The sequence below is a fragment of the Leuciscus leuciscus genome, assembly GCF_965113295.1.
Source record: "Leuciscus leuciscus genome assembly, chromosome: 1".
NCBI lineage: Eukaryota > Metazoa > Chordata > Actinopteri > Cypriniformes > Leuciscidae > Leuciscus > Leuciscus leuciscus.
In genome coordinates this window covers 32,896,598-32,968,686 of record NC_138725.1, presented here as the reverse complement: position 1 = coordinate 32,968,686, position 72,089 = coordinate 32,896,598, and the positions used below count along the sequence as shown (strand labels likewise).

General features: G+C 41.9%; 2 protein-coding genes, 1 long non-coding RNA gene and 1 pseudogene across 4 annotated transcripts in view; 3 read left to right on the top strand and 1 right to left on the bottom strand.

Annotated features, from left to right (window-relative positions):
* Positions 1-24,525: 24,525 nt before the first annotated feature.
* On the top strand, positions 24,526-40,149 carry LOC309477737 (E3 ubiquitin-protein ligase TRIM39-like). Its single transcript, XM_082141144.1, has 6 exons — positions 24,526-25,136; positions 32,820-32,915; positions 33,753-33,983; positions 34,066-34,088; positions 34,170-34,288; positions 39,136-40,149. Exons 1-6 carry the CDS (start codon positions 24,741-24,743, stop codon positions 39,633-39,635), a joined length of 1,365 nt encoding a protein of 454 aa, XP_081997270.1. The 5' UTR covers positions 24,526-24,740; the 3' UTR covers positions 39,636-40,149.
* A 6,203-nt stretch (positions 40,150-46,352) lies between these two features.
* Positions 46,353-61,571, top strand: LOC309478294. The gene is made up of 3 exons (XR_014198927.1): positions 46,353-46,440; positions 47,028-47,352; positions 60,355-61,571. It is a non-coding gene; the product is annotated as an uncharacterized lncRNA (long non-coding RNA).
* A 4,163-nt stretch (positions 61,572-65,734) lies between these two features.
* Positions 65,735-66,707, top strand: LOC309478090 (nuclear factor 7, ovary-like; annotated as a pseudogene). Its single transcript has one exon. The product of its transcript is annotated as a nuclear factor 7, ovary-like (transcript).
* Positions 66,708-66,747: 40 nt separating this feature from the next.
* The window catches only part of LOC309477932 (uncharacterized protein), a 7,453-nt gene continuing 2,111 nt past the window's right edge, over positions 66,748-72,089 (bottom strand). The window contains exons 2-3 of the mRNA XM_082141447.1: positions 69,223-69,277; positions 66,748-67,849 (exon numbers count right to left, since the gene is read on the bottom strand). Of these exons, the coding sequence (XP_081997573.1) occupies positions 67,023-67,849; positions 69,223-69,238 (843 nt within the window). The 5' untranslated portion in view covers positions 69,239-69,277 and the 3' untranslated portion in view covers positions 66,748-67,022. The remainder of the gene's footprint in view (positions 67,850-69,222; positions 69,278-72,089) is intronic.

The following is a 72,089-nucleotide window of genomic DNA, read 5'->3' as shown; positions in this document are numbered from 1 at the left end:
CTTGTTTTGTGATGTTCAGAGTTGATCTGTTTGTCACTAGTTTGTTTATTGTCACCATTGTTGAGATTCATATGCTGATTCTTGATGTCTGTGTGTTTAAACACAGTAACTTCTTTGCTCAAAGTATTTTCAAAATTTTTGATATTGCTGTTGGATCTCAAACTGTAGAATCTCAGAGCTACAACCACCAATACTAAAACAAGACATCAAGCATATAGTCAAAGATTTAGACTCTCACATCAGTGAATCAGGTCACTACATGATAATGTTTTTATCATCAAAACATATTGTGAGCAGGTCATGTTTTCTCTTGCAGAAACAAATGTGCTTTATAAACACAGAGTTGTAGCAACCAGAGAAAAACTAATATTAAAAAAAGAAAAGTGTCAAGAGCCCAACTAAAGCAAACACTGACCACCATAATGGTAACTTGAAAAGAAAAATTCCATAAAATATTACCGTCTAAACTTCTGTTGAATCTCAAGAACTTTTGTCGATGTATGACAGAAATAAAGTCAAACTGGTAATAATAAGTGCAACAATGTGTAATGACTCGAAGTCATTTGTAGTTCTTGTGTTTCTCTTTTTTCTGTTATTGTTTTTTCTCTTTCCTTCAGTGATTCTGCTTGTTATCATCAGGTGTCACCACTAATGGCCAATCATCACTTAATTAATCACTTAATTATCTCATTAACTTCACCACTGCTTCAGTGTTAACTTAATTAACTCATTAACTTCAACACTGCTTCAGTGTTAATTTTTAACACCCTGTAGTGTGGACACATATAAACACTGAGGAGTGTTAATTTAACACTGGGGATTTTGCTGTGTATTGCTATCCTGTGCTTTGGTTGCATTCTGATGGCATTATTAATACATTTGACATGACACAATACCTCCATAGATATATTAGTCCAGCGTTGGCTCAACCGTGTTTAGGGCGGGGCTGAAGTCGCCGGCGAAGTTTTGGCACTCTGCCAGCTAGATGCATGAGTGTTTCAACTAGGTCCGCTACCTGAACTGGGTGAGGCGGGGCTTTAGTTCTTGGTTGTATTCATCTGCCATCGCACGTTTGTCGATGGAGCGGTTTCAGACCATACTAAATCTTTTGACCGCGTTTATGCAGGACAAAGCTCTGAGGACATCAGAAGTTACAGGGACTGATGGCAGCTGTACAAAGTACACAGGCTACACCGTCATTTTAATTTTAATGGACATTAAAACAAAGGATGATAACCATACAATCTGGTAGGTAGCATTATTTGATAGAACACCGGCACAGTAACTTCATATTGACGCGCGGCTAAACAAAGGCAGAGTACCGTAACTCAATTTGAGCGTTCCAAAACAAAGCCAAAGAGCGGTAACTGGTGTTACTGTGTTCTGCCTTGGTTTCTCATGGGCATTTGGAAGTTACTCTTAAGACAACTCATTATTTTCTCGAAAAAACAACGGAATTGATTCAAGATACTCATCCACATGATAAAGGAAGTCTTGAATGTGCCAAAAATATAAATAACTCATTTTCGACCAAAAACGAAGTTACGGTCTTTTGCCTTTGCACGGCAGTATAGTCCAGGGGTCAGAAAGTAGAAGTCCTGACATATGTTTATAGTTCTGGTTTATTTCTTTACTCTTGGCTGACATGTGGCATTGCTATGCAGAGGTGTAAAGTCCAGGTTCAGAAAGTAAAAGTCCTCCTCAGTATTTTGTTCCAATCACCTGGATTTGCTAATTAGCAGTTTTTCAGCCAGGAGATAGAAATCAGCTGACTGAGTTCATGGGTGGAATAAACATATGGCAGGACTTCTACTTTTTGACCCCTGGACTATACACCTCTGTTCCTGAAACATTCTTTCAATCATCTTTCGAAAGAGTAATAAGAACACAAACTACAACTTTATTCAGACACAGCCTTAGATGAAATCAACTGAAGAGAAAAGAAGACAGCAGAGGAGGATTAAACAACTCCACAAACAGCATTACCAGCTTCACTTATTACTAACCAGACTGACTTCATTTCTGTCAGACGTCTACAGAAGTTTTTATTGAGAATTAACAGAGGTTTAACTCTAATGTGTTTCATTTAAAGTCACGATAACAGTGATTAGTGTTTCCATTAGTTGGGCTCTTAACTCTTAATATATCTCCTGTGTTGTTTGGCTGCTGTAATAGTGTGTTTGTTAAACACAGTTGCAGCAGCAAAGAAAGCTAAAGTGAAATGATATCAGGTGATGATGGTTACTTGTTGATGGTGTAAGGGTGGATTTTCTGCAGAGGTTCAGTCTGCAAGACTGCCGAATGACTAAATAAATCTTATTAGCAAGATGGTAGAAAACTGTACATTTCTTGTCTATAGTAAAATAGATGTATGAGATGATAATAATTTATACCAATAATCTTACCCAGCATATATGTAAAATGTTGAGAGAGAGAGAGAGAGAGAGAGAGAGAGAGAGAGAGAGAGAGAGGAGGTAAAGGAAGAGAGCCCCAAGAAAGGGACCCAGAGAAGAAGAGAGCCAGAGCATAAAAAGACACAGAACAACAGTTTCAATCTTCTTTTATCCTTTCCTGACCATGTGACTAAAACCCAGATGTGAGACATTCAAACTGAACAATCAGATAATTACACTTCCCCCATTGTACTACAGGTGTGACAATTCAGACCCCCAAAATACAAACATTTTGGCCTACAGGTCTTGATCACTATCAGCCCCTCTGTGCCTTTAGGAACTCCAAATGGTCCTTGTGGTAGAAAGAGGGGGTGGAAAAACAGTCAAGCAAATGTCTTTGTTCGTTTAAAATATCTTGGATTATTTCAATTCTACAATTCCCCCCTTGGCACAATTGGCCACACACATCGAGTCCAAAGGTGGCACAGTCCATAAAGACATGCTTTCTGTTGTGTGTAGTTGTCATCGTCAGACTTTTCGCCTAGACTTGTTGCAATAGCAGTTGGTCAGTCTTCAGTCATTGTTCCCCTTTCAGTATGAGGAGGCTCTATAAAATGTGTTGCACGGTTTATAGATATGCAAATCATCCATCGAACACTTCACACTTCCACAAGAACAGGCACTGAATCTGGTAGCAAACGCTGGTTCCTCTTTCTGAGGCAGGACACAGGATATAGACTTGTGTAGCAGTGATTTTAAAAGAGCATAACAACAAACAGCAAAAGCAGACATATGGCATTTGTCATTGGTCAGAGGATTGATATGATCAGAATAAAATTAAAATTAGTCTCTGGCAAAAAGCCCTTAAATTGATATACTTAAAAATATGGTCAAGGGAGAATAAAAGAAGAACTTACAAGCTCTTACACTGTTTATGGAAACATTTAAATAAATTAGATTACAACAAAACAACAAATGCTGGTTTAAAACCCCATTTCATGAAGAATATCAGCATAATATTCAGTGTAACCAAACACAGATATTAAATTGAATCAATGTCCAAAAACATTGTTGCAAGTCAAATGGACAAAATACAAATAAGCAGAAATCAAATAAGTTTCAGAAATGTTTCAAAAGCATTATTGAGAATACAAATATTTGTACTTGGGTAAAAATGAGAAATACTGACATACAATTGAAAATTTAACTTGGTGAGACAAATGATTACTTAAGTGATCAAGTAAATCCAAAGAAAAACAAAACAAACAATTACTGGATGCAATTCACAGTTGCAATTCAGTCTAGATGTAAAGACTTAACATTGTATGCATTCATTTTGTGAGGCAGAATCAGATAAATGCAGATTTGACTTTGTGTGTGAAGATCAAATGGTGTCATCTATATGGCTGCATTTAACTGTGGCTATGTGTAAATTCATCATGTCCCCAACCAAAGGTGAGGAGGTTTTACAATTGTGATGCAAATTTGGTCCTGTTGTTGTAACAGGAAGCCAGCATGAGAATGTGAGTATGGTCTGGCTCAAAATCTTCCCACACCAATGTTTCAGTTAAGGAGCATGATAAAGTGCAAAGTTCAGAGTTACCGAATCCTGTTGTAAGGAAAGCATTTTCATGGTTTCTGCAATTGTAAAGCACATTGTAGCTACATGGTAACGTGTTTCTGCAGTATGAGATCCAGCAATATTACAACAATCAGTTTAAATATTTTAACAAACCTGAGCTCTTAAAACTAAACCAATGCAGACACACACAGATATCAACAATCAGCGTGTGTGTCTCAACAATAGTGACAATCAAAACTATTCAGATAAACTGATCAACTCTGAACATTACAAAAAAGCTACTAAATGTCACTACAAAAACAACAGCAAAAAAAATAAAAGCAAATATTTAGAATTAAAGAAAATAATAGGACAATTCAGCAGCATAATTTATTCATGTTGCAATGCATGCTGGGAGTTTTGTACTATGCTTGTACCCAGCATGCATTACAGCAAGGTACTTTTGATTGTCACCATTGTTGAGATTAATACGCTGATTATTGATGTTTGTCATAGTAGATTAATGTTTAGTGCTCAAGTTTATAAAATTCTTCTAACTGATTCTTATAGTACTGTTGTATCTCATACTGCAGTAACCAGGGATGTAGTGGAGGCTGAACGCACGTAAACGCCGTTTACGCACCTCCCAAAATTTGGAAATAGCGTTTGCCCACCTCCAAAGTGCGTTTATCTACCTCTACATTGCGTTTATCCACCTCTAAATTTCACGTCAATTGAGCGGACTTTGCTTTTCTAGTGCGTGATCGCCGATCGGCACATGATTCGAGCATTTGGGCCGTTAACTACAGAGCAGAACGCGCAGCGCGCAAACACGGAGCAGAGAGCGCAGCGCGCCGAGTTGAGTAAAGTTGGCAATAAATTCACAGATTCGAACTTCCCGGGTCAATAACTCGTGAGCTAAACGTTGTTACTACACAAATAACACCTCTTTTTAATCGTAGTAATGTAGACAAGCAGCTACAACCTATTTTTTCTCAAAACGAGCTTTCTCTCACAGTGGACAAAATACATTGATCTCTATGCTCAGGCGGCAGAGAGGCAGATCCGAAGGGACCGTCTGCAAAGTGCAAAACCCACGAAAACAGTCAATAACTTCACTATCACACACTATAGTGTCATCAAAATAAGTTCACACATCACTGCTGTCCTGATGGTTATACTACAACACTTATTTTGTATAAATATATTTTTGCATAATTTTTATGATTATTATTTATGAAAAATATTCAATAACTGCACTGTAATTCACTGTATTGTTGCCAAATTCGAAGTTCGCACATCACTGCTGTCCTGATGGTTATACTACAACACTTATTTTGGAAAAATATATATTTTTAATTTTATATACAATTGTAAATGTATCATGTTGATGATTTTTATTATGAAAAATATTCAATAACTTCACTGAAATTCACTGTATTGTTGCCAAATTCAGTTTACACATCACTGATGCCCTGATGGTTATACTACAACACTTATTTTGGGGAAAAAAATATTTTACATTGTATATACAATTGTAAATGTATAATTTTTTTGAAAAATATTAAATAACTGCACTGTAATTCACTGTATTGTTGCCAAATTCAGTTTACACATCACCGACGTCCTGATGGTTATACTACAACACCTTGGTAGTACCATCAAATGATAGCCTATAGCGATGTCATCAGGATACACATACACCGGTAGGCAGTGGCCCACCTTACCGGGTGACCACGTCGTGGTCCACCAGAATTTATAGTTTACCCACCTCTTTTTTTACCACTACACCACTGGCAGTAACTCAGGGTTTCTGATGTTAAAACATTAATGGAACAAAATTGTTAGATTTGAAAAGCATCAGTGGAGCAGGATACTTCATGATGATTATAAAACCATCAACAGGAAACCATCATCACCTGATTTCATTTCACTTTAGCTTTCTTTGCTGCTGCAAATGTGTTTAACAAACACACTGTCACAACTGCCAGAAAAGACAAAAGATATAATCAGAGTTAAGAACCCAACTAATGGAAGCACTAATCACTGTTATGGTGACTTTAAATGAAACACATTAGAGTTAAACCTCTGTTAATTCTCAATAAAAACTTCTGTAGACGTCTGACAGAAAGAAAGTCAGTCTGGTTAGTAATAAAAGTGAAGCTGGTAATGCTGTTTGTGGAGTTGTTTAATCCTCCTCTCCTGAGATCTTCACAGATTTAATGTCTTCTTTTCTCTTCAGTTGATTTCATCTAAGACTGTGTCTGAAGTCAGTTGTAGTTCTTGTGTTTCTGCTCGTCTCTTTTTCTGTTCTCGTCTTTCCTTCAGTGATTCTGCTTGTTAACAGGCTTATTAAGGCTGAGATGACTCCATATTTAATATACACAGACTTTGTGGCTCAGATAAGGTCCAGTTCTGGTTTATTTCTTTGCTCTTGGCTGACATGTGGCATTGCTATGGCCTGCTTGTGGCCCAGATCTGGCAAACAGGAGCGGCCCACCCAAGTGCCGTAATTCCACGCTGCATGTGGGCCAGATCCGCATTCCACAAGTGCCAGATGTGGGCCGGATCTGGGCCGAAACAATGTTGCTATCTGGGATGGATTCAGTGCCATTACCGTTGATTTTTGAAAAAAAATAAAAAAAAAAAAAAAACATTAATTGTGGGTGCAAACGAGATGTTGATCCAATGCAGTTAACATCTATACATTATAATTGATTTAACATTGTTTCAATGGTTGCTTGCTATCTGGGTAATTATTCTGATTGTCTTTTAAATAAAGTTCAGTTTGTACTCACATGGTTTAAATACTATTAAAATCAGCAGAGAAAAACCAAAGAGGAATTCAGAAGGAAAGACGACAACTCTCAGATCTCCCATGGAACGATCACCATTAACTAAGGATGAAATGAAAAATTAGACGACTGTATTTCAATATTCCCACCTAACAGTGTTAACGACCACATTAAGGTTTTGGTTTAGTATTGCTCCAAATTAATATATAGGTGAATGTAAATTCAGATTTATTACCTACTCAGTTAAGATGAAAATGATATGCAAATTTAAATATATATTTTTAGACTTCATGTGTTGCAAATATACAGTATTAATGTAATCAGACAATCTATGATATTACATTTGTACTCACCTGTTTTCAGTATCAGTTCTGTCATCAGTGTTATAGAGCTCAGTAAAACAACACCAACTGATCCAAACACATACACATAAACAACAAGGGGAAAATCTGTAAGATCAAATAATACATTTTAATATCATAATTTTCAGAAAATTAGTTCACATTTGCAACCATTATAGAGATACAAGTACATAACTATAACAAGAAAAATGAGCTATTTCAGACTCTTCTTAACTAAACATTGTTCTAAATTTGTTTCTTAGTCTGTTTTACAAATAATTTGATTGTTGATTAAAACCTGACATTAATTTAACATATTCATTCTCAAACATTCAAATACACCCTCATAACATGTTTCGGATCCACTTTAATTAGATAGTCCACTTTAGACATTCTACTAACTATAAGTAACTTTGCAGCTACATGTCAACTAACTCTCGTTAGAGTATTAGTAGACTGTAGTAGACTGTTAGGTTATGGTTAGGTGTTAGGGTTCGGGTTAGTAGAATAAGTTAACTTGTAAATGCCAAGTTACTTATAGTCAGTAGAATATCTGTTGGGGACCATCAAAATAAAGTGTTAGCAAATATTAAAGGGATACTTCACCTCTGGAAAGATGAATGTGTATTTAAAATAGGTCATTTATGTAGAAGAAACGTGAAGAAATGTTTTAATTTGGAGCTTTCTAGACTGAGAAAAGCCAGAAAATGTATTTTTGGCTTATGTGGATGAAAGACAACAACTCCCAGAATGCACTTGCTTCGCTGCCCTAGGAAGCCACGCCTACCGGTAAGAGAGCGCAGTTGAAAACAACAAGATTAGGCTACCAGTGAGTCTCCGTGACAAGTCTGCCTGGGATTTCGGGATCGCCCAAAATGTCTGGGATTCGGCTTTTGCGTTCTACAGTCGCCATTCATTATGTTTACTGTGGCGAGCAGGACGAGGCTGACGGCCGCAGGAGAACGGCACGAGGCCGGTGGCGTCATTACTGAGACGCGCCGGTCTCGCATCTCTCACGGAGGTGCGGGAATTTTCTTAGCAATGTTAAAACGCATATCAACCGATCACTTGTTTAGCGTTCATGTAAACACTACATTCAGATTTACCGATCGGAATGAATTCAGTTAGATTGAAACAAGAGATGTGCATGTAAACAATGAATGGCGACTGCAGAAAGCAAAAGCTGAATCCCGGACATTTTGAACGATCTCGACGGCCGGACATGTCTGGGAAAAGGAGGATGGTAACCCCTACTTACTCAGCTTTCTCCTACTATTCAGCTTTCTCCACAGAACAAGAGCCTGCTAGCTTAGCTTCCAAAGAAAGACGGCTGACACTGTGTACATTCTGTGAGTGAGATCCCACCCTCTATGGGCGGGCTGAAAACATGCGGAACAACGCCATCTACTGGCTGTAGTCTTTTGCCTCTGGCCAGAAAATCCTCCGATGACGCAAAATGACGATTTTTGCGTCATCGGAGGATTTTTTCCAGACAAAAAATACATAAATCTCTCCTCTCAGGGGGATATGAGGGTGGAAAGCACGGTAATTCGAAAATACTACAGGTTTTCTACTAATACAAAGCTTAATGCTAAATCCTGAAGTATCCCTTTAAGCATACAGTCTACTAATACTGTAATGACAGTTAGTTGACATGTTGTTGCAAAGTTACTTATAGATAGTAGAATATATAAAGTGGACTATCGAAATAAAGTGTTACCCATGTTTCACACAATATATATTTGTGCTGGACTGAGGAAACATGAGAGTGAAATATCAGCATTGCTATGCAGAGGTGTAAAGTCCAGGTTCAGAAAGTAAAAGTCCTCCTCAGTATTTTGATCCAATCACCTGGATTTGCTAATTAGCAGTTTTTCGGACAGGACTCAGGAGAGAGAACTAATTAGTGAAATCAGCTGACTGAGTTCATGGGTGGAATAAACATATGGCAGGACTTCTACTTTCTGACCCCTGGACTATTACACCTCTGTCAATAAGACATCAACATCTAAACCTCTGTTAATTCTCAATAAGAATTTCTGTAGACACGACAGACATAAAGTCAGTCTGGTTAGTAATAAGTGAAGCTGGTAATGCTGTTTGTGGAGTTGTTTAATCCGATCTTGAGAGAGTTAATGTCTTTTATCTTCAGTTCATCTAAGGCTGTGTCAGAAAAAATATGTAGTTTTTGGTATTATTTCTCTTTTTCAGAGCTTGTTCACAGCAGGTGTTTGAGTGATTAAAAAGAATGTTTCAGGATCATCACACTAACCTTTAAATAACATTCTAACATTCAGGAAACTGGACATTTTAATGTTCTTGGAATGTTAGAAATCAACGTTCCTAGAATGTTGAATTTTAAAATCAAAATTAAGTTAAAAGAATGTTTGAGGAACATGAAACGTACTCGGTTACTAACGTAACCTCGGTTCTCTCTAGAAGAGGGAACGAGTACTGCGTAAGATATCTTACGCTCGGGGAAAATCCTTTTCCGCGAGATATTGAAGCCAAAAATTATCCTTAATTTTGTAATAATGCAAAACGCGTTGCAGCAGCAATGCAGACATAGGCGAGACAGCTCGCGCGCCTATTGGCTGCTCTGCGGCAACTGCAGCAGCCTATCGAGCGAGGCCTGGCGTGACGTCAGACCCAATCAGGGCACTTCGCGCCCGCTGCGTCACGTCCCGCCGAAATGGGCGTGGTCTAGGCCTATAAATATCGCTCGCAGGCAGCTATTATCTGGTTTTTCATCATCGAAGCAACCAGAGCGTGTGCATGCACGGCAAGATACGCAGTACTCGTTCCCTCTTCTAGAGAGAACCGAGGTTACGTTAGTAACCGAGTACGTTCTCTTACGAGAGGTCTCTCGTACTGCGTAAGATATCTTACGCTAGGGGACCCAGTGTAAAACGCCGTGCATGCTGAGATCTGACACCAAAGACCCAAGGGCGAAAGCCCGGGGTACATATAGTGCACAATCACTCAGTGAACTCACAGAGAGTCCGGCAAGAAGGAGGGGTGCAGCCTCACTTTTCCACATAAAGTAGCGTCGAAGGGACGCAAATTTCATCATACAGACAGGGCGGGGTACGGCCTGAACTGATGGGAGAAAATGTGGGTCTTACACAGTTTGCCCAGCTTTAAACTGTCGAAAATTGAGCTGTGCTCAGTAAACGCAGCATTCTGAGCTGAACGCATCAGGTCAGATAATACTGGTAGTTTAGACCGACAGCAGCCTGGCCTGCAGGGCGGGAACCTCTAGGTTATAAAACCTTATAAATGTAGACGGGGAGGCCCAGCCTGCCGCCATACAAATATCTTGCAAGGCAATCCCACTTGACCAGGCCCACGAAGAGGCCATGCCTCTCGTGGAATGCGCTCTGACACCCAAAGGGCACTGCATGCCCTTGGAGGCGTATGCCAGCGCTATAGCATCAACTATCCATCTGGATAGGCTCTGTTTCGACGCGGCTAGTCCCTTAGAACGTCCGCTAAACGAAACAAAGAGCTGTTCCGTCTGTCTGAAAACAGACGAGCGAGACACATAAGCTCGTAATGCCCTGACTGGGCAAAGGAGGCTCGCGTCTCTTTCCTCATCAGGGACCGGTAGGGCTGACAGAGAGATAATCTGCGCCCTAAACGGTGTGTTGAGGGATTTTGGAACATAACCGTGCTTAGGTTTGAGTATAACTTTTGAGTCATTGGGCCCAAACTCCATGCACGCCGCGCTCACAGAGAGCGCGTGCAGATCCCCTATGCGCTTCACTGAAGCGAGAGCCAGCAAAAACACCGTTTTGAAAGACAGGTGTTTCAAATCGATTGACTGTAAAGGCTCAAATGGCGCACCTTTCATGGCTTCCAGAACCGTAGAAAGGTCCCATATGGGGACTGAGGGAGGTCTGGGAGGATTCAGTCTCTTAGCTCCTCTAAGGAAGCGGATGACTAAATCGTTCCTTCCTATTGACTGACCAAGCGTTGTTTCTGAGAACGCTGCTATAGCCGCCACATAAACTTTGAGCGTGGAGGGGGCCCTGCCCCCATCCAACAGCTCTTGTAGGAAGGAAAGCACCTCCGTCACATCACAGTTTGTGGGTGACACACCACGGGCTGTGCACCAGCCCGAAAACACTGACCATTTCGAAGAATAGAGTCGTCTTGTAGACGGAGCTCTAGCCTGCGTGATCGTGTTTAATACTCCTTTAGGGAGTCCAACATGTACCCGTTGATGGCCCAGACATGAAGGGACCATAGTTCCGGGTGAGGATGCCAGATCGAGCCGCGGGCCTGTGAGAGGAGATCTCTCCTCACTGGTACTGGCCACGGGGCAGTACTTGCTAACTGCATCACGGCTGGGAACCAAGGTTGGTTTTTCCAGAACGGTGCTACCAGCAGTACTGAGCATCCTTCTTCCCTGATCCGTTCTATCACCTGAGGCAGGAGAGAGACGGGGGGAAAAGCATAGAGCGGGCGGCGGGGCCACACATGGGCCAGCGCGCTCCTGCTCTTGGAGAAAAATTCTTGACAGTGAGCGTTTTCTTGAGACGCAAACAGGTCCACTTCCGCTCTGCCGAATTTCTTCCACAGCAGTTGGACTGTCTGTGGGTGTAGAGACCACTCGCCTGCCGGAACATTGTTCCTGGACAGTCTGTCTGGTCCTATATTCATGATCCCTGGCACGTGCGCTGCTCTGAGCGAGCGCAGGTTGCACTGAGCCCATACCAGGAGGCGTTCTGCCAGCCTGTACAGTTTCTCGGATCTGATGCCGCCCTGGCGATTTATGTAGGACACCACAGACATGTTGTCCGAACGGACCAAGACGTGGTGACCTTTTATTTGGGGACAAAAACGCGTCAGTGCGTTGTCTACTGCCAGCATTTCGAGGCAGTTTATGTGCAGGAGCTTCTCCCGTTCTGACCACTGGCCGAAGAACGGTCTGCCCTCGAGCAGCGCTCCCCATCCCGAGGTGGACGCGTCCGTGGACACCACTTTCACCCTCGAGGAAGTCCCCAGGCTTACACCTGATTGGTACCAGTCGTTCGCTTTCCAGGGTTTCAGAGCTGTAACGCATTTCTGATTGACCCTGAGGCGAAGCAAACCGGGTGCCCACGCTTCGCGTGGGACTCGCGCTTTCAGCCAAAACTGCAGCGGGCGCATGCGGAGCAGACCCAGCTGGAGCACTGACGATGCTGAGGCCATGAGACCTAGCATCTTCTGAAATCTCTTGAGCGGGACAGACGCGCCGCAGCGAAAAGAGTTCGCTGTGCGTCGAATGTCTACCGCGCGCTGTTGTGATAGTCGCGCTATCATGGATAGTGAGTCCAGTTCTGTGCCCAGGAAAGATATTTTCTGACTGGGAGACAGGGAGCTCTTCGCCCAATTGACAATCAGACCCAAATCCTCGAGGTGATCGAGTAAAATGGTCGTGTGTTCTATGAGCACTGCGCGAGATTGCGCTAGAATCAGCCAATCGTCCAAATAGTTCAGCACTCGCATGCCTCTCATTCTGAGGGGTGCGAGCGCCGCATCCATGCACTTCGTAAATGTACGGGGTGCTAGGGACAAACCGAACGGCAGGACTGTGTACTGATATGCCTGGCCCTCGAAGGCGAATCTCAAATATCGCCTGTGACGTGACGCTATCTGTATTTGAAAACACGCGTCTTTCAGATCTATTGACACAAACCAATCTCCTTGGCGAATCTGCACAAGGATTTGCCTGGTCGTGAGCATCCTGAACTGTCGCTTCACAAGCACTTTGTTCAGTTGCCTTAGATCTAGTATGGGTCTGAGACCCCCGTCTTTTTTCGGTACCAGGAAGTATCTGCTGTATAGCCCTCCCTCGCTCTGATCTTGAGAGAGAGGTTCTATGGCCCCTTTGCTCAATAGTTTCGTCACCTCGGCTCGAAGTAGATGTGCTACTTCTGCTTTTACCGTGGTCTCGACGCGCGCCACATAGCGGCGAGGGCGTCGGCGAAACTGCAGCGAATAGCCTCTTTCTATAATGTTCAGCACCCACTTCGAAACCCCGGGTAGCTTTGCCCATGCGTCTGCATGGATAGCTAGGGGTCGAATACGAAGCGCGCTCCGCTCGCTCAGCGATGGAGAAGCTTCGGTGTGCTGTAACACAAGCGTGTCGCTCGTGACATTTGAGGCATGGGGCGCGCTGATGACAGCGGGCAGATTGCCCGCGCTCGACTCCTCTGCGGTGGTTAACCGCGAGGGGGAGGGCTGGGCGGTTCCCGTGGGAACTGTCATGTCTATGTGTGGATGTGGGCGCGGGACAGCGGGCACATTTATCACACCGAAAACATCGTTCGCTTGCGTGAAGCGAGTGCACGTTGGTTTCGTTTTTACAGAAACCGTGAGACATGCATAACGTGGTGTTAGTGGGCACATTCACCATGTTTGAAGCGCAATCGGTCTGAGCCGATTCATGTGCGCGAGCCCTGTGTGACGGGCTGTGCTTGTGTGTAGAGATGGGCACTGGGCAGTGGGCATTCTTCTTACACATAAAGCACCATCGGCCGTGGCCGGGACACCAGAAAAAATTCACACTTATGGGATTTATCTGGGTAGCCGTAAAAACGGCGTTTGTGTGCAGGCAAGCGGGTGACAGAACCGACTTGTTTACTGCAGGATACACTGGAACAGTCACATTTACTGGAACTGAACGAGCGAGAAGTTGCCATAGAAACAGAGAGCGTCAACATGCTGGCGTTTATTGCAGGCCTGCGTGCATTACAACAGGCTTGTTCACTGCAATATTGACATTTCCAGTCGCCTGAATTCCAGAGGGGAATGGGAAATGTATAGGAAAAAGGAGGTTGGTCCGTCCGCAGCGGGACCAGAAAAACGTCTCGGTTACGTATGGTAACCCTCGTTCCCTGAGTCCAGGGAACGGAGACGCCTCGTCGGGGGAGTTCCCCTGACGAATTGGGATCACGCTAGGGAGACCAATTGCCTTCGAGTGAATTAAAACGAGCCAATGATCATTGGCATGCAAGGTTTGCATTCCGCGGCCCGCCTACCAGTGCGGGTATAAGGCGGAATCAAGCGCATACACAAACGCTTTTCGCTGAGGAGCCGAACGGTGTCCAGTTCTCCGCGAAGGTACAGCAGCATGGCGACGGGACGAGGCGTCTCCGTTCCCTGGACTCAGGGAACGAGGGTTACCATACGTAACCGAGACGTTCCCTTTCGTCAGCAGGGAACTCCGACGCCTCGTCGGGGGAGTTCCCCTGACGAATTGGGATCCCTACCAAAACGCCATGGTGCTGGCCCCTTCCAGCGCCCAGCTAAGCTACAGCCCTGCAGCAGTTTCCAGAAATTTTGCGGGAGCTAGCTAGGGAATCACACTGCTGTTCCACAAGACCCAATCAGTGGATATTGGATAACACTGGGAAAGCGTGTCCGACCCCAAGGATATAATGGGGGGGAACGCTGCGGAAGCTGAGGCAGCCTAGAGGAAGGCCCTCAATACACATATGTACTAACCACGTAGGGTAGTGAAACATATGGCAGTCCTTGAAGGTAGTCCCAGTCCGGAGGAGTGAGGAGCATACTCAACAAGGACGACAGAATGAGTCTGTCAAGGGGAAGACACGGCTGAACTGCACGTGGCAATCATGGGTCGCCGCAGGGACCACTGGAAAAATACCCAGTCTACTAGCAACTCCTTACTGAAGGTAGCAGACCTGGTGCCGGGCGGTCCGCAACGCCTGGCACCGGAGGGGGTGATGGAGGAACTCACGAGGTTAGCTGTTTGTTGGGTAACCAACGGAGCAAAAAGACGCACGTATCCGCTCACGGAATGGCGTCGCAAGCCGACACACCTATTCCCTCTAATTACTGGCCGTAGCGAGTACTCGGGAGGAAACCGGTTCCACACGTAGGCCATAAAACCTAGCGAACGTGTTCGGTGTCGCCCAGCCCGCAGCTCTACAAATGTCTGTTAGCGAGGCGCCTTGTGCCAGAGCCCAGGAAGCGGCAACACTCCTAGTGGAGTGAGCCCGCAACCTAGGTGGGCAGGGCTCACCCTGGGACTCATAAGCCCTGGTGATAGCATCCACTAGCCAGTGGGCTAACCTCTGCTTGGAGACAGCCTTCCCCTTCTGCTGGCCTCCGTAACAAACAAAGAGCTGATCTGAGGTCCTAAAGCTTTGCGTTCTGTCTATATAAACCCGGAGGGCCCGGACAGGACAGAGAAAAGCTAGGGCTGGGTCTGCCTCCTCCTGGGGCAGCGCTTGCAGGTTCACTACCTGGTCCGCGAAGGGAGTGGTAGGAACCTTGGGCACATATCCGAGCCTGGGTCTCAATATGACCTGAGAAAGGCCAGGCCCGAACTCTAGGCACGATTCGTCGACCGAAAAAGCCTGCAGATCCCCTACCCTCTTGAAGGAAGCCAATGCTAACAGGAGCGCTGTCTTAATGGACAGAATATTAAGCTCGACTGACAGCAAAGGCTCAAAAGGAGGACTTTGAAGTGCTCTAAGCACTAAAGTTAAGTCCCAAGAGGGTACAGGGTGCAAGTTGCGAGGTGGATTTAGCCTCCTAGCACCCTTGAGGAATCTGATGACCAGGTCGTGCTTCCCCACGGACTTACCTTCAACTACATCGTGATGTGCGGCTATTGCGGCCACATACACTTTAAGGGTGGAGGGAGACAGCCTTCGCTCCAACCCTTGTTGTAGGAAGGAGAGCACGACTCTGATCGGGCAAGTTCGTGGGTTCTCCCCGTGGGAAGAACACCAGCCGACGAACAGGTTCCACTTCAGCGCATAGAGGCGCCTCGTAGAGGGGGCTCTAGCTGAAGAGATGGTATCTACCACTGCCTGTGGCAGGCCATCTAGAACCTCCGCGTAGGTCTAGAAAGCTCCATCTAGAAAGCCAGTGCTGGAGCGGTCTCATATGCAACAGACCGAGCGGCGTTACTGTGGCTGCGGCTGCCATATGCCCCAGGAGCCTCTGAAATTGTTTCAGTGGAACCGCTGACTTGCCTCGAAAAGACTTGAGGCAGTTGAGCACTGACTGGACGCGTTCCTCCGTGAGGCGCGCAGTCTGGGCGACCGAGTCCAGCTCCATACCGAGATAAGAGATCCTCTGCACAGGGGAGAGTTTGCTCTTGTCCCAGTTGACCTGAAGCCCCAACTGACTGAGGTGCCGGAGCACCATGTCCCTGTGATCGCACAACACATCTCACGAGTGTGCCAGAATGAGCCAGTCGTCGAGGTAGTTGAGAATGCGAACGCCTTGTTCTCTCATGGGAACAATGGCGCCTCCGCGACTTTCGTGAAGACACGGAGCGACAGGGCCAGCCCGAAGGGTAGGACCTTGTACTGATATGCTCGACTCTCGAAAGCAAACCGAAGGAACGGTCTGTGTCGAGGAAGAATCGAGACATGAAAGTACGCGTCCTTCAGGTCGATCGCTGCAAACCAATCCTGGGGACGGATGCACTCGAAAATGCGTTTGTGCGTGAGCATCTTGAACGGGAGCTTGTGCAGGGCCCGATTCAATACTCGCAGATCCAGGATTGGCCGTAACCCACCGCCTTTCTTGGGTACAATGAAGTAAGGGCTGTAAAACCCTGACCTCATATCGGCTGGAGGGACCGGCTCGATCGCGTCCTTCGCCAGTAGGACGTCGATCTCTTTCCGCAAGACCGGGGCATCCACTGGACGCACATGGGTGAAGTGGACGCCCCTGAACTTGGGAGGCCGGCGTGCAAATTGAATTGCATAGCCGAGCCGGTTGGTGCGGATGAGCCAGCGCGACGGACTCGGGAGCTCTAACCAGGCTCCGAGAAACCGCCGCAACGAGCCCACCCGCACGACCGGCGTACCCGCGGAGGGGCAGCGAGGTGGAGGGCAGGGACACGGCTCTGGTGGCATTGTGGCGGCCGAGAGCGGGGTCTGGGTGTGTATTTGAACAACACCTACCTGCCTCCACCGGGGGACAGACGGCAGGGAAGACCCGTGAGCGTTCTGCTGCGGTCTGTCGCCTGGCGAGGGAAGGGGAGGAGACAAGGAGCAAGGCCCGAGGACGGCTGCTGGTCTCGCCTTCCCGCCCAGCGACAGACAGGAGTGGCGTGACCGAGGTGGCGCCACTGCTATCTGAGAGCTGGGGAGAGAGGACTGAGAGTGGCGAGACCCGAGGGTGGCGCACACTGACGTCCTACTCTTGAGCGGGAGAGACTGCATGTTCGGCAGTCCCAACCGTGAATGACCCAGAGGAGGAAGAAACTGCTCTTTTTTAGGTTTTGGGTACCACCGACCAGCTGGTCGGCGGAGGAACAGAAACTAGAAAAATTTAACAAAGGATTCTCCACCCGGCCCTCCTCCGGGGGAAGGAGTGGTGATGACACACACTCCCAAAGAGCAGTTTTCGTCACACTCTCTGGGTCGCTCCTCTCAGGGTCATTTCCCCTCCTTTTGCTGGGGGGGAAACGAACTCCGAGCGGGCTGGTTTTAAGGCGCTTCTGGACCACAGTGTGGACATCGTCTGACCGAAGGCCAGCGCTGTGACTAATCACGACCAGTCATAAAGCGCAGCTCTACTCCGAGTCAGAACTACCCACGTGCACTGAATGTGCAGGGGTAGTGAGAGAGGAAAAACTTCTGCAGATTTAGGCATGTTTGGCTTGCCATATTGGCACCAAAATACTTCCATACTGCCAAAAAATTTCACACACATCTAGGTACTTTAGACCCAGGAAGTGTGGCTGTCAAGTCTGAACCTTCAGCATGAGAACACACCATTACAGTAGGAACTCAGCATCATTTTCAGAGTATAACAGCCCTCTCTCCGATGTAGCAATCGACATCTGTCCTCCCCTGGGGCCCCGAATGAAATGCTTGGTCCCTCATGATAAGGACCAAAATCCCACTCAAAGCCTCGACGGCACACGGCACGCTGAGCGGCTCAAGCCTTTACGAGAAAGGGGAGGCGAACAACGTGCCGACGTGGTCATGCACTCCTGAGAGAACATGAACCACCCATGAACGCCGTCTCAACACACTGATTAGGCATGTGAAACAGCGATCATGGCCGTCAACCAGGCATGCAAGACAGTGAACGTGGCCATCGCTGGCACACGGCACGCTGAGCGTTCAAGCCCTCAGGCAAGACGAACAACATGCCGACGTGGTCATGCTCTCATGTAGAGAGCACAAACCACCCACGAACACAGTCTCAGCATGTTTGTGATGCGCTAGAGGAGTGGGAAGCTCGTGAGGGTCTTTCACCTGGCGAGACATTCCGCACTGTAACCCTCAGATCACCAATGTTATTTGCCAAAGTAGCCCTCTCCTGGTGCACCAGAAGAGAAACTAGATCGGGAAACAAGCAAAGGGACTCACCTCATAGAGGCACGCGAGTCTTGATCTTGACCACGCATCTTGAGCGCCGAACGACGCGCGTTGGGTTGCCGTGACAACCCACGCTGTCAACCGGCGCTCGACGGCACACGGCACGCTGAGCGGCTCGAGCCTTTAAAAAGGGGAGACGAACAACGTGCCGACGTGGTCATGCACTCATGAGAGAACATGAACCACCCACGAACGCAGTTTCACACACTGATTAGGCACGTGAAACAATGAACGTGGCCGTCAAATAAGGACAGGAACGATCGCATCCAGAAACACACGAGTGAAACGTCATCCTGAAAAGGACGCGATCTTCACTCGTGTTGCTCTTTCAGGAAGAAATTACTCTCTTTATTGTGCTGAAGCACACAGGGACCCAACGCGGCGACACAGCGGGGAAACTGCAAGCCCGCTGTGCGCACTCAACCGTTTACCAGCTGTAAAAACAGCTTTTGAATTAACAAGTGTGTAGACGCAGCCGGCAGAGAGGAAATCGCGCGGTCGCTGAAACGCCGTCTCACCAACACAGAGAGGTCCCTTCCCGAAACAGCAGACTCGTAGAGCGTAAGATAAATACAATCTTAAAACTCATTCACTCAGAGAGGACACAACCGGTCGGCTCCGAAGCAGAAAGCGTTTGTGTATGCGCTTGATTCCGCCTTATACCCGCACTGGTAGGCGGGCCGCGGAATGCAAACCTTGCATGCCAATGATCATTGGCTCGTTTTAATTCACTCGAAGGCAATTGGTCTCCCTAGCGTGATCCCAATTCGTCAGGGGAACTCCCCCGACGAGGCGTCGGAGTTCCCTGCTGACGAAAGGGAACTCCCTTTTTTCCTTACGCCAGTGACGCACGGAACACCATAGAAACGGTGTTTGGGTGCAGGCGAGCGGGTTGTACAACGCGCTCGTTGGCTGCAAAATACACATCTGCAGTCGCCTTTTCAGGGAACTGACAGAGCGAGCATTGACGGCATAATTTTATCTGCCGGTAGACCCGGGGATCGAACGCGGGTCTCTCGCGTGCAAACCTGAGAGTCTGCCACTGGGCCACAGGGGGATACACATTGTAACTCAGTTAGCGCGAGTATTATAAGACAGCGTCAACGTGCTGGCGTTTGTTTGCAGGCATGCGTGTATTACAACAGGCTTGCTCACTGCAATACAGACATTTCCAGTCGCCCGAACTTCAGAGGGGAATGAGAAATGTACGAGAAAGAGGAGGTCGGTCCATCCGCGGGGGGACCAGAAAACGCTCTTTTCTCCTTTCGCCAGTGACGCACGGAAACCATAGAAACGGTGTTTGGGTGCAGGCGAGCGGGTTGTGCAACGCGCTCGTTGGCTGCAAAATGCACGTCTGCAGTCGCTTTTCAGGGAACTGACAGAGCGAAGCATTGGCGGCATAATTTTAACTGCCGCTAGACCGGGATTCGAACTCCGGTCTCTCGTGGGAAAAACCAATGATTCCGCCACTGAGCCACAGGGGGGGAACGCAAAGGTTTTCGGATGCACGAGCATATAAGAGCGTCACATGCTTTCTTCGGCGTATGCTTGCAGGCGCGCTTGTATTAAAACAGGCTCGCCTGCTGCAATATTGATATTTCCAGTCGCATGATCAGGGAACTGGGAATATGTATGAGAAATTGAAGGTCAGTCCATCCTCGGAGGGACTAAAAAACACATCTTTCTCCTTTCGCCGGTGAGTGACGCATGAATGGGGCGCAGAAGGCAGGGTAGCTTTCTTATAACGTAAAGAAAAACTAACCCCGACCGTCCGCTTCCAGCCTCCCTTGTGAGCGGCGCAGTTTGCGCGGCTTGAACAGAGGGAGAGAGAAAGCTAGCCCCGTGACCGCCCGCTCCTGACATCCTCTGTGAGCGGTGCGGTGTGCGCGGCTCGAACAGAGGGAGAACAGGTATCGTCCCCCAAGCAGGCAAGGCAAGCGGGCGAACCGGCAAGCTTTGCGGGTTGGGGGGGGGGGGGGCGGAGGAGCAGTCTCGGAGAAGGATGCCAGGTGAGTCCTCAGAGTCACCATAGGCAGTACCTAACTCGCAGTGAGGGCAGTCGCCGTCAGCGAGTGCGAGAGCTGCGTGATCAGGAAAAGGGGCGTCTTGAAAAAGACGCCCAGCTCTTTTAGTGCAATGGGAGTGTGTGTCGCGGCGGCGAGCACACACACATACATAAACACAGTAGCAGAGAAAGGATATATAATGCCGGAAAGCGCAGCAGGAAGGCAAGGAAGGCGGCGCGGCCAGCGACTTCAGTGACTCGTCCCGCTGAAGGTGCTCTCTCTCGACGGCGCGGCTTCTAATCCAGCTCCAGCGATGCGTGTGCTTCGCTTGAAGGATGAAAAATCAGATAATAGCTGCCTGCGAGCGATATTTATAGGCCTAGACCACGCCCATTTCGGCGGGACGTGACGCAGCGGGCGCGAAGTGCCCTGATTGGGTCTGACGTCACGCCAGGCCTCGCTCGATAGGCTGCTGCAGTTGCCGCAGAGCAGCCAATAGGCGCGCGAGCTGTCTCGCCTATGTCTGCATTGCTGCTGCAACGCGTTTTGCATTATTACAAAATTAAGGATAATTTTTGGCTTCAATATCTCGCGGAAAAGGATTTTCCCCGAGCGTAAGATATCTTACGCAGTACGAGAGACCTCTCGTAAGAGAACCTAAAACACGTTCCTCTAACATCAAGAAAACTGGAAAATGTTTACGTTCCCAGAACCAACACTGAATATTTGGAGAACATTCTTAAAACAAAAGTCTGTTAGCTGGGTGGCATCAAAAAGTTTGAAAAACCTTGTGTAAAAATAGTGTATGATTACATTTAGAGCTAGACAATCAATGTAAAACTATGTGCCAAAATCATTATTATTTAGTTGGACATTAATTTTATTTTATTTATTTATTTATTTATTTGTTTATTTAAGAGGGACAATGACATCTTAGCTTTTCAGCAGTGTAAATATGCCAGAGTTAGCCCATAGGGCTACTTTACATCTGTAGTCCCCTGTCAGGTCATCACAGTATCAAATAACAAGACTAGACACTAAATATAGTACAAATTAATGTACTCACAAATTGAAACATTTCTTAACCATCTGTTCTACCTCAATAGGTGTCCTAAATATCAAGTTGTCTGATTGTGTATTTGAAAAAATGGGAAGCAACAAGTATATTAAGAACAACTACCTTGACAAAGACAAAAATGGGAATGGGAATGAGGTGAAAAGTAAAGAAGAAATGATAAAAAAAATTAATGAGTTACATCATCACTGTGGGAGGTGGAAGCCATTATCGAATAACTGTGAGCATATAGCCACTTCAATTCGCTACGGAGTTCAACGCAGTGAACAGGTAATGAATATTCGGTCAATCAGAAGTGCAGTGCTTGTTTTGGCTGGTCAACAGAAGGTGTGAATGTGATTATATTTTAATTTGCATTATTGAACAGGTTATTATTGTTACTGGTGAGAGACCAATTAAGATGTTTAATTAAAAACCAACTCTAACAGTCCAATAAAATAAAATAAATGGTTCTGCCTTTGTTTTCTCCTATTAACAGAAAAACACCAAGTTAGAGAAACTAATGAAACATTTCCAAAAGAAAAAAGATAAGAAAGAAAAGAAGAAGAAAGAAAAGGAGATCAAGGCAGGCAAACACTCTCTCATGGACCTGTTGGACCGTGACTCAAGTCTGGCTGCTGCCGGGGCATGAGACTGTTCTCGTCCTCGGTGTGTCTTCTTTATCATCAATGAAAATGGGATATACATCTACATAATAAACTATAAGCCTGCATCACGTCTGCTGTCTGTCATCATATTCCAACTGACTGCTTTGCCTCTGAAAAGAGGAAACTTTAACTTTGCATTTGTTATGATTCCCCCCTTGTTGCAAACAAAAATTATATTTTTTTATTAGAAAAAGAAAATGGAAGCGATTAATGTCTTCAGGAGGGAGCCTGGTCAAAACAACCAACAACTAAGAAGGGAACTAGATGACCTATAAAAAGAAGAAAACAAAGAAATAAACAAAAAAGGCTTCCCTCTACTCCCTAACTAAACATAAAACAAACACAAATAACTCATGAGAGATACTATACCGATACAACAATGGTCAAAAGAAAAGTTATTATACCTGATAGAAAAAATGGCAAAACACGGTAAAGTCACATGAGCGCAAAACCACAAAGTGTGCATACAAGTTAACACACAAGTGTCCAACCTCAATAACTTTTGCAACACACAAGTCTGGTGCAGGGGAGAGGTGAACCTCCCTAAAGCAGTGTTCTTCCTTATTGATTTCATCTCTGGCTAATTCACTGCAAGGCAAGAGTGAGGGAGAAATACAGCGGCTGAGTCTGAAAACTGATAAACGTTGCCTTCGGAGGACGCATTCTAAGGGTACGTTTACAGGTTGACAACGATATGCTTAAAGGGTTAGTTCACCCAAAAATGAAAAATTCTGTCAGTAATTACTCACCCTCATGTTGTTCCAACCCCGTAAGACCTTCGTTCATCTTCGGAACACAAATTAAGATATTTTTGATTAAATCTGAGAGCTGGATCACTTCTCCATAGGCTTCTAAGACACTATAACTTGCTGGCCCAGAAAATGCATTAAAGAGATCATTAATATAGTCCAAGTGACTACAGTGGCTCAATCTTAAGTTTATAAAGCGACGAGAATACTTTTTGTGCGCAAAAAACAAACAAAAATAACGACTTTATTCCACTATTCATTTCCTTCTTTCTGGGCCTCGAGTTATTTCACGTAGTGTTTTAGCGCAGCGCGTCTACTGTGATGCGCAGTTACACTACGTGAACTAACTCGAGGCCCAGAGAGAAGGAAATGAATAGTGGAATAAAGTCGTTATTTTTGTTTGTTTTTTGCGCACAAAAAGTATTCTCGTCGCTTTATAAACTTAAGATTGAGCCACTGTAGTCACTTGGACTATATTAATGATCTCTTTAATGCATTTTCTGGGCCAGCAAGTTATAGTGTCTTAGAAGCCTATGGAGGAGTGATCCAGCTCTCAGATTTAATCAAAAATATCTTAATTTGTGTTCCGAAGATGAACAAAGGTCTTACGGGCTTGGAACAACATGAGGGTGAGTAATTACTGACAGAATTTTCATTTTTTGGTGAACTAACCCTTTAAAACGGAGAAGTTTTTCCACTACGTTTTCCGCTTACAGACGACACCATTGTCAAAATGTTCCCCATTATTCACAGGGATCCACGAAAACGACTAAAAACGCTGTGTTCTGCTGCCAGGCCATTAGATTGAGATGCTATCCACCTTATTCCTACGCCCCATGACGCTTTGCGCGAATTATGGGTGTAACTTCCGTTAAGCTGTAAACAATCAATGAAAAGGCTCGCTCTATGAACGCGATACATTACATTAAAACATTACATTAAAAGGAAATTGAAAAGTGTAAAAGCATCAACAAGGTACTTTCAACAGACCAAACAACCCCAAAAGCACGATTCTTTCCACAGCAATAACAGACGGGTTAAATGTCATATCGTTCCTCTGTGTTCCTTTCTGTTTATTGCCATATACATTTTCTTTTTGTGACATAATCTTTACATATTTCTCTGTATGCAGGACATGTTCGGTTCGTTCATGTTTGCATCCACATGTTGTGTATTCTGCTAGTGATCTTTTTTCTTTTGTTACTACAAACAATCTTTCTCACTTTTCACATAGCTTACATGCTTCATTGATTCACCATCATTATTATCTTGCTTTTTTTGATTGGATACTTTTTCACTCTTACTCAAGTTGTCATTGACATTATAACTTTTACTTCTGCTAATTATGAGTTCTTTTACTTTTACTTGAGTTCAGTTTTTGTTTACTCTATTCAGCTCTGCTCGCGTCTATAAACACTGACAATCAGCACGATAAGCAGACGTGTGTTTATTGCTTGATTGTGTCAGTGTGAGTAAATTTTGAATGCATTTTGTTAAAATTTAACCTGAAGAAACCTTGATGTTCCTTTGTGACCTGATTAAAGGTGCATAAACTCCACCCTCTTACAACACTAACCAGGAAAAGACTGATTTATTTCACCTGTCATACTGACTCTCTTCTCTTTCAACAAAGGCAAAAAAGAACCAGCAATCAATGAAGGAAGATAAACTCTTTTAATCAGGATCTTTGCAAAGTTTGTTTCTGAACAGACAGCAGATCTTTGTGATTCTTGTGATTATTAATTTTTGAAACCATTGTTCACAAAGTGAAAGTAACGTTTATATTGCTGGAGCTCAAACAGTGAAAATGGCTACACTATCTGAAGATGATATTTCTTGTCCTGTGTGTTGTGAAATCTTCAACGCTCCTGTTATTTTATCATGTAGTCACAGTGTCTGTAAAGAGTGTCTTCAACAGTTCTGGAGAATCAAGGAAACTCAGGAGTGTCCTGTCTGCAGGAGAAGATCCTCAAAAGATCGTCTTCCATTAAATCTTGCATTAAAGAACTTGTGTGAGTCGTTCCTGAAGGAGAGAAATGAGAGGCGTTCATCAGGGTCTGAGAAGATCTGCAGTTTACACAGTGAGAAACTCAAACTCTTCTGTCTGGAGGACAAACAGCCTGTGTGTTTAGTGTGCAGAGATTCACAGAAACACGTCAATCACACATTCAGACCCATCGGTGAAGCTGTTCCAGCTTTTAAGGTAAGACAAATTTACAGATGAGGATAAACACTTGTTTTAGCTTATGTACTGTATTATCCCACATAGCAAGCGATCTTGGCTTGAATGTGTCCTCAAGCCGACGCTGCTGGCCTCCTTTCGGCAACGGCATGTCTCCTGTCAGCCAGAGCTGGTTCATGTGTGGCAATGATGGCAGAGCATGATCACGGCAAACAACATGAGGCTGATTGTTGGTGTGAGGAGTGTGTGTCTCAGATCAATCCAGTGCTCCAAATCAGGATTGAGACCTTGAGCTGATTCAGTGCACTTTAATGCAGTTGACTTGACTGACTTACAATTTACTTCATTTGAAATGAAAACATTTCATCTGTTATGACTTGGCATTTCAAAGTTTAATTTTAAACAATACTAGGGGAAGCGGGACGAATGAAATGCTGGACGGATGAAACGCTGAGATTTCCTTGAAAACCAATCACGTCATGTACGTCAAATTTCGTTAGGACGAACAGCACACATGCGTAACATACCCGCAAAAACATTTCTTCTTTACGTCGTGCCGTTTTGGAGTTAAAGCCGCAAAGCTGTTTTTGAGTGCGGTAAGTGAATTCTTTCGCGCGGTACTTTTTTTGGACTGACGAGTTGTATTTATTGTTTCATGTGCCATTGTAATGAAAATATGGCAGGTGTATTAGTACTGCAACACACCCTTAAGTGTGTATTATCAGAGTTTTTTAGTTTAAGGGCAAAAGAGGTTTAAATGACAGGAGGCGCTGTGATAGGCTGTGAACTGGCAGGAGGCGCGGTCGCAAGGAAACACTTGTTTCAACCGTCCCGACAGCGCCTCCTGCCAGTTAAACCTGGTCATAGCCTATACTGTTCATACATTTCATATACTGTTCCTAGACTTGTGTTTCTTTTAATTCAAATTCATTTTCAATTACGTAACACGTTATCTCTTTAATAATCATCAATTGTCCAATCTTCAATAAATTTCATTAGGGGTGTAACGATATTCAAACCGAACCGACAAACCGCGATACAACAGCCACGGTTCGAACCGCGATACTCTCATGTCGAACCGAACGCGCCCCGCCCCCTGCTGCCCCGGCCCAACTCTCACATCACTTTGTCACAAAACAATTTTTTTCTTCCTTGACATTTGATTAAATAGTTATTAATGAGTACACTTTTAACAACTAATAAGAGCTGTAGTTTTACTAAATATTATTATAATATTATTTACTAAATAAAGTGCATGTCACGTGATTTGGGTGATCGATCACGCTCGAGAGTTTACATACGCATTTCAGGATGGCAACTCATATTGAGATTGAAGACCCTCCGGTCACAACCACTGACTGATACAGCAGCAACAGCAGCAGTGCTGATCACGAATCACCGACACCTGTCATCATCCAATATGATGACATATCACAGCATTTTTTAATCATCGTTTTGAGACAAATCATTGTTTGTTTTGCGAACATAATCCTCTGCCGTCTGGTCGCTTCCGCTTCAAGCCGGACTCGTCTCGCGCTAACGGTAATTCCTTTTCACTGTCCACGTTTTGATTTCGGCAAATCAATTTTAGCGAATGCAAACAACGTGATTATTGTTCATGAGTCCAACATCCAGCCACGCAAGAAAACATGTAATCTACCTGAGGGAATAATATGCTCACAAAACATTTCTGATTATTATTAATGTTTAAGACTGGTTTGTTTTTTCCCCCCCAGGATTCTATGAAGAATGTAAAGATCATAAGATATTTATTTGAAATAGAAAGCTTGTGTAACACTATAAATGTAGGCTACTGTCACTTTTGATTAACGTAATGCATCCTTGCTGAATAAAAGTAGGCAATTACTTTCTTTAATTTCTTTCCCCCAAAAAATTATCTTACAAACCTCAAACTTTTGAACTGTAGGCCTATGTATAATGTTAAAAAAGCTTTCTATTTCAGATAAATGCTGTTATTTTGAATGGTGGTTTGTTTGTAATGTGACATTTTGTTTGTATGACTTTACAATAATTTTTAGAATTAAATTGTACATAAATAGGTTAAGCAATACAAATGTGTTTGTCTGATAACCTTTTAAACATATACTTAACTGTCTGCAGACAATGAAATTATATACATTGTGCGATGCAGTACAAATATTTTGAGTGTCCCTTGTTTTCCTATAAAGAACCACGATTGTCCCGCATTTTACTTTTCTGAAGTTGGCAACCCTACTCAGGTGTGCAGTTTATTTCTGACTAGTCAGTGGAGGCATTTATTTCATTTTAGTTAACTCAGGTGTGCTAAGTGCTCTAAAGAAAGGCTGAAGCCACTGTATAAAGTTCAGTTAATAAAGTTAAAGTTAATCTAGCGTTATTATTGCTGGTGCCCTGCCATGAACCCTGCCCCCACAGCAAACAGAACCGAACCGAACCGAACCGTGGCTCCAAAACCGTGATATGAACCGAACCGTGGCATTGGTGTATCGTTACACCCCTAAATTTCATGTATCGTCTTCTGGTTGACCTCGTTTTCTTCATAATAACAGGCTATTCAACTAGCAAACACTCAATATGACTCAAGGAAGAAATGTAAAAAAAATTAATTGTAAACGGATTTGTCTGTCTTCGCCAAAATAGCCTATTAGAAAGATTACAAAAAGCGCATAGGCTTATTGCCTATTGTTTATTGGGCGACAGAACAAAAATGGTTAATATGAACCTTTAAATTAAAAAAAAATTACATTATATGTTTGGAACAATATGTACATGGGCAGATGACGTGACGCATGTTTTTTCTGTAATCAAGTCTAAATGTTTATTGAACTGCATTTCTCAATTAAAACGACACATGCCAGTGGGGCATAGAACATAATTTTATTTAAATATTATGATTTTGGGACGTAAAATTTATTTGGTGTTGTTCATATTTCAAGGTGAATAGCAAAATGTCCTGCGGTGTGACTGTAACATTGATGACTCATCAAATGTAAATATTAGTAAAATAAAGCAGGTATGCTTGGAGCAGCTAATAAATGCCTTGGCATTTTTTTGTATGCATTTACTTACTTAACTTAAGTTTTCAAAATGCTAAAAAGTACTAAAATAATATTTACAGTACATTTAGTTTTGAAACACAAATGCTGTCCTGCAGTGTGACATAGGATATTAGATTTTTGTACTGGCAGTTACATGGACAGCCATAGGGGTCCTTTAGTCAAGCCCCCTACCAGGAAGTCCCCCAGATGTTTGGATGTGCTAAGGAGGTTAAAATGTGAGTGTTAATCTCTTATTAATTTGATATATTTGATCATTTCTGTCAGACCATGAACGTGTCCATTTTTGATAGTCCTGTGGTGTGACTGATCTAGACTGATCTAGTTCGAGAAAAAATAAAAATATTTTTAAAAAAGAATCATATTCAGGTTTAAAACAATGAACTTATTCAGTTACTGTAATGCCCAAGGTCAGTCTTGTATAGCAATTACTCAAAATGGCTGCAAAAGTGAAAAAGTCCTGTGGTGTGACAGCCCGTCCTGTAGTGTGACATAATTAAATCAGATGTCTAGCTAGATTCTCGTCTGTTATGTTTGCAATATTAAACATAAATATAAATATATCTCTGTCTCTATATATATATTAAACAAATATTGTAAATATTATATATAATATACCTATATTATACATATATTAAACATAAATATATATCTGTCTTCATTATACATAATATACCTATATTATACATATATTAAGCATAAATGTATATATCTGTCTTCATTTGTTTGTTGTATGTGTATGTTAACAGTCACTGATCATTGTTTTTAAAGTGATTTGTCAGTTTTTAGGCATGAGTAAAGAAAGGACAAGGAGGTACAGGGAAATGATGAAGTCAGATTTCTCTTGTTCACTGGAATCTTTGTTCAAAGAGCTGAATTGATGATTTTAACATGCTTTTAATTATTTTAGCATGATTTTAATGACTTTCCCCTGAGAAACAAGATATTTGTTTAGTCTTTTAAGTTAAAAATAGAAATGAATGGTCTTTATGACTGGGTCTGATCTGACACCTCCAAAATGTTAATTATTCAGTATGTCTTGTTCACTATGTTTTTAGTTCAAATTCATACACTAAGTAATAAGATTGTACTGATATGGTGGATTTTCATTAATGTTCAAATAGAGATGCAAATGAATTTGTTTGTTACAAAAGTATTCAATAAATTTCACCATAAATGTTCATGCAGTGTCTCATTTTGTCCTGTGGTGTGACGGGATGTCCTGTGGTGTGACATCACTTCAAACACAATTAAACGACTTTTACTATGTTAACTAGCTTAAATAATTATATGCATTTGAAAACATTGCATAATATAACCATATAAAAAAATAATAAACATTTTCAAATATTTTTTCTCATTTTAAACAATATTTCCACTGGAGTGAGTGGTAAAAGATGGCACAAGCAAAGAATATAATCGAAAAACAGCTGTGAAAAAAAAAAATATGCAGAATTTTAATGATCATTCTTTAAGAATACTTGTTAAACATAAAACATACCTGATTTGTATTTGAAATTAATAATATTTCAATATTTGAATTTTATAGTAATGTCATGTCACACCGCAGGACATATTTTGCCTGGAGCTGTGAGAAAAGCTTAATAAATTACATAATGAGAAAAAAAATCTGCTAACCTCTAACAGTTTCAAAAACAACAGTATTTGTACTTTACAAATTCATACAATTCTTAAGCAATTTAGAACTTTGTTTTAAAAAATGCTGTTTCACCCTTATTTGTCATCTACCCACATAAGTTTCTTGTCAGGTATTGTTCACAAAAACAAGCATTAGATGAATAGTTGCCATTTAAACTTATGTTTCATCCGTCCCACCCCTGTGTTGCAATCGTCCCGCTTGAAACAAAGCACAACTACCGTTCAAAGTCAAATTTTACTTAAATAATTATATATTTGTACCGCATAACACATGATACTAAGAGAACACATATGTGAGTTGTTGATCACAAAAAAAAAATAAAAAAAATAAATCTATCTTAGAAAACGACATTTATCTGAAAAGCGTTTCAACTGTCCCGGCTCTCCCCTACACTTAAAATATTTAATTGAAAGTTTCTGTGATCATTTAACCAATCATTCAATATTTCATTATTTTTGTTTCTCATGGGGCATCATTTTATTAATATGTTGTCATGAAATACACTAGTCTGGCCATCACCAGACAAAGCTCAATATTTTAAGCCTGGGACACACCAAACTGACGCCAAAGAACTAGCGCTGATGAAAGCCGACTGTGTTGTCGCCTCGCGTCGGGGAAAAAGCTGCACTTGAACACACCGAGAGAACTACAGCCGACTGTCAGCTAGAATACACGTTCTGCGCATGCGGCGTAAATGAGACAACTGTCTATCTCTGAAGATATATTCATCAATCTAGGGGGCGTGCACTAGATTTATTTCACTCGTCTTAAAGCCTCCTGTCCATTATCTAGACGGGATAATTTAGATGCAGCCTTGGCACTTCACCAGACGAGGTCCCTGTTCCTGAAGCTTCGTAATGAACCCGTTTTCAATTTCATTTTTGCAGGTTGTGCAAAAAAACAACAACATGAAAGTGAGTGGTATTTACACCCACACGAGCGATTTGTTTGCTAAACTAAAGAAGCCATTGAGCATCGTCGAGAGGTTAAAAGGAATTGGATTGGATTGGATTGGATTGGATTGGATTAAACCCGCCAATAGTGCACCAGGTGGATAAGCCAGTTTGTGATTGGTCCCCGCAGATTTGTAGCAGGATAGAAGAATGTACAGGTTTCCAGCCTGAGCTGCAGGGCGAAATCAAATCTCCGGCAGATCGGGTTGGGTTTACCCAGTCTAGAAATACACCGTATTTTATTCATGTGCTGGATATTTAATTCCTTACTCACTACTGATCGAGAGAGGAAAAAAACGGACAAATGACTGGCATCAGCGGTTGCCAAACAAAAAACATAAAATTAAAGTAAAAATATCCTACTTTAAATAAAGTGGCAAAAAATTTTTACATTAATTTTCCTTAAATGTTTTACAGAAAAAACTGCTATTTTACAGGTATTTCCCGAATAAATTCAAATTAATGGCAGCAACAGAACATTAAACATTAAAAGATCTCTCAAGATCTCAGCATCTTCACTTTTTTACAATCCAATTAGACTTTATTTCTTTCATACTGAAGTTCTTATTGAGAGGTTTAGGTGTTGATATTTTATTGAAAATAATAAAGTTTGATGTCACCATTATGATGATCAGTATTTGCTTTAGTTGGGCTCTTGACCCTTGACTTTTTAACATTAGTTTTTCTTTTTTGCTTTAACTGTGTGTCTCTGATACATGTTTGTTATGGCAAAAATGCAGGAGAAAATCTTATCAGAGGATGTTGGTCACGTATTGGTGATGATGTTATCAACATGTAGTGGCCTGATTTACTGATATCACTTAAAGTCAAATGTCTGATTGCATAAATGGTTTAATTCACATGATTTATAATAGCCTTCTGATATTGTAGCATCAGTATTATCTGGTTTTCTAGCAACTAATAATTTTTTTTTTTTTATCAGAGATTAGACTCTAGGGTCAGTGAATCAAGCCACTAAATGATGATTATACCATCACTAAAAAGTGACCAACATATCTGAGCAGAGTTTCTCTTGTAATTTTTTATTTTGTTTTATTTCGTTTTTTTGCCATAACAAACATGTATCATAGACACACAGTTACGGCATCCAGAGAAAAAAGAATGCTTTAGTTCGGCTCTTGACTTTAAAACAAACACTGATCACCATAAAGGTGACATCAAACTTTATTATTTTCAATAAAATATCAACGTCTATACCTCTGTTCATTCTCAATAAGAACTTTAGTATGAAATAAATAAAGTCTGGATTGTAATAAGTGAAGATGCTGAGATCTTGAGAGATCTGTTGGTGTTTAATGTTCTGATTTAAAGGGTTGTGTGGGTCACCATTTTGCTGAAGAGTAGAGCCTGTGCTTCAGTCCAGGATGGGCAAGAAAACATTGGTGTTATGCTGCATGTTGCTTTATTTAACAGGCAGTAACTGAGTAGTTGCTGATGCAGTGAAGTGTAGTTAGATTAATTAATGCATGTCTGCAAGAGATTCTCATTTTACAGTGAATGTGTTTGTTAGTAATAATTCAGGAAATACCTGTAAAATGACTTCTTATTGAAGATGACCTGTGAAATGTTTTTTGCACTTCATTTAAATTAGGATATTTTACCTTATTTTTAAGTTTTGTGTTTGGCAGCTGTAGCTGACAGTCAATTATTATTATTATTATTATTATTATTTTAATTTCAGTGTAGATAAGGCTTAGGTGTGGCTCAGTTTTGGGGTTTCTAGTTTAGTTTAGGCTGAAAATTGGTACCAACACAAAAACCTATTCAGTGCAGACCCAGTTATGGGTCAGTAATTTGCTAAGACTTAATTGGGCCAGTTATGGCCCATGTGTGGCCCTTGTCTTTAATCCAGATCTTGGTCACTCCAGGGCCGTCATTTTTTGCGGCATGTGGGCAGAGGGAAACGGGGCTGTGAGTACTGGAGCTGAGCCAGAAAAACATTGCTATGTGGGTACATCTAAGATCATATTACAGAAATCTCTGGTGTCTAATAGATTTTCTCTTTAAATTCTAGGAGGAGCTCAATACAGCACTGAGGTCCTTACAAGAGAAACTTCAACACAATGAAAACATTAAAGAAGAGTTTGAGAAAACAGTTCAACACATCAAGGTGAGGATTGATTCAGAACAACTGAATTGATTTGTCGGACATAATTACATGTTCCTTTATTGACTGAAACACACAACCGTTTGTGTATAAAGATGATCAAGCACAGTACGCCTGGTTATTCAGTAGTGGGCAGGACTAATGCTCAAGCACTAATCCCATTGGCTATCGCTCACCTTCCATATTTTCATTTTAGCTAATTAGTTTGGGCAAATGCAGACAATGTGATTAATATTCATGAGCCCATTGGGGTTGTTTTTTTTGTTGTTTTTTTCTTAAAAAATTGTTTAATGCAGCATTCTATATGTATATAGGTGTGTTTGAGTTGTTTAATTAAACATTTTTTTATTTTTTATAATATATCATAGAGTTGTTTGTGGTGGGTAAATTAAACGCAATATGCGTGGACGTCACAATCGTGTTGCAATGTGGTATATGGAGCTGCCTGAAGTGTACATATGAAGTAGACTCGCTCCCTCTGTCAAAATCGAAGGAGCGAGCAGTGAGGGTCTGTCCATATAAACTTCCCTCGTCCACTTCACGAAGTGGAACGCACTTCAAAATGGCGGCAGGGTTTCCCCCGAGGGGAAGTGCTTAGAGAAGTTTGCAAGTGCGTGTCTAAAAGTGGACTGAAACACAGCCCAAAATGCTTCTACCTTATGATTCATTGATAATGTGTATTTTCACTCTACAGACACAGAACATCTACTAATACAGAACTAGTACTTCAGAAAGTTATGTTGTATTTAAGTAACCCACGTTTCCCCACTCACTCTTCATGCTGCTCCAGAATCAGTTGCATCTTTGATATGATTGAAGTGAATGTGATTTTGATTTCAGTCTCAAGCTGAGCACACAGAGTGTCAGATTAAACAGCAGTTTGAGAAGCTTCATCAGTTTCTCAGAGATGAAGAAGAAGCTACAATCACTGCACTGAGGGAGGAAGAGGAGCAGAAGAAGCAGATGATGAAGGAGAAGCTGGAGGAGATGGATAGACACATCTCAGATCTTTCACACACAATCAAAGACATGGAGGATATGATGAGAGCCAGTGACGTCTGCTTTCTGAAGGTCTGATTTCACATAATTGATTGATTGATTGATTGATTGATTGATTGAGTTCTTGATGATAAATGGTGTGTTTGTTCTGCAGGAGTTTCCAGTCGCAATGGAAAGGTGAGTGATCTGCTGGTGTCTCTGGTCTCTCTGGTTCTGATCCAAAGCCACTGCAGTTCTGACTCCTGAATGTTCTTCCAGAGTCCAGATCTCTCAGCCGGATCCACAGATGGCTTCTGGAGCTTTGATTCATGTGTCACGATACTTGGGCAACCTGCCGTTCAGAGTCTGGAAGAAGATGCAGGACATCGTCCAAAACAGTGAGTCTGGAGAAGATCTGTGCTGTTACACACTGGAAATCATGCATGGGGTTTTCATGACACAAAAGTACTAGATTATTTCAGTTTGTAGTAAGTGAAGTTCATTCTAGTTCTGGCATATAATTAACTATTTTTTTTGAGAATGTTTATCTTTTCTTTATCTACTCAAGTCCAGAACAAACTCAACAGAGTAAAAGCGAAAAGATACTTGGGGCTCCATTTGTGATTCTTCAGTCTGAAACACTGAAGCTCAAATATAATATTGTGAACTCAAGAACTTAAATATGTATTTCAAGATCCTCAAAGAGTTTACATGATGTGTTACTAGAGGAACTATTGACAGTCTCTCAAGTTAAAGGGTAACTAAACCCTAAACCAACTTTTTTTATTTAATGATCTGTAAGAATGGGGCTTTATTAATGCTGTTCATTGATTCGAGTAACTTTTTTGACATTTGGGTATAAAGTGTTTTAATTTTACAATATATGGTGTAAAAACGTCTGAGTGCTGCCCTCTTAAGGTTGAACGGTGGCTACTGCAGTTGAATTTTCCTATTGGATGTTGCGGTGGCAAGTGACGTAAAAGGTGGCAGGTGACGTAAGCAGGTTCCAGCTCACCACGCCCCTGGTACGAGCTCACCACGCCCTTAGTATGAGCTAGCGTAGATTTATCTGTGTACAGTGGTCAGGAGGGTACGTAGGTGTAGTGTTGCTGGTTGCAAGGAACAGCATGCTGGACTGCATAACTTTCCAGCAGACTTGGAAAATAGGCGCCAGTGTTTGCATGCACTTGGCCTGCATTTTCGCGGGATTGCTTCTCCAACGCAATAGAGGTGGAAATGGGCTTCTCCACACAGCTCGCGCTGAAAAGCGACGCAGTGACAAACGCTCCTGCATGGACTCCACCACCGCAGCGGCGTCTTGATGTGAGTGATCATATATTTTAATCACAATTTATGGTCAGGCTAAAGTTAATCCTCTGGGTCGACAAACGCGTCGGCGCATTTAGCTGGATTTTTTCACATAGCGGCAAAATATGAATATGCCTACAGAGAGCGCGCGCTATTGACATCAACTTGATTAAACCAGAGAATGACGGGCTCTGATAAAACTCATCAGATGCATGTACTTTACGTCGTCTTGCGACCCTGTGAGCAAACTCCATTTTAGAGTCTGACAGCAGGTCTCAGGTGCACGCCCCCCCCCGCTCACGGTTCGTCCCCTCTATCTCCGCTGGGGTCTGCCCACTTTTCTAGCATTTTTCAAATATTGACAGTGGGTGGAGTCAGGCTCTGACCAGGGGTTTAGTTACCCTTTAATGAAGAAAATGATTAATTTTATAATACTTTATGGGTACAATTATTTTTTTTCTAATTTTGTAACTTATTTTGTAAAAAGTTAAGAATATTTTGTATTCCAAAAGTTACTACATGTGTGTTTTTAAGATTGTTCTCAAGACAAAACTATTTGAAAAGAATGTTCATAAAATCATAGTTATATTATAAAATATATTCTCCAGATATACCGTGAGCAGGATAGTTAAATCAGCAGTCATTATATCCCTTTATGATCAATATATTAAATGGTTTGAATATATATATATATATATATATATATATAAAGGAATAATACTGTCATGAACTGCTCCGAGACACAAGGGTTGAGGATCGAACTGCAGTTTAATTGAAAGGCAATCCAAAAACATAATCCAAAACAGGCGATAGGTCAAAACACAGGGTAAACAGTCCAAACAATAACAGGGTCAAAGGCAAACACAAAGAAATACAAGAAGACAAGACTTCACAAAGAATGACTGAGATAACCAGGCTTATATAGGGTTAGCTAACAAGGCTAATGAGACCGCTAAGGAAAATTATGGATGATGAGACCGAACAGTGAGTACTGGGAAATGTAGTCCTTGATTGAGTGGCAATAGTCTGGGGTAGAGCGTCCTCTGTTGACTATCAAGGGCACTCCTGCTGCTGATCGGGAAAAAATATATTGGATTAATTTCAGGGGTCCTCAACTCTGTACCGCGAGATCATCTTTCCTGCAGAGTTTAGCTCCAACCCTAACCCCAACACACCTGAACAAGCTAACCAAGATATTCATGATTACTACAACATTACAGGTACATAACAAAATCCCCAGTGTTAATCAACACTGCTCAAGTACATATTGTCACAATCTAAAGAGTTTTAAAAGTGTTAAAGTTAATGAGATAATTAAGTGAGAGTTTGCGTTCTCGAGCCACCGGGCACTGTTTTGTGCGGATGAGCGCGTTGAGGGTTTTCTGTTCGAACGGTGTTCTTGTAAGCGGCCCCTTAGTTAATAACTAATGATCTTTGCAACGGCAGTGAATCAATCAATCAAAACTTACTTTAGCTGGACAATAACTTTATTCTAGAGCTGCTGTAAAGCCAAAACAATCTCTATTACTTTAATTTCCTATTATCACTGTAAAGCTGCTTTGAAACAATCTATATTGTTAAAAGCGCTATATAAATGAAGATGACTTGACACCCACACACACAGACCGTGAACACACACCGTGAACAAACACACCGTGAACACACACTTGGAGTATTGGCAGCCATATTTGGTGCGGCGCCCGGGGACCGATTGGAAGTTAAAGTACTTTGCTCAAGTGAGAGTGGAAGAGAGCGCTGTTCATTCACTCTGATTTAAAAGTATCTAAAACAAATACACATACATTAAGACCCAGTTTATTGAGCATGATAAGATGATGCTGAACAGAATTTTGACAGATAAATTTTTTCATCTCAACAGCTCTGATTGTTTGATTGTGATTTTAACTTTTCCAGTTTATCAGTTTCTCTTGATGAGACACAAATGTTTAAATCACACATTTAATGTAACTAAAAACACTGACAAGATCAAAGGGGAAATGTCTGATGTGTTTGATCCATACTGCCCTGCAAAGGCAAAAGACCTTAACTCGCTAGAGTGTGAAACTGAGAAAAATGACTTTAAAGTTTCTGTTTTGTCTAGACAAAAGTATAATAGGTAGGACTCCCAAAATTTGACAACTAGTTGCTATAATGAAGAAATGTTTGTATTGTAAAAAAATCTTGAGCTCAAAATTTACCTTTGGCCCTTTTTTGGTAGTTACTGTACTCTGCCTTTGTATCATATGCCAAAAGGAGTCGTGCAAAGGCAAAAGGCAGTAACTGACATATAATCAACATTTGCTTGCTGTCCCCCATACTTACATCCCTTATAAGAACACCTAACCAAGGTCTAGTCATCATGGTATGTGTTTTAAATTATATAGAAGACCTTTGGTTGTTCCTATTTAGTGCTATAATGATCATGATAGTGCGCCAACACTAACAAAGTTAACAGTATGACAGATAAGTTACTCTGCAGTACAGTATGTACAGTATGAATAAATACAAGAAATATTTTCACAATAAAGAATTTAATTATAACTGAATACAAATGTTTTTAAAATGAATTACAGAGGAGCAGTAATTTATCAATTTGCAACAAGAATATTTCATATTCATTAGGCGTGTTTATTTTGAAATAGCAATAAACATGAAAAATCATGCAAGATTGGTAGAAAGCTCAGTTTGTTTTCATACCAAGAGTTAAAAAAATAACAAATTAAATTTTATTTAAAAAAAAAAAGTCAGATTTTTTTTATTTTTTTTATATATATATATATAAACAAAAATATTATGGATTCTCGATTTGTGATGCGGCTGCCAGCTATAAAGCACATTTATGCTCTTTTTATGCGTTTATTAGAGGTGAATTCAAATCAAATACTGCCAAACCACCCATACTACTTCTGAATAGGATGTCTACTTCATAAATTGTATGAAAATTATGGAAATACTTGGTTCAGATCACTCAAAACATATATGAAAATGGAGGCGCCCTTATATGGTCAGTAAGGAAGCTTGGCTGTCCATCTAGTGAAAAAGTTTGTTACTGCGCCCAAACATGAACACCTGCAAGGAAATATGGCTCAAACACGTATGGATTGTTGTGGATACAGCAGATGACGTGCATTGCTATGGATTATGGATTATATCGGATTGCATGGAAAGGTAGGATGCCTGTGTATTTAATATTTGGTTTTCGGCGTCTGATGCGAGGCGAGTGTCAGCGTCAACGTTAGCGCAAACTTAGTGACACAGTGACCTCATTAAATTTAGCTAGCTCCGGGCTGTCACTGACATTGACAGATCTGAACCATCGCCCTGAACGAAAATAAAAACATTTATGACAATCTATTAGCTTGCATACCATCTAAGTATGGCTTGTTCACCTTGCTTTGTTTCTGTAATAATACAAACAAGCACTCGGCAGTCTACACTTTATTTCAAAGATGTGTCGTGTGTATGCTACGTGGTTTGGTGACAATTAAAGAGCGGCAAACTTTGACAGTATGACAAAGCCAGAGTACAGTAACATCACAGCGACACCGTAACATCTCTCTTGATGCCAGGCTAAACAAAGTCAAAACACCTTAACTCAACTTCAGCGTGCTGGAACAAAGGCAAAGAGCCGTAACAACTGTTACGGCGTTCTGCTGTGGTTTTTCGTATGGTTTTGGAAGTTACGGTTGTCATAGCCCTTTATTTTCTCGTTAAAACAATCAAATTGACTCACGATATTTATTCACATGATAAAGGAGGTCTCAAATACCACAAAAATGACACTAACTCATTTTTGACCAAACATGATGTTACGGCGTTTTGCCTTTGTAGGGCAGCATAGGACAAGTGTCATAATTCATAACAATCTGTGTTCAGTTCTCTCTTGATCATTATACGGACATTAGAATAAAAGCACCTGTTGATTGTGTCTCATCAGCTCCTGTGATTCTGGATCCAAAAACTGCAAATCCATTCCTCGTCCTGTCTGATGATCTGACCAGTGTGAGATGGAGCGAGAACAAACAACCATTTCCTGATAATCCAGAGAGATTTGACTGGTATCACTGTGTTCTGGGTTCAGAGGGTTTTAACTCAGGAACACACTCCTGGGATGTAGAGGTCAAAGAGAGTGAATGGTGGAGTCTTGGAGTAACTACAGCATCAAACCAGAGGAAGAGACGTGTTTTCTTTAACACTGATGTATGGTGTGGGCGGTACGGTCTGACTGGGTCTGGTTTTCATGTTGAACAGAAGCTTGAGCGTGTGAGAGTTTATCTGGACTATGACAGAGGAATGGTGTCATTCTCTGATCCTGTAACTAACACACATCTACACACATTCACAACCACCTTCACTGACACACTCTTTCCATTCTTTTGTTGTTCTTCCTCTCTGAGGATCTTACCGGTCAAAGTTACACCTGTAGGTCTGGATTGAGTTTCTTTCTTCTTTTACACTCATCATGTTTCCAATATTTGTATGTGTAAATATTCTCAGAAATGCTCTTAAAGGGATTGTTCATTCAAAAAGGAAAATTATTTCATCATTTACTCATGTTGATCCAATCCAGTATGAGTTTCTTTCTTCTGTTGAACATAAAAAAATATATATTTTGCATCTCCTCTCCTCTGGATGTGAGGAACAGATAGAGGAAAGAACAGGATGTCTGACGGAGAGCAAGGTGACGGTGGCGGGGAATTGTCTGGAAGGCGCAGAGGGACGTTAAAGGGATACTTCAGGATTTAGCATTAAGCTTTGTATTAGTAGAAAACCTGTAGTATTTTCGAATTACCGTGCTTTCCACCCTCATGGCCCCCTGAGACGAGAGATTTATGTATTTTTTGTCTGGAAAAAATTCTCCGATGACGCAAAAATCGTCATTTTGCGTCATCGGAGGATTTTTTGGCCAGAGGCTAAAGACTACAGCCAGTAGGAGGGGCTGTCCCGCATGTTTTCAACCAGCTCATATAGGGTGGGATCTCACTCACAGAATGTACACAATAGTGTCAGCCATCTTTCTTTGGAAGCTAAGCTAGCAGGCTCTTGTTCTGTGGAGAAAGCTGAATAGTAGGAGAAAGCTGAGTAGTAGGGGTTACCATCCTCTTTTTCCCGGACATGTCCGGCCGTTGAGATCGTCCAAAATGTCCGGGATTCGGCTTTCTGCAGTCGCCATTCATTGTTTACATGCACACCTTTTGTTTCAATCGAACTGAATTCATTCCGATTGGTGAATCTGACTGTAGTGTTTACATGAATGCTAAACAAGTGATCGGTTGATGTGCGTTTTAACATTGCTAAGAAAATTCCCGCTCCTCCATGAGATACGAGACCGGCTCATCAATAATCACGCCACCGGCCTCGCGCCGTTCTCCCGTGGCCCTCAGTCTCGTCATGCTCGCCACAGTAAACATGATGAATGGCGACTGTAGAACGCAAAAGCCGAATCCCGGACATTTTGGGCGATCTCGAAATCCCAGGCATGATCGTCACGGAGACTCACTAGTAGCCTAGCCTTGTTGTTTTCAACTGCGCTCTCTTACCGGTAGGCGTGGCTTGGGAGTGGCCTCCTAGGGCAGCGAAGCAAGTGCATTCTGGGAGTTGTTGTCTTTCATCCACATAAGCCAAAAATAAATTTTCTGGCTTTTCTCAGTCTAGAAAGCTCCAAATTCAAAAATAATTTCACATTTCTTCTACATAAATGACCTATTTTAAATACACATTCATCTTTCCAGAGGTGAAGTATCCCTTTAAGCAAACAGTCGCTTTGAGTGAGGGGCGGCAGGAAGTGTGGGCGTGGGTTTCTCCTCTTTTGCTCCTCCCATTTACATACTGGCTCCGCCCTGAAGCCACGCCCACCAGAGTCATTCCAGTATCATTCTGTGGTTCGTTCCCTCCTCCTGTCTGTTATTTAGTTTTGATGCCTCGTCTCTTTTTTTTTTTTTACATGTTTATTTTAGATTTTTTGTGTCTCCTTCAGCGTCTATCCCCTCCAAACTTCTTCAAACAAGTACTCTTCCTTTTCAGTCCTAATTTCCACATCTCTGCCTTAGGGTCCTTGCTGAAGCGTTTAGCCATCCGCCATGATTTTTTTTTATCCAAATGATGGGTTCAGCCTGTTGTGTCATTTCATTGGTGTTACATACACACTATATTGCCAGAAGTATAGGGACACCCCTCCAAATCACTGAAAAGATGGCGCTGCTCTGCAGGCGACATGGAGGAGGGTTCTTGCTGCGAGTTACCTGTTTTTTTTTGTCGAGTTTGTTTCTGTCGGGTTTGTTTGCCCTTAGTTTTCTGATCGTACAATGGCCATTTAAATTACTATATGCGAGCGCTGGCCGGAACAGGGGACCACGAAGACTGATAAATATGAAACTGTTCACCGTAATGTGGCTAATTTTGACTAGCTGCGTGGTGCAAGGAATTAAAAACAGGATTGTGGATACCGGACAGCCGATATACAGCAGATCAGAGCTTTTGGATTTGCGGAGTCGTGGCGGACTACTTTTGAGTAACACAACGACGGATGTACCTGAGGAGCTATTACGGCAACCAAGGCCTGTTCCTTGCCGGGTTCGGAAGCGGGGCAAGAGAGGCGGCATCAGGCAACGTGTCCGGAGAGCTTCCAAACTACCTTTGCCGTCAGTGTTACTCTGTAATCCTCGCTCCTTGCGGAACAAGTTGGATGAGCTGCGCACACATGTTGGAGTCTGCTATGAGTACCGTGAGTCTGGACTGATGGTCCTTACAGAAACGTGGCTGAGTGATAATGTACCAGACAGTTTAATACAGATTGACGGGTTTTCCCACTTACGCTTGGACAGAGATGCGAACTCTGGAAAGAAAAGAGGAGGGGGTATTTGTATTTATATTAATGAAAGCTGGTGCCGTAATTTTGCAGTCAGGGAAAGCATTTGCAATCCTGATCTTGAACTATTGTGTATTACTTTGCGGCCGTATTATTTGCCAAGGGAGTTCACCAATATATTTGTCTGTGCAGTGTACATTCCACCGAGTGGGAACGTTCATAGGGCAGCTAGTCAAATTGCTGATTGTGTTCATAAGCACTTAAGTTCATTAAGCCTGATGCACCTGTATTGATTCTTGGTGATTTTAATCAATGTGGTTTGGAGAGATCCTTACCAGGGTTTTTTCAATATGTGAAGTGTGGAACGAGGAAAAATAATATCCTTGACAAGTGTTATGGCAACATTAAGGATGCTTATGTAGCTAAAGCCAGACCCCCCCTCGGTAATTCTGACCATAATGTTATTCATTTGCTCCCCACCTATCGGTCAGTTTTTAAAACAAGCAAACCAGTTACAAAGGTGGTTAAGGTGTGGTCAAGTGACAGTATAGAGGAGTTGAAGGGATGTTTTCTCTGTACGGACTGGGACATTTTTGATCAAAATGCAAATATAGATATGGTCACTGAAACAATTACGGCATATATCTCCTTTTGTGTGGATCTAGTTATCCCTCAAAGAGCTATTAAGAGGTATCCGAATAACAAACCATATGTTACAGGGGGAATTAAAGATTGCATTAAAAAAAAAAAAATGGCCTACAGGTTGGGGGATACAATGGGACTTAAAGCAGCACAAAAGGACCTTAACCAGCAACTAAGGGTAGCACAAATACAATATAAGGAACAGGCTGAACAACAGTTGGCAAAATCTAATACTAATGAACTGTGGAATTCAATTCGAGGAATGACCAACATGACCCCGAAAAATAAGCCATTGTTCGCCGTCAATGAAATTGATAAAGCAAACGAACTGAATAATTTCTATATGAGATTTGAGACAGACACTTTTAAGGAATGTCAGGATATTTTAGGTAATGTAAACTGTAATATCAGTGATGATAGAATACTAATCTATTCAGGGGATGTTACAAGGGTTTTTAAAAATGTATGCTCTAGTAAAGCAACGGGACCAGATGGGATGTCATGTTTTCTTTTAAAGACATTTGCTGAGGAGCTCACATCAGCCTGGCATCGCCTTTTCCAGCTCTCAATTGATACGCATACAGTACCAGAGCTTTGGAGAAAATCTATTGTAATCCCAATTCCAAAAAATTCATGCCCTCAGAACAATAATGATTATAGGCCAGTGGCCTTAACATCCAATGTTATGAAATCATTTGAGAAGATTATAATAGGAGAGCTGCGTAAGGAAGTGGAGTCATCCTTAGATCAGTATCAATTTGCATATAAAAGCAATCGTGGTACTAATGATGCGGTTTCTACATTAACGCACCTTGTTTTAAAGCATCTGGAGAGTCCAGCTGCTTATGCTAGGCTGCTTTTTATTGATTTTAGTTCTGCGTTCAACTCCATTCAACCACACAAACTGTTAGAGAAATTAACTAATCTACAAGTTAATCCTTTTATAATTAATTGGTATTATTCCTTTTTAACAAATAGGACACAACAGGTGAAATTTAACTCCGTGTTGTCGGATGTTGCAGTAAATAGTACAGGGGTCCCGCAAGGGTGTGTAAGTTCGCCACTTCTGTTTACTTTGTATACAAACGACTGCATTAGTCAGCAATCAAATCAATTTATTATAAAATTTTCGGATGACACAGTAGTATTGCAATTGTTGACAAGATACTGCAATATTGACGACTACAAAGCTGCTATAGAAGCGTTTGTGGGCTGGTGTGACGACCATTATCTACAGATCAATGTTAAAAAAACTGAAGAGGTCATCATAGACCCCAGATCAGTGGGGGATAGGAGCTCTGTTGTGGTTCATGGTGAAGCTATTGAGCAGGTCACTTCGTACAAATATTTGGGGGTTTACATTGATAGTGAGTTTAAGTGGCACACACATGTATCATGGGTGTGCACAAGGGTCCACCAGCGTTTACATTTTTTACGGAGATTGCGATTGTTTGGAGTGAGCAGTAATATCATGTTGATTTTTTATAAAGCAACGATTGAGTCTGTTTTAAGGTATGGAATTATTGTTTGGTTCGGAAGTTTAACAGTAAAATTGAGAGCCCAAATAAATAACGTGTTGAGAGTGGTAGGAAAAATCATGGGGACACAGACAATTAGCTCTTTACAGGATATTTTTGAGCTTTGTATCACCCAGCAGGCCAACAAGATTTTATTAGACTCTTCGCATGTGTTGTATCCTGAGGATACGCTGATGAACTCTGGTCGGAGATACAGGGTTACATTATGCAAGTATAACCGATATAAATATTAATTTTTACCGTTGTCTATTAAATTAATTAATGAGCAACTGCAGGAGGATAAATAATGGTAATAGAGGGTACAAGAGGCAGGAATTGAGGGCTGTGTTGTGTTATGATATATGATATATGTACTGTTTTTATGATGTGGGATTTTGGGATTGAAATGTGTTTTATTTTTATTTTCATTTTCATTTTATATGTTGTATGTTATATGTGTTATGTCTTGATGTGGCAGCAGTTTCCCTAATCTAAAACAAATTTCTCCTAAGGGAGACAATAAATGCTACCTTGACCTTGAGCTTGACCTTGAATTCAGGTGTTACAATCACTTCCATGGCCACATTTGTATAAAATCAAGAACCTAGGCATGCAGACTGATTCTGCAAACATTTGTGAAAGAATGGGTCACTCTCTGGAGCTCAGTGAATTCAAGCGTGGTACTGTGATAGGTTGCCACCTGTGCAGTAAGTCCATTCATGAAATTTCCACACTACTAAATATTCCACGGTCAAGTGTTAGTGGTATTATAACAAAGTGGAAGCAATTGGGAACAACAGCAACTCAGCCACGAAGTGGTAGGTCACGTAAAATCACAGAGCGGGGTCACATGCTGAGGCACACAGTGCGCAGAAGTCACCAACTTTCTGCAGAGCCAATAGCTACAGACCTCCAAACTTTGTGTGACCTTCAGATTGGCTCAAGAACAGTGCGTAGAGCTTCACGGAATAGATTTCTATGGCTGAGCAGCTGCATCCAAGTCTTACATCACCAAGTACAATGCAAAGTGTGGGACGCAGTGGTGTAAAGCAGCCGAGCAGTGGACTCTAGAGCAGTGGAGACGTGTTCTCTGGAGCAGTGGTTCCCAACCTTTTTTTGTCTGAGACCCCCTTTTTCCCAAGAGAATATATTATGGCCCCCCTTCACATTTAATGATATTTTCGCTCTTGTAAGCTTGCAGCAAGGATGACAAAATATGTTGTTTTCAAACAAACGGTATGTTTACTATAAACAGATATGTTTATGCACAAATTATAGCCTATAATATTGAAAATACAATAACAAAAACATTAGTAGGCCCTTTGTAATTTAAAAATGTAAGCCTAGGAGTAGCCTATAAATTTGCCCTATTTTAAATGCGGGCAAAACCTGCCTCAATACTTGCATGTTATTTGTGAGGCTTTATCAATGTGAGGCTTTATTTTTTAGGCTTTTGGCGCTATAGCGAGCGATAACAAACATGCATTTATTAACAGTATAATGCGTTTTTCGGAAGAAGATTGTAGCCGGAACTACTTCTCTCTCTGTGTACGTCTATGACGAGTCACGCAGGTACTGGGCTACTCCGCAGCGGCAGCGATCCGAACCAGTGTTAAATAGTCCCAATGTAATCACTTATTATAGGTGTACCATAGTGGTTCAGGATAAGACAAAAACACGGTTTGGAAAATGGATTCATGATGAACTCGCTCATTATATAAATTTTTAACAGAAAAAAGTTAAGGACTTTTATTTAATACAAATTGCTCAAAACTTTTCAAAATATGACGCGACCCCCCACAGAGCTCGCTGAGGCCCCCTTGTGGGCCGCGACCCCCCTGTTGGGAGCCGATGCTCTGGAGTGACAAATCACGCTTCTCTGTCTGACATGGAATCCGATGGACGAATCTGGGTTTGGTGGCTGCCAGGAGAACGTTACTTGCCTGACTGCATTGTGCCAAGTGTAAAGTTTGGTGGAGGGGGGGATTATCATTTGGGGTTGTTTTTTAAGGGGTTGGGCTTGACCCCTTAATTACAGTGAAAGGAACTCTTAATGCTTCAGCATACAAAGACATGTTGGACAATTTTATGCTCCCAACTCTGTGGGAACAGTTTAGGGATGGCCCCTTTCCTGTTCCAACATGACTGTGCAACAGTGCACAAAGCAAGGTCCATAAAGACATGGATGCTTCTAGAGCTTTGATTCATGTGTCACGATACTTGGGCAACCTGCCGTTCAGAGTCTGGAAGAAGATGCAGGACATCGTCCAAAACAGTGAGTCTGGAGAAGATCTGTGCTGTTACACACTGGAAATCACACATGGCTGGGCAGGTTTTTCATGACATGTTTTTCAAAGAAGAAACATGGACGAACAACCTTAACAGAGCTCCATTTGTGATTCTTGTGGTGTTGTGCTGATTGAACACGAAAGACATATATCCACAAAAACTTTTAATCTAAAAAGGTGAATACAGAAGATTACAGTTTAGCACTCACTCGGAAGAGGAAGCTAACTAAAGACAACAGCCCATTTATAATAATATAGTCCCCTCTTGTGGCCATTATGTGAACTGCACTCCTATATAAAGTATTGTAGTAAGGATGCCACATTTACTCCCCCCACCCCCATTTTGATGGTAGGATATTACTAAATATACTGAAATACCCACCAGAAGTAACTTTACTATTTGAGAAATAAGAGGAAATTATTTTCCCAAACACATTTTAGAACAGAACAGTTTTTTTTTTCAAGACATAAGAATGCAATAGCTTCTCAGAAATATTCTGATAACTCGTTACAGCTATGTTTTAAGCTATTTAACAGTTCTGGAGATGAATAGGTGTGTGTCTTTCCCTTGTAGAACGACGCAACTGTGGTACAGCTGGTGTGTCTAACTTATCAGGCGAGTAAAGCTCATCCTCAGCAACTGGCTCTGTTGTATTCTGGCTTGAAATTACTACTTCGGGTACTGTCTCTGTTTCAGTAGAAGAGGGAATCTCAGGCAGCTGGGACCCTTTGTCAGAGGGTACTGTTAACCGGTTGGAGTCCTGAAACTTGTCCGTATGTCGAATTCGGATTTGATCAACATGGCGCTTCAGGATTTGTCCTCTTCCAACAGCTACTGTATAGGAAACTGGACCCGAGGAATTCACAATGACAGCAGGGATCCACTTGGGACCGTAACTGTAATTACGCATTAACACGTCATCTCCAGTTGTGAAAACTCTCAAATGTGCATTTTTGTCATGAATCTCTTGTTGTTTTTGCTGCACTTTGGCTTTAATGTCTGGCAAGAGAAGATCAAAAGTAGATATCCGTTTCCTTGCCATAAACATCTAGGCTGGCGACACGCCTGTTGTAGCATCCGGGGTGACGCGATAGTTAAACAAGAATCGTGACAATCTAGTTTCCAAGGTGTCCCCCATCGCTTTCTTCATGCCTTCTTTGAACGTTTGGACAGCTCGCTCTTCTAATCCATTAGATGAAGGGTGAAAGGGTGCAGATCTCAAGTGACGAATACCATTGTTTTTCATGAATTTTTCAAATTCTGTGCTTGTGAAGCAGGAGCCATTGTCAGAAACTAAGATCTGAGGTAATTCGAAAACACTGAAACTTTAGCAAAGTTTCTCAATGGTAGCTTGCGATGTTGATGAGTTCATGGGTTCTATCCACTTAGAATGTGATCAACAATCACCAAAAAAATATTTTCCAAGAAGGGGCCTGCATAATCCACGTGAATACGGGACCAAGGGGTCTCGGGCCATTCCCATGGATGCAGTAGCGCTGCAGGAGGCATTTCACTGTGCTTCATACATTCTTCACAAAGTTGGGACTCCTTCTCAACCTCCATATCCCAGGCAGCCAAAAATGATGGAAGCTTATGGGTAGCAATATTCAATTTGAAATGTAATATGCAAAATGACAATGCAATATGTAAAATGGCAATGCATTTCTGTATTTAAATAATTTTCCCATACATTTGTGCAACGTTTGGTGCAAAATGAAAATGAAAATTCTATTATATAATTTACATTTGCCATTTCATACACTAGTTTTAATATGTAAATTGAATACATATTTTAACGCTTTATAAGTTGCAAAATTAAAATTAAAATGTATTACAGAAATGATTAGATATGTTTAACATGTTCAAGCAAAAACTGTGGCAAAATTGTAATTTAAATGTAATTTTTTCTTAATTGCATTTACATTCACAGTTAAGACACTTGCGATTGCATTTCCATTAAGTGTCCCGCAATGAATGTAGCAAAATTCAATGTGCAATTTGAAAATACACTCTGAGCCGATCAGCAACAGGTAAACATACGCCGCTATGGTGCGTATTTTGAGGTGTTGGAAGGAAACAGGGCGGCGGCAGAGCTGATATGAGCATTACATTCACTAGCAGATGAAGTGGAGCGTGGACAGAGAAATGGTAGTGTTTCCGAAGATTATTACGCGCCTGCAGGTGATAGAACCAGTACGATGTTGGACCGTCTGGGTCTGGGAGAATGTTCTGCCCATAGATATCATATAAAGGCTAGATGTCTCGTGCGCGCTGCTGGCCAATGGAGGTCGACGTCCGCACACGGCGGCCATCATACCACAGTGTGCTTGCTCACTTGTAACATGGTGCATGTACTTTTAAATAACCATAACTTGCTAAATTTTCTACCGATTTTCGAACGGTTTGGTTTGTTATAAACGTCAGAGATGTAGCTATGACACTGCATACATATGAATAATTATAACATAAATGTTCAAGCATTCGGAATTATAGCCACGTTAATAACGTTTGTAAGAAACCAAACCGTTTGTAAATCCGTCAAGATTTCAGCGAGATAAGAGGATTTTTGTGCGTGCTGATCACTCACCTTAATTCACTGCTCCCCTGTGGTTAGATGGCCGCCGGTGATGCCGGAAGTGACTCCGCCTTAAGACATCTAGCCTTTATATGATATCTATGGTTCTGCCTATCAAGCGTCGACACCCATGTCAACATTCTGCTGCGCTGCTGTTGTCTGAATCTGATGCTGGACTGTGTTGATGGTTTCGTTTTGTATAAAATATTATCATTGTCTGATACATGCTTATCTTTATTCTTATTAGCCTACTATTAACTGTAATACCCAATAATGTTGGAGATCCTATAGTTTTTCCTTACAAATGCATAGGCCTATTACTCTGAGATCACATAATATGACAAAGCTCCATTGGTATTCGGTATTAATAGCTACCGAAAAATGTGACCGCTCTTTATTTATTTATAACTGACTGTAATGTTCAATAAAGTGACGCATGTGATGTGTGACCATCTCTGTTTATTCAGCTGTATAATCCTAAAATATGAGGCAGACATGCGAGTCCCTTTCCATTTTATAAAGCATATTGATAACAAGGTATTAGTACATGGTAACGGAATCTGACGGGTCAAATTCATTGACCTAGCCTTTTTTGGGTGAATGTGGAGCAGGTCGAGGGCTGGTGACGTCATCCTCTATAATTCAGTGTCTAATAATTTAAACAACGAAGCAGCACACGAAACTTTAACCGGCACAAACAAACGAGACTGTTTTGGGTGAATGTGGAGCAGGTAGGGGGGCTGAGTGACCTCAGAATGACCAATAAATATTATTTTAATATTTAAGAAACCGAAGCAGCACAAAATAAACGTTTATCGGCGCCAATTAGAACAAACATGAGTCTATTTTGGGTGAATGTGGCCTATTTTGCCGACTTTTTGCATTGGGTTGGGGGCGGGGCCAACTTCACGCAGTGATTGACAGGCCGGGGCGGGCACGTGATCGGCTCAGAATGCATTTTCAAATTGCACATTGAATTTTGCTACATTCATTGCGGGACACTTAATGGAAATGCAATCGCATGTTAAACATATCTAATGAATTCTGTAATACATTTTAATTTAAATTTTGCAACTTATAAAGCGTTAAATTATGTATTCAATTTACATATTAAAACTAGTGTATGAAATGGCAAATGTAAATTTTATAATTGAATTTTCATTTTGCACCAAACGTTGCACAAATGATGGGAAAATTAAAATGTATATACAGAAATGCATTGCCATTTTGCATATTACATTTCAAATTGAAATTTGCTACCCATAAGCTTCCATAAAAAATAGGATCGAGCCAAACCTTTCCTTTTTGCCATCCCTGTGAGCGATTGGTGTAACCATTTCAAAAGCATTGCCCGACCCTGACTGGGCATAATTAATCTGGCTCCCCAGAGTACACATCCATCACACACACTTACTGTAATTCCAGTTTCCTTTTGTGGTAGGGGTTGAATTGTGGATCCATTTGAGTTGGCCATCCCCTCAGCACATAATTGCAAACTTGAGACAGTAGTGCTGTCATGAATCGGGCTCTACCCCCTTTCTCATCTCTCTCTCTCTTGCTCCCTCTCCTGGTCTTTTTCCTCCTTACACCATTTCCCCGTTTCTTTTCTCTCGCTCAGCTGTTCTCTATCTCATCATCTCGTTAACGCTCACACCTGTTCTCTCTTCCTACTGATTTCCTTCCCTATTTCTTCTCCCTCTTTTCCTTTGTTCCCTGCCAGAGTATTACCTGATATGTGTTACGTTCCTGATGTTTCTCTATCGTTTACCAGTCTTGTCGTGTCCAGTGTGGTATATGCGGTCTCCTGATTATTACTTCTGATCATCATCTGCTTGCCTGCTCTGGCTGTCGGTTCCTACAATTGTTTGAAGCTGCTCATCCGCTACCCGGACCCTTCTCCGCACCCTGTGGGGATTTCCAGTACCTAACCTGCGGACTCTCTTCAGTTGCCTTTTTCCTTAAAGAGACTTTCTGTTTGAACTGTTTTTGCCTGTCGGCACCTGAGTTCTGATTTTGCCTATCAGCGCTTCTGAGTTTATTAAAGAGACATTTAATCTGCCTTTGCGTTTGGGTTCTCTCTCTCCACTCTCATCATGACAAGTGCATCTTTATTTGACCAACTTTTGAGTTGCGAGGCACTGAATGGTTCGAACTCCAGCATGTCCAACATCAAAATTTGACATGACTTTGATTTTGTTCCACTTCCAAAAGGGGTAGTCTACTTAAGGCGTGTGCCTTATATATATATACACCATTGTATATTCATAGGCACTCATCAGCAGAGCACATCTTTGCACTCGAGGGGAACCCATCTGCGGAATGCAGGGGTTTATGGTCTGTGCAAATTGTAAATTTTCCATAGATATAAATACTTGTGGAACTTTTGAACTCCAAAATTGATGGCTAAAGCTTCTTTATACAACTGGGAATTTTGTCGCTCAGCTGGTGTCAAGGTACGCAATGCGAAACCTAGAGGTTTATCCGTGTTATCTTTCATTCGATGAGAAAGCACAGCTCCCACGCCATAAGAAGAGGCATCACACGAGATAATTAGGTATTTATCTGAAGAATAGTGTGCCAACACATCTGTGGATTGCAGGAGTTCCTTTAATTTCTGGAAAGCTTTGGTTTGTGATTCACCCCAGGTCCATTTAGTGTCTTTTCTTAACAGACAGTGGAGGGGAGCTAGGTAAAAACTTGTTGTAGTAGTTCAGCAATCTTAAGTAGGCTTTCAATTCCGTGTTATTAGTGGGACACAGAGCCTCCGTCAAAGCTTGGGTGTAAACCCTGGGCATCAACAAGATGACCCTGTCACAAGCTAAGCTTGGTGACAAATAAGGAATTACATGGACTTGACACACATGTACACATCACTACCTCATTTTGCCGGCATTTACCATCTTTAAATCATAATGGTGTTGTGTAATTGTTTTCTCTATTTGAAGTGAGCCTGATATATATTTTTTGTCTGTTTGCTCCATGTTGTTCAATTATTCCTTTTTTAAAAACTTCACAACCCAGTTTAATTTCACTCAGAATTACCTTTTATTTCTTGTGAGAATTCCCCCCAAACCTTTTGTTTTGGCTGTTAGCCTTCCAGTCTTATGCTGCACCATCAAACAGTCCATCTGGATCAAACAGGTTTTTGTAGCATTAGTATACCCCTAATTGGACTTTAATTTTGTCTGGGGGAGGGGGAATAGAAGCTAAACAATTATTTCCTTTTTATTTCCTTTTGTTGTTGTCAACTTTGTTTTGGTTAGTTTGTTTGTATTTCAGTATGTGATCATGTACATAAATATTTTATTGTTTTCATTTTTCATCATAATAAACCACCTTTTTGGTATCCACTGAACCTCTGTCCAGCTTGTTTAAAATGATTCCCTCTGACCACTGGGCCATCTCTTACAGTTGGTGTCAGAAGTGGGATAGCCCTGGTCATAAACAAGTTGTATTTTTGCTCATTGAGATGCCACTAAAGCTGAGGGGTCAGCCTGAGGAGGGCACTGAGCAAGAGCGGAGACAAGGTGCAACTGGAGGCACTGCTGAAGTTACTTCATCTGGAGGAGAAGGGGCCATCACCACTCTTGCCCGAATGTTCGAGTGTTTTATGGAATATCAGCGGGACCGTGGTGACAGGCAGGAGAGAGAGACAGCCCGTCGGGAACAACAATACAAAGTATAGAGATATATGGAATGAGAATGAAACCATCTCCATTGTCTGTGTACATGGAGATAGAACAAAGTTACCCACAGCAGATGTATATTTTGAGATACACAGATAGCCTTGTCTGATGAGAGTGGGGGTAGCCAACAATCTCCCCTACCCCATTTTGCTGGGTACTGATGTCCCTATTTTGTCAGATCTAGTGCAGAGCAGCACTTGGTGTGGTGTAGTTACGAGAGCCCAAACCCAGCGTATAAGGCAGGAGACAGAGACTAATGCTTTGAATGAGATGCCTTTTTCAACTGCTGACAGAGCCTAAGCCCACTGATGAAGAGAGGTTAGAGTGACGTAGGGAGGAGGTGAATGGACTTGTTGGCAACACTGACCATGTTTCGCTAGATCTGGGGAACCTGAACTAACCGAGTCTGATGTTACCATACCTAACAACCTAGCTAAGCCACAAAAGGAAGACCCCTCTCTAGTGGAGTGTTTTATGCAAGCTGAGGAGGAAGGCTGACTCTTGCAAGGTTTTGGAGAAACGTATGTTCTCAAGGCAGGTCCACTCTATAGAAAGAGTAAGGAAGAAGGAACTCAGTATGTTGTACCTAAAGCTTACAGGAAGGAGGTGCTTGAGCTTGGACATAGCATTCCATGGTCTGCATTCAACAAAGCCCTGAAAAATAAGCTGAAAAAGTTTGTTTCAGAGACTAGAAAGGATTGGGACAAGTGGTTGCCATACCTGCGCTGCCGTGCAAAGGCAAAAGACCGTAACTTTGTTTTGGTTGAAAATGAGTTATTTATATTTTTGGCACATTCAAGACCTCCTTTATCATGTGGATGAGTATCTTGAATCAATTCCGTTGTTTTTTCGAGAAAATAAAGAGTTGTCTTAACAGTAACTTCCAAATGCCCATGAGAAACCAAGGCAGAACACAGTAACACCAGTTACCGCTCTTTGGCTTTGTTTTGGAACGCTCAAATTGAGTTACGGTACTCTGCCTTTGTTTAGCCGCGCGTCAATATGAAGTTACTGTGCCAGTGTTCTATCAAATAATGCTACCTACCAGATTGTACGGTTATCTGCCTTTGTCTTACTGTCCATTAAAATTAAAATTACGGTGTAGCCTGTGTACTTTGTACAGCTGCCATCAGTCCCTCTAACTTCTGATGTCCTCAGAGCTTTGTCCTGCACAAATGCGGTCAGAACATTTAGTATGGTCTGAAACCGCTCCATCGACAAACGTACGATATCGATCGCGAAGGATTATGAAGAGTTGACATAAAAATGTTACACATGCTGTAGCAGATGAATACAACAAAGAACTAAAGCCCCGCCTCACCCAGTTCGGGTACCGGACCTGGTTGAAATCTAGCTGGCAGAGTGCCAAAACTTCGCCACACGGTCGAGTCAACGCTGGACTAATATATCTATGGAGGTATTTTGTCATGTCAAATGTATTAATAATGCCATCAGAATGCAACCAAAGCACAGGATAGCAATAAGTAGATGGCTATAAATAATTGTAAATCATACAAAATAAATGCCATGATCACTAGATTTTATACAGGTGTGTTACTATAATGATTTTGTTAAAGGTGCCTTGGCATGACTTCTCACTTTTTGCTGACAATACAAAGGCAGAGTACGGTAACTTTAAAATTGCGGTCAAAAGTCAAGTTTGAGCTCAAGATTTTTTTATGTATCTAATTTTCATTACTAAAATATCTATTTGCCAGATTTCCAGTGTCCTACCTATAATTAATTTGGCGGGACAACAAAAAATCTTTAAAGTAATTTTTCTCAGTTCCACACTCTAGCGAGTTAAGGTCTTTTGCCTTTGTAGGGCAGTGCTGTTTGCGTATCGGGATGTACCCCAAGCATCAACAGGAGTTTCTCCTTTTGAACTCCTGTATGCTCACCCAGTCAGAGGTTCTCTTGATTTTTTTACGAGAGGCCTGGGAGGCATCAGAAAGCCAGGTCAAATAAACATTATTCCTTATGTCCTAAAGATGAGAGAACAGTTGGAGAAAACTATGGCTATGACTCGGTAAAACCTCCTTCAGAACCAAGCACGTCAAAAGGAATGGTATGATCAAACAGCCAGAACCCGCAGATTTGAAGAAGGAGATGAGGTATTGTTACTTCTTCCTACTTCAGAAAACAAGCTACTGGCCAAGTGGCAGGGTCCTTAGCAGGTTTAACAGAAGGTAGGCCCAGTCACCTATGAAGTCTACATTCCATTTAGAAGCAAGCCATTGCAGACATTTCATGTTAATCTACTAAAAAGATGCCATGCACGGCCTCCATCCTCTGTTTCTCCAACTGTCACAAGTGAATCAAGTCCATAGCAAACCTTGTTCATCTGAGTGGTGGAAGATGAAGAGGAAGTAGAGGAAGCAATACTTCCCTCGCCAATCTGCTTCACTGTACTTAAGCCAACTGTCAGAATATAAGAAACAGCAATTACTGGACCTGATACCACCGAGTCTATTTAAAGAGACACCTGGTCTGACCAACATGGTATCAAACCACATTACCCTAAACAGTTCTAAACCCATTCGCCAACCTGTTTACAGAATACCAGTACGACACTTTCCTGTCTTTAAAGAGGAGTTGGAAACCATGCAGAGTCTGGGGGTCATATAGTCATCTGCCAGTGAGTGGAGTAGTCCAGTCATCTTGGTGCCCAAGAAGGATAGCAGCCTTCGTTTCTGCTTGGACTTTCGGAAGGTAAACAGCGTCAGTAAGTTCAACTCATATCCCATGCCCAGTGTAGATTACCTTGTGGAACGAGCTAAGTACTGTACATCAGCACCCTAGACCTATGTAAGGGCTATTGGCAGGTCCAATTGACCCCAGAGAGTCAGGACGTGACAGCCTTCCGAACACTGTTTGGACACTTCCATTTCCAGGTACTAGCTTTTGGACTCCACGATGCGCCGTCCACCTTCAACAAATGATGGATCAGCTCCTGCGAGGTACCGAGGGGTACGCAGCTGCCTATCTAAATGACATTGTCATCTATAGCCAGTCATGGGAAGAACATCTGCTTCGCCTGAAGGATGTTCTAGGGAGGATTAAAAGTGCAGGCCTCACCCTTCGCCCTGACAAGTGCTTTTTGGCCAAGCGAGAAACACAGTCCCTGGGATTCGTTTTGGGTCATGGAGTGATTCGGCCTCAAGTCTGCTGGAAGGCCACAGACTAAGAAACAAGTGTGGTCCTTCCTTGGGCTCAGTGGGTGGTATAGACGGTTTGTACCAAACTTTTCTGCACGAGCTGCTGCACTGACCACCCTTACCAAAAAGGACAAACCAAACAAAGTGGTGTGGACTGATGAATGTGAACTTGCTTTTCAGGGCTTAAAAGACTCTCTGCAAAGAGCCAAAACTGCAGATTCCTTATTTTGAACAGGATTTTACTGTAAAAACTGATGCTTCCAAGCACGGTATTGGAGCCATTTTGTTGCAGGGAGAGTCAGGACAACCAAGACCGGTAGCTTACAATAGTAGGTAGCTCCTTCCTCGTGAGTCTACATACTCTACGGTTGAGAAGGAGTGTTTGGCTATCAAATGGGCCCTGGACTCCCTACGTTATTATTTGCTGGGCCCCAAATTTAGACTGGAAACTGATCATCGGGCCCTGTCCTGGTTGGGTCAAATGAGAGACACTAATTCTAGAATTACACAATAGTTTTTAGCTATTCAACCATTTGATTTTGAAGTCCTTTATAGATCAGGCAGCCAAAACTGTGCTGCTGACTATCTCTCACGGACACCTCATGAGGTGTCTGGAGAAAGGGGGGAAAATGTCACAAGCCAAGCTTGGTGACAAATAAGGAACTACATGGACTTGACAAACATGTACACATCACTACCTGATTATGCTGGCATTTACCATCTTTTAAATCAGAATGATATTGTGTAATTGTTTTCTCTATATGAAATTAGTCTGATATATATATTTTTTGACTGTTTGCTTCATGTTGTTCAATTCAATTATTCCTTTTTTTTAAAACTTCACAACCCAGTTTAATTTCAGTCAGAATTAACTTTTATTTATTGTGAGAAATCCCCCCCAAACTTTTGTTTTTGCTGTTAGCCTTCCAGTCTCATGTTACACCATCAAAGGTCCATCTGGATCAAACAGGTTTTTGTAGCATTAGCATACCCCTAATTTGACTGAACCATTTGTAGTTTTGTCTGGGGGAGGGGGAATATGAGCTAAACAATACTTTCCTTTTTTACATTTACATTTAGTCATTTAGCAGACGCTTTTGTCCAAAGCGACGAACAATTTAGGACTAAATAAAGCGAGTCATCATGAAGAGGCAAAAACAATGCAAGAAGTGCTCAAAATACGAAGTTCAGGCATTGTTCAGAGTAGCATAAGCCCGATAAGGGAGGATTAAAGGTTACATTTTTTATTATTATTATGAGGTTAAGTGCTCACGGAAGAGATGAGTTTTCAGTTGTCTTTTGAATGTTGTCAGGGATTCTGCATTCCTGATGAGGGTGGGAAGAGCGTTCCACCAGCATGGAACTGTGAATGAGAATGTTCTGGAAAGTGATTTTGTGGCTCTCTGTGATGGAACCACGAGCTGTCGCTCGTTGACCGATCGTAGGCTTCTGGTAGGGATGTAGACTCGTAGGAGTGAGTGAAAGTAGGAGGGAGCTGACCCTGTGATAGATCTGTAAGCAAGCGTCAATGCCTTGAACTTGATGCTGGCAGCGAGTGGTAGCCAGTACAGAGAGATTAACAGAGGAGTGACGTGGGCCCTTTTGGGCTCATTGAAGATGAGACGAGCTGCAGCATTCGGAATCATTTGTAGAGGTTTAGTTGCACATGATGGAAGTCCAGCCAGAAGAGCATTGCAGTAATCAAGCCTAGATATGACCAGGGCCTGGACGAGAAGTTGTGTTGCATGCTCAGTTAGGAAAGGCCTGATCTTCCTGATGTTGTGCAGTGCAAACCTGCATGATCGAGCTGTCTTTGAAATGTGGTCTGTGAAGGTCAGCTGGTCATCCAATATTATTCCAAGATTTCTGACCGACCTTGATGGGGTGATTGATGCTGAATCTAGCTGGATAGTGAAATCGTGTTGTAGAGACGGTTTGGCAGGGAGGACGAGGAGCTCAGTCTTTGCCAGGTTGAGCTGCAGGTGATGTTCTTTCATCCATGCCGAGATGTCCGCCAGACAGCTTGAGATCCGTGCAGCTACTGTGGGATCATCTGGTTGAAATGAGAGGAAGAGCTGTGTGTCATCAGCATAGCAATGGTAAGAGAAACCAGGTGCCTGTATAATATGTCCCAGTGATGTGGTGTAGATGGAGAAGAGGAGGGGTTCAAGAACTGAACCCTGAGGAACCCCTGTGGTCAGTTGACGTGCTCTGGATACCTTGCTTCTCCATGCGACCCTGAAGGACCTACCTGTGAGATAGGATTCAAACCAGTGGAGGGAAGTTCCTGTGATGCCCAGTGATGAGAGGGTGGACATAAGGATCTGATGATTCACAGTGTTGAAGGCAGCAGACAGATTCAGGAGAATGAGAACTGAAGATTTGGAAGCAGCTTTTGCGATCCGTAGGGCTTCTGTGACCGACAGTATTCAGTCTCGGTTGAACGCCCTTTCTTGAAGCCGGACTGGTTGACTGGATATCCAGCTGGTTGTTCAGACACAAGAAGGATGTTACTTTTGTTATTTGTGTATATGTTTAGTGTTTCATTATTTTTACTTTTTTTAAACTGGCAGTTATAAAACCTCTCATTAAGAAACCACAATTAGATCATAATAATCTAGCAAATTATAGACCCATTTCAAATCTTCCATTTATGTCTAAAATATTAGAAAAAGTGGTGTCCTCTCAACTGGGCTCTTTCTTGCAACAAAATGATATCTATGAAAAGTTTCAGTCTGGATTCAGACCGCATCATAGCACTGAAACTGCGCTCGTTAAAATCACAAATCATTTACTTTTAGCTTCTGACCAAGGCTGTATCTCAATACTAGTTTTACTTGATCTTAGTGCTGCGTTCGATACTATAGATCACACATTACTCTTAGATCGACTACAAAATTATACTGGTGTTCAAGGACAAGCACTAAGCTGGTTCAAATCATACCTATCTGACCGCTACCATTTTGTCTATTTAAATAGAGAAAAATCGATCATAACTCGATCAAACTATGGTGTGCCGCAGGGATCTGTATTAGGCCCTCTGTTATTTTCCATATATATGATGCCACTTGGAAATATTATAAGGAAACATGGAATTAGTTTCCATTGTTATGCTGATGACACTCAAATATATATTTCATCACGGCCGGATGAAAACGCAAAATTTTCCAAATTGACAGAGTGTGTTAAAGATATAAAAGATTGGATGACGCGTAATTTTCTTTTATTAAATCCAGACAAGACAGAGGTAATACTTATCGGTTAAAAAAACCGCCCACAAAACCTCACACAATACAACTTTAACATCATAGGATGTCCTGTTACTTTATCCTCTACGGTAAAAGACCTGGGTGTTATACTCGATTGCAACCTGTCTTTTGAAAATCATATTTCATATGTTACAAAAACAGCCTTTTTCCACCTTAGAAACATTGCTAAGCTACGTAATATGCTATCAGTTTCTGATGCAGAAAAGTTAGTTCATGCATTCATGACATCGAGACTGGATTACTGTAATGCTTTATTAGCTGGTTGTCCTGCATCCTCAATAAACAAGCTACAGTTAGTCCAAAATGCCGCCGCTAGAGTTCTTACGAGATCAAGAAAATATGATCATATAACACAGATTTTATCATCACTGCATTGGTTACCTATAAAGTTCCGTATTAATTACAAGGTATTGCTACTGACTTATAAAGCCCTAAACGGCTTAGCTCCAGTCTATTTAACGGATCTTCTATCACCCTATAATCCATCGCGCTCTTTAAGATCACTAAATTCAAGGCTTTTAGTCATACCTAGGATATCCAGAACCACCAAAGGAGGGAGAGCATTTTCACATTTGGCTCCAAAACTCTGGAATAGTCTTCCTGATACTGTTCGTTGCTCAGACTCGCTCTCCCAGTTTAAAACTAGATTAAAGTCGCATCTCTTCAGCCAGGCATTCATATAATCCTACAGTTCAAACTACAATCTGGCCTCTAGCTCATAAATGCCAGAGGAGAACTGGCCCCCGACTGAGCCTGGGTTCTCCTAAGGTTTTTTTTCTCCATTAGGTCACCTGATGGAGTTTTAGGACACCATTAGGTCACTTGATGGAGTTTTTCGGTTTCTTGCCACTGTTGCCTTTGGCTTGCTCAGTTGGGGATATTTTGGGGATATTTAATTTAATTTTATCAATCAATAAATTCCTCTTGAAACAAACTTTGTTGTATTATTTTAATTTAATACTGTGAAGCTGCTTTGATACAATCTGTATTGTGAAAAGCGCTATACAAATAAACTTGACTTGACTTGACTTGACTTTTGTGTATAATGTATTGTTTGTTTGGTTCCTGCTTGTTCATTTGGTACAAGCCAAGGGTGGAGCTAGCCCTTATAAATAGGAAGCTATAGAGCTTATCAAGTCAGGTATTTTAGTATGTGACCATGTAATTATAATATATATATTTTTATTTTTAATTTAATTTGTCCCTTTTTAGGCGCAACCCAGCATGTCGTAGCCGAGTGAGCATGGCATCTAAGGTTTGCAAGTGCTTTTCATCAGTTACCCCTGTGACCTATTTGTCATCAAGATAGACTGCAACATGAGTTAATCCTTGCAGCAACCCTTCCATGGTCTTTTTAAAATATCGCTGGCGCAGAAGCCACTCCAAATGGAAGACGATTGTATGTAAACATCCCCTTGTGGGTGTTAATGGTGAGATACTGCTTGGAGTTTTAACCCATTATAATCCGCTGGTAGACATGACTCATATCCAGCCTTGAAAAAGACGAGCACCCAGACAAGGTTGTGAAGAGGTCTTCCACACGTGGAATGGGATATTGTTCCAAAGGCGAAGCCTGGTTTATAATGAGTTTATAATCTCCGTATAATCTAATGGAACCATCAGGCTTGAGGATACGACAGGCGCTGCCCAGAGTACTTCATAGGGGTGATTATGTTTTCGTTCAGCAGTCTGTTCATTGCCGCATCGATCTTAGACCGCATAGCAAAATGTACAGATATGTGATGATGAAACTTTGGCACCGCCCTAGATTTAACATGTATTGTCGCTGTCATCCCCTTGAGAGTTCCTAACTCCTCCCTAAAAACTTCCTCATGATGCTGAAGTATTTCTTGCAATTTCGCTTTAAGCGTATCCTCATTTTCCTTTATTCTCACATTTTGGATTTCTTTTTGAGGTGCCCGAGGAGTGATTGGAGGTTAAAGTGCTTTGTTCAAGTGATAGAGGAAGAGAGTGCTGTTCATTCACTCTGATTTAAAAGTATTTAAAACAAATACACACACATTAAGACTCAGTTTAATGAACATCATCAGAATTTTTACAGATAACAGTTTTTCATCTCAACAGCTCTGATTGTTTGTTTGTGATTTTAAAGCAACACTATGTAGCTTTTCAACCTTCATAATATATTTCCAAGACCCTTGTGATGGTACATCGACTTACAATAGGTTGAATGACACGTCTGCCATAGCCTGACGGGGGTCTGTATCGCTTTTACTGGCACTACGTAACTTCGGGGTTCGGGTAGTAACCCGAGCACAAATAGAACTACAAAATTCAACTGCTTTACGGCATACGTCACTTCCCCCACCACTTCGTTAAATTTGGACGTGAGAGGCCAACCAGCGTTTGTTTTCCAGCTTTCGTGCGTATGTTTTTGTCATGGCCAAAGCAGCAACGGACAAAAAAAAAAAAAAAAAAAAGTCAGAAGTAAGCCTATGTCTAAACAGCGTGTACAAGACATAGACATACACAGTGTTCGAACTATACCATGTCTTTTGGGGGAGCCCTTTTTTTTTGGGGGGGGGGGGTCGTGCGCTTGCGCGTGCCTCAAATAAGGACTTACAACAGCTACAAGGGTTGCACTATTATACTTTATCGACACGAGTGCCTCAAAAAAAGGACTTACAATAACTTACAAAGACACATAACAGCTACAACTGTATATGCACTATTATACTTTATTACATGGCTTGGTTGAATTCCAATGTAGAATGCAGTCTGTTAAGAAATAACAGACTAGCTTGACCTGTACTAGTAGCGAGAGAAGTTCAGTTTTAACGCTAACCACTCTAAACGTTACTTTACTGAATGCATCTGATACGGAATCGGACATGGGCATTATCTCCTTCTTATCTTATGCTCGAAACACTCAGTTTCTAAAAAGTTTGAAATCTTCTTTGAATTGTTAAAACAAATAACAACAGCACATGAGGAGCTTGAACTCATTCTCTCGCTGCTAGTACAGGTCAAGCGCTACGAACGGAAGTAGGCAACCGGAGTCGTCGTCATGGCAGCGCGCATTGTTTAGACTGAGCAGAATAAGGTGGATAACACACCGTTGCCATGAAAAACAGAGCGTTGCTATGGACGCGGAACGGACTATTTTCTTTAGCGGAAGCAATACAATCGTTTTTAAATCAATAAACTCCTTTTTAAATCAATATTTTGTGTCAAATTATTTATTATCATGAAAACACATCACAGAGAACGATCAACTCGGTAACCATATTAACCCCTAGTTCATTTTGCTCCGTAATTGTCCTTTAAATTAACTTATTTGTCAAGCTATAGATTAGAATAATACCATAATTCTTCCGTTCAATTACGCCTAGACATCCAGAGTCACACGCAGACCCATAACAAACCAGCCGCATAATTGGGAATAACAAGCCTTACCTTAACACAAAATCGACCACAGAGGCCTGAAGTCAGCTTCCTTTGCTGTTCGTCCAGAAATCCAAGAAGTGGATGGGCGATGACCTGCCTTAATCCAAGATATGATAAAGGGCTTTGGGTCGAAACTCTGCAATGGGGGTCCATTAATGTCCAGAAAAAGAAGCGATGAGAGGCTGTTTTCACGCAACCTATTGCGGGTCTTGCTGTCAGTATCATTGACGGCAGAAAAACCCCTCTCACACTCAGCTGAAGTTGGAAGGTATGTTCTACTCGCTGTACAAATCTTTTCCAGCTTTCTGCCTGGTGCTTTGTCCTGTAACTTCCAGTCGCGAAACTCCTCGACCACCTCTCTGGCTGGTTCACCAAGCAGTTTAGCGAGTGCACGTACTTCGTTTTCTCCGTACAGGATCAAATCATTCCGATCCTGTGGCCAAAAACGCTTGTCCAGGGGTTTTAGCATTTGTATGAGGTCTGATTCTGGCATTCGCCTTGTGAGATTGTCGATCACAGATTGATAAAGCTGATTTTGATTAATCTTGCCTGTGCCCTCAACTAGTTGAACATCTTTAAACAGCCCCAGAGACGTGCGCTGTTCGGCCTTCTGTGTGGATTTCCCTCCACTCGCTTTCATTGCTTTCAGTATATCAATACACTGCAGAATGTGGACACTGGCATCAACTAGAGTGATGTCTCTTTGCTGACATTTCAGTGACAGGCCCTGCAGCTCACGGAGAATGTCTTTCATGCAAGCTAAATCAAGTAAAAACCCTGAGTTTGTGAGTTGTTTGTATAGCGCCAGGAATTTCTTCCTCTCTGTGTCGTTGCGAGATGCATCCTCACTTGCAATTTTGAAGTGGCGCGCTAAAGCAGGGTAGTTATTCCAGACCGCCTTTACAGTATTGAAACTACTCGCCACCCATCTGATGTTGAATATCTGTCCAATTCTCAAAATCTGCATATTTAGATCGGCAGCAGCTTCCTCAAGCAATCTCACATTCTTTGCAGACTGGTGGTACAGAGAATACAGCTTGGCAATGAAAAACTCAAAATGATTACATCCAGCAACCACTTTCAAAGAATCATGGACAGCCAATTCAAGGCGATGGGCCAAGCAATGTATGGACTGGATGTTTGGAAAGTCACGCTTAAGCCTTGCAATGACTCCAGTGGATTTGCCAGTGAGAACTGAAGCCCCGTCTGTAGCAATGCTGATGAGGTTTTCCCCTAAAAACGCATCATCTAGTCCCGCTGTATGAAGGCACTGTTTTAAGCTGTTGTAAATGGACTCCGCATTTGTGCCCTGCTTAAGCTCTAAAATGTCTAAAAAAACATTTTCTATATCTCCTTTGCCACTCACATCACATCTCACGTATACGATGAGATAGGCACGCCCGTGTACTGTGCTTTCGTCAATGGTGATGCTAATTTTTGAATTGAGCTCTCGAATATTTGAAACAAACTTCTTCCGCATTTGCTGTGCAATATGACCTACAATCTCAGCGCAGGAGTGATCTGATTTATGCGCAGTTCCCACCTTTGCACCATTAAGCTCCTGAAGCTTCATTAAAGGGGTAAGCTTTCTGTAAGACAGCCTTTCCTTAGCCACCATATAGGCGGACCTGAATGACGTTGCGGTCTCCTCCATTAATTTGGAATTCACCTCAATTACTTTATTTGGCAGAATCGCCTTTTGCTTAATCAGTGCCACTTCAATGGCCCTCTTGTGTGCAATGCTGTCCCTGTGTTTATATATCTTTTTTCGCAACTTGTTCTGAGCAGCGCTGTTTATTTCCCCATTAATCCACTCCTCAGACAAGTGCGTGCCAGGTACCTTTTCAGACAGAAGAAGGTTTTTTGCGTCCCTACAAGCGATGCACCCCAAGCTTCCATCCTTAACAAACAGCCATGTATATCGGCTCTTCCAGTCTCTCCACTGCTGGCTGTTCCAGTTTAACGGGAGTGAGGACTCGGAGCAAGAGGGGTTAGGATCGTGACCGGCCTCTGACGAGCTGTTACCATCTTCAGCCAGAGAGGACATTATTTCTTCAGCTTCTTGCGTTGTCACCGCGGGCGCGGCGGGAGGTCTAACAGTGCTTGCAGCAGGTGAATCGGTCGTGCTGCTATTAACGTCATCACTACACAATTTCTTTATAAACCCAAAATTAATTAAACTGCCTTGTTTTCTTTTTGCCATGGCTATGATGGTATTACTGCAGAATGAATTAAGGACTTCGCGCGCAGATAAATGGCCTCCAATGTTTATTTTTTCTACAAATCTATGACGTACTAACATGGAATTTGCACCGCAGCGCCCCCACACATTGATGCTCATGACAAGAATAGCATGTATAGTAATATTTATTGAAGTAAATTAGGTTTTAATCGCCGTCATGCATGAATGAATAATATTTTTGCTATTTTACACATAATAATCCATCATGATCACATTAAACAACTGAAATTGCATGCCAAAATATATACTTTGTCAATATTTTTTGAGACCCCCCAAAATTTCACATATCTCGTTTTCAGGGGAGCCCATGTCTTATTAAGGGGAGCCGAGCTCCCCCTAGCTCCCCCGTAGTTCGCACTATGGACATACATTCTTGCAAGTAAATAATACATGATTAGACGAACAAAATTATATTTTAGGCTAAGTAGCCTAATGACTGCAGGCTGATAGTCATGTTTGTTTATTTTTCTGGTGAACGTGTCTTGCCTCAGGCTATAATGCAAATCGATTCTTCAACTTTGCAGATTCATCTATGGTAGCTTGATATTATAATATTGACGATATATGGCTATTACCTACCACACAAACATTGAATTGAATTAGTATTCTGTAAAACAGTAGTCAATAGGCTACTATGACGCTGGCTTGTAATCGTGAGCTACGCGATCTTTTGGCGTTTGAAAAAAATAAAACCCAGGAAATTATATTCATACGACATGTTGAAATATATGCCACTGTACCTGGGATGAAGACATTTCACACGCAACGCAGGCAGTCTGCCCAAGACGTGAGAACTTCTTCTGCAGAGTTCGGGGGTATCGGCTTGTCAACAAATGCACGTGTATCCCGGTGTTAACATGACAGATTTTACGACCACAATAGAAGAAATTACTGTTTCCCAACTGTAGGGGGACCCCGAGAGCAAAAGTTACTTGGTGTTACTTTAACTTGATGAGACACAAATATTTGAATCACACATTTAATGTTCATCGCTGATCCCATTAATAAACACTGATAATAAAAGTGAGTGCGACACTAAAAACTGACAGTGATCAAAGGAAAATGTCTGATGTATTTGATCAATAAGACGAGGGTCATATAAATTATAATTTATAATAATCTGTGTTCGGTTCACTCTTGATCATTATATGAACATCAGAATAAAAACAGCTGTTTATTGCGTCTCATCAGCTCCTGTGATTCTGGATCCAAACACTGCTCATCAACGTCTCGTCCTGTCTGATGATCTGACCAGTGTGAGAGACAGCGGGAACAAACAACTTCTTCCTGATAATCCAGAGAGATTTGATGAGCATTACTGTGTTCTGGGTTCAGAGGGTTTTAACTCAGGAACACACTGCTGGGATGTGGAGGTCAAAGAGGGTTCATACTGGTGTCTTGGAGTAACTACAGCATCAAACCAGAGAAGGGAGGTGTTTTCTTTAACACTGATGTCTGGAGTGTGGAGTATGATCCGTATGGACTGTCGCGTGGTTTTAGTGTTGAACAGAAGCTTGAGCGTATGAGAGTTGATCTGGACTATGACAGAGGAATGGTGTCATTCTCTGATCCTGTAACTAACACACATCTACACACATTCACAACCACCTTCACTGACACACTCTTTCCATTCTTCTGGTGTTGGATTGACTCTCTGAGGATCTTACCGGTCAATTGTCAGTAAAAGTAACTCCTGTAAGTCTGGATTGACCTGCTTTCATCTTTTACAGTCTTCATGTTTCCAGTATTTGTATGTGTAAAACTTCTCAGAAATGCTCTTAAAGGGATTGTTCATTCAAAAATGAAAAATCTTTCATCATTTACTCTCATGTTGTTCCAATCCTGTATGAGTTTCTCTCTTCTGTTGAACATAAAGAAAGATATTTTGAAATATGTGGGAAAACTAGTCTTTTTATTTTATTTATTTCATGCTATTTTTTTTTTTTTTGGGGGGGGACGAATTATAAAGCATCATGAAGTGCTCATCACACATGTTCCTCCAATAGTGTTTATGAAGTTTAATTGGTGAATGTTTAGAGTGAGAGTGTATTTTTTTACATTTGTCTCATATGTTTTGATCACTATCATTCCCAGACTTCCATTTGTGTGATTTAAGAGTTTTCAAATGTGGTAATAATAAACAAAACAAAAAGATGTGTCCAAACTTTTGCCTGTATGTTTCATTTAAGTATATTTCATATTTTCCACTTGCAGTAAGTGACAGACAGTGTCAGTCATGTTGAGCTGGTGCGTCTCCTCTTATCTGGATGCGAGGAACAGATAGAGGAAAGAACAGGATGTCTGACGGAGAGCAAGGTGACGGTGGCGGGGAATTGTCCGGAAGTAGCAGAGGGACGTTAAGCAAACAGTCGCTTTGAGTGAGGGGCGGCAGGAAGTGTGGGCGTCGGTCTCTCCTCTTTTGCTCCTCCCATTTACATACTGGCTCCGCCCTGAAGCCACACCCACCAGAGTCATTCCAGTATCGTTCTGTGGTTTGTTCCTTCTTCCTGTCTGTTATTTCCAAACTCTGTATCCACTGGCTGAGCTCTGATGCCTCGTCTCTGATTTTTACAAGTTTATTTTTGTTTTTTCTCGTCATCTTCGGCGTCTGTCCTCTCCAAACTTCTTCAAACAAGTACTCTTCCTTTTCAGTCCTAATTCCCACGTCTCTGCCGCGGGTCCTCGCTGTAGCGTTTAGCCGTCTGCCATGATGCCAGTGCTGAACGCTGACCGTTTGCGGCTGTTTATTCATGGATATCTCATCATCTTTTTGAGGTTTTGCACGTGAAATTTTGGGTAAGTGCCTGTCTCGTGTCTGAATGTATTTGAGTCCGTTTAAGGGTGTGTTTTGGTGAGATCCACCTGTTAACGGGACAGAACAGCCAACAGATTGACCCGATATGATTCGGGTTGAGTTTAAGACTGAACGCAGGCGACGATGGGGTGGTAAACTAGCAGACAGACCCGTCAGACCCACCGTACGGAAGAGCGGAGCGGGCCGGAGGTTAACGATGTGACGCTTCCCACAGTCCTCGTTAGTTTCATCCATGCTGGAGTCTGGAGGAAGAGCAGAGATCAACATTTTCAACTTCACAAAATCCATGTTCACAGATTAAAATTATTTAGATTAAAATAAATAGGGGTTCTCCTTCACGCCAAAACCACCATTATTTGTATTATTATATTTATATAATTTTACCCTAAATTATGGGTTCAGGCTGTTGGGTCATTTCATTGGTGTTACATGAATGTTTAGTGTGGTTTTGTTTTCACTGTGTTTTATCCCTGTTTTGCCTGCCTGTGTTCCCTAGTTAGTTTCCTTGGTTGTTAATTGGTTCGGCACACCTGTTTCTGTTCAGCTGATTACCTTCCCGGTGTATTTGAGTTCTCAGTTTCCTTTGTTTCATTGTCCGGTATTGTCTTTGCTTTATGTGGTTGTGTGTTAGTTTGCTCCTGCGATCTTACTTTGTAGAATAATAAAGAATTGATTGTTTAGATTCTCCTGCATTGTGTGATTAGCCGCAGCATGACAATTGGGTTATTTTAATATTTTTACCCAGGTGCTGGTTGTATATAAATAACCCTAAAAATGGTTGTTTTTAACTCAGCATTTTTTAGAGTGATGTTTAGACAAAAAATATTAAAACTAATATTATAATAAAGGAGTTACACATTGATAAATAAACAGACTAAAATAAACAAATTGTAAAACTTAATAAATAAATAAGTACAGTACAGTACTATAACAGTACGTGATGATGAATATTTTTACCAAAAAAATATTGAGACAATAATATAAATTTTTCACAGTATAAATTGATTGTTGAGACACGTATGTCTTTTAAATTTTAGGATGGGGGGTCCGTCACACGAGGATGATCATGTTTGGCATTTAAAATATTGAAAACTGCTGGGTCAAACAGTTAGCATCCATAAACTATCATTTAACAATAGATTTTTTATTAAATAAATTTATATTTATCTATTGATTAACAAAGAAGGAAAGGACTTTTCTTTGATTTTATTTGCAATTATAAAAAGCAACATGGTATTTCAATGTTTTTTTGGCATGTAGTACCATGTTAAAGCTATTTTTAGACTCTGATGGTAATAATGTAAAAAACAATGAAACATAAATATGGTAACCACACAGTACTGTGGTATATATTAAAGTAAACATAGTATTACCATGCACTTCTAGTAAAGTGGTGTGACATTTCTGAATTAAAATGTTCTGGAAGCAACATCATCAATGATGACAAGAATAAAGCAGGTTCAAACAGTAAACAGAGAGACACAGCAATAGATGAGAATGAAATCAAGAGAGAAATAGTTTAGTTTAGAAAGAGGAGCTGAATGAGAATCAAACATCTACCTGATGATGATGAGGTCAGATTTACACACACAGATCAGCATGAAGAGCTACTTACAGTCTGACGGCTTCATCTCTTATCAAACACACTCTGCATCTGTTGCCATGGAGTCCTGCAAGACCAATCAGAATCTCTCAATCTCCCTTCTCTCTCTGTCTCTCTTTCATGTCGTGCCCTTCACCAGCATGAAGCATGTGCAGCTCGCCTCTCTGTTTGTTCATAAATTATGAAACAGACGGCAGGACAGAAGCTCTGACCAACACAGTGAACTCACTCAAAATCTACGATTACTGACTGACATCCATATTATCTCAGTCAAGAAACAAATTCAAGATAACAGATCAAATTAAAAACAGTCACTGCCAAATATTTTCTTTTACATTTTTTTTATTTTATTGTATTTTATTTCCCACATTCATACACTCTTTTTTTTTTTACTATTTTAATCTTCCTTGCATTGACAATCTTCATTCATCCATGCCTGCAAGGGAGAGACTTTCAATTACCAGCTATGTGGTGACTCAGTGACTTTCTCTGATACTTTTGGCTAACCTGATTCATTCCTTGTGTTTGCACATTTCAATAAAGAACTTTTGAATCTGCGGTCTCATCTTCTGATAGTGACAGACGACCAGAACTAAATCAAAATGGACTCAGCTGGAGTTTTTCCTGAACCTGAGTCTTCTCTCGGCACAATATATCAAAATGGCAGGAAGATAGATGAGTATGTGGAGGAATTCCTGAAGTACTGTTACCTGAGGGTGTGGGATGATCGTATCCTTATCAACTGCTTCCAAGATGGATTAGATGACAATGTCTGCTGCGAACGAAAAACTGATGTGTGACACAATTTTTGGACCTCGTACTGTGGCGGTGTGGTGCATCATATACAGTTGAATCTTTGGTTTCATCATTTTGAGACAACAGTGTGCTCCCTTGTCTCCGTCCGTCCAGAGTCTCCAGCCGCCATGGCCTCCTCGCAAGAGTATCCAACTATTCCCGATCCAGGATAGCAACATCTCCAGCCTTTCCCTGGGCCCGGAAGGCTGTGTCCAACAGTGCGGATTTTACATAGAAATTAGCAGATCCTCAACTCATGTCCGTTGGGTGGCCCTGAGAAATAACTCCACTCTTCGGGTGCCACGTCCAGAGTCCGTTCCAGAAAAAGAGATTCAAGAGTCCGTTCCAGAAAAAGAGATTCCAGATTCCGTTCCAGAGAAGGAAAATCCAGAATCTTCCACATCCTCCAGACTCGAGCCTCGGTACTGACTGCCGCTTTCGTGGGGCCACTTTAGATCGGGCTAGAAGAAAGGCAAAGTGGAGTTCTCCCTGGCGACCTTCTGAGCACAGGTAAGCAACAGCCCCATATGGTCAGAGGCATCACTGAAAACGTGAATCTCCCGGCATACATCTGATTTATCCATATAGGAGAAGTTATAACACCTAGAGACTGTTACCTGTGATAGAAATTTAACCTCCCCTTTCCAGTCTGTCCATGCTTGCCTGAGCTCACTTTGGAGTTGTGGATCATCCCAGTCCCGGTGGTTTAACCAAAGCTGCAGCATGATGACCTTGGCTCGGTTAGAATATGGAAGGATGACGCCAAGGGGGTCGTACTGACTCGCCAGCACCCGGTAGATGCTCCGCATCGTCAAGGCATTGAATGTAACAGGTCAGTGTTTGAATCCAAGATGATCCAGCTCGCAGTGCCAGCTCAGGCCCAAGGTTGACTCTCGTGGGCCGGCTTGGTCTTGAGAAAGCCACAACTCCAGCTTAGGGGACCTGGCTTCTGGAGGTAGGTGACTGACAACTTCCACTATATTACTGGCCCATTGTCGGATGTCGAAAAAGCCAGAGGATAAGAGGGCACATAACTTATCCACTAACAGTTGTGCTTCTTGAACAGAACTCAAACTTTGTAAACAGTTGTCCACATAGAATCATCTGTCCACAGAGAATCTTACATCCTCATCAAGAGTACTGTGCAGTGCCACGTGTCGCAGGAGGGCTAAGGATGCACAGCAGGGGCTTCACTTAATCCCAAAAGGAACTACTTGCCACTTATAAGTATCTGGAGGGTCATCTTGATGCAGGCCACATCATAAAAAATGTAGGAGTGGTCTGTCATCAGGCAGTAGCAGGATCTGATGAAACATCCCGCGTGTATCCCCACTTATGGCCACACCATGCTCCCAGAACCGCAGGAAGACACCCAGGAGAGAAGGGCTCATGACTGGACCAGGTAGTGAGGAGTTGTTAAGGTTTAGCCCCTCATACCCGAAGGAACAGTTAAAGGGATAGTTCACCCAAAAATGTGTCTTCTGAACTCCGACCTCATTTCTGGAGGTAGTTTGCTTAGCAGCCTCTCCACATGCGAACCACACCTCAATTCAACCTGACCTTCATGGCCCATAGTCTCCAGCATACCGACAAGGGTTGGTGTATCACCTCGACGAATATCGGGAGCGTCCATCACTTTAGCAATCCTTGGGCAAGCTTTTAAGGTTGTCTGAACCTCTCAGTCAGAGCTGCCATGGTATCACTATACGGAAATGGTGAGTTGAGATAGGAGTCGGCTACCACTTGGGCTTCATCTAATCTCAGATGATCCAATATCTGATAGCTGAAGAGCTCAGTAACATCATGAGGTAAAAGGTTCTCAAGAGCAAGCTTTTGTCTGGTAAACTGACTAGGATCTCCCATGATGAAGTCTGAAAAGGTCAGTGTAGGACCACGGTAGGTGCTCTCCCTCTCATCTGGATGCAAGGTGGAAGCTCTGTGCATAGGTCTCCTTGGCTTGGAGCTTTTATAAGGTTGAGGCTGGTAGGCAGCCCTAACAGGGTCAAACCTCTGCTCTGGATACCCACTTGAATCATGGGCATAGGTACTGTACTCAGGGAGTGGCAGAAGTAATCTGCAGGAAG

Bases quoted from the DNA above. Each gene is read 5' to 3' on its own strand.
- LOC309477737 (XM_082141144.1), top strand. From the start codon at position 24,741: ATGGCTACACTATCTGAAGATGATATTTCTTGTCCTGTGTGTTGTGAA. The intron at 32,916-33,752 runs GTGAGGATTGAT...TTTTGATTTCAG, and splicing joins AAACAGTTCAACACATCAAG to TCTCAAGCTGAGCACACAGA. The intron at 33,984-34,065 runs GTCTGATTTCAC...TTTGTTCTGCAG, and splicing joins GTGACGTCTGCTTTCTGAAG to GAGTTTCCAGTCGCAATGGA.